The following is a 72,089-nucleotide window of genomic DNA, read 5'->3' on the forward strand; positions in this document are numbered from 1 at the left end:
ATCATGATGTAATGAACATTTACTTGCATGTTCTAATGTGAATCTTTATGGTTGACAGAAAGAAGAGATATGTGTAATTTGTAATATTTGTGCATCCACAATTTACCTTTATAATAAGGGAACGCTGTTACTGCCTTTAATTGCACTACATCACAAATAAATATGCTTCATTTATTTAACCCCTTCATGGCAATTTCAAATACAGTTTAGTCCATAGGACAGTAAGAAATTGCAGTATAGGTACCTGCTAAATAGAAACCAGATGGATCAATCCACTCACCAGTGTGTATAGATAAGACTAATACATAGGTGCATAGGAGGAGAATATAATGTACACAGCACTGATCCCAACAGGATCAAAAAAGATCTTCCAAATTGTTACCGGATATGTAGGACAACAATAGTCCAGCAGACAGTTTGTCTGCAGAAGGCTGTCAGATAGACAATAGGATCAGTATATAAAATAAAATAATACAAATGTATTACATCCAAGGAATAATAGGTGACACAGTGAAAATTATTATATACAGTGATAAATATAATAAAATAAAATCCCAGTAGTGGAGTGTAGAGTATGTAGGAAGCTAGGATAAAATAATATGTTAAACTTGTCATATATGCATATGATTGCATGTCTATAACATATTTACCAAGGATTTCTACTCAAATCATGGATTATAGATGGTGTATGGATGCTGTGATCCCTAAATAGGATCAATATAGATGTTTCCTTGCTAGAATGCCTCAAAAAAGGGATATATGACATAAGTGTATATATAAATGGTAATAGTTACCAAAATAGTCATATATTAAGGACAATGTAGTTATTGGTACATATAGTGGTGGCCGCCTTTATCCTAATGCAGAAGTATCGGCGCAACTCTGATAACCGCGGGCAGATGCAGTATTTTTTTTCTCGGAATATGTTCCGGTATTTTAGCGCTCATAATATTGAATGCATGAGCGTGAATGCGGTATGAATGGGGCATGAACGCGGTGATGTGCGGTGAAGTGCGTGGCATTTGGAAAAAATCCCCCCAAAAATTTGGAGATGTTGGAGAATAAAAGGGGTCGCGGCTGTAGAGATAAATCCCACATCCACAGTTGATTTAATCAATAGAGTCATACTGCTGCGGCGCATCTGAGTCTAACACATCACCGGTTTTTCCCTGGCTTTTTCCTGGAATGCGACGCACTACACCTGGAGCATGCCGCATTCATTTTGCGTTCTCAGCCACGGGTCATGTGCGGTTGACGCGTGGTTGATGCGTTTATTGAGAATGGTTCGGATTTAATAGGTTGCAATTCTTCGCGTGTTCTCCAGATGGCAGATATTCATGAATTGTAATGCGCATGCGCTGCAGTAATGTGTCGACTTGCAGGTGTTTCATTTAAAAAAGATACCACAGTGTGCTATTGTAACTTGGCCTTGAGACTGAAGGAAGAGGTTGCAAAAATGTATCAATTTAGGCTTTTCATATTAAAGAAAGACAAAGACCAGTTTTGGTTACAGTATTCTCCAGAGACCCGCCCGCCATGAGTGTTCAAGTGCAGCCCGTTTTCCAGAAACCCGACAGAAGTTACGCGTATTTGATATGGGCCGCGATTAATGCAACAGATGATAAGATGGCAACAGTTGTTCAAATTTATCAGTATTTTATCGAAAACTATGACTTTTACAAATTTTTGCCAACTCCTCATACGTGGAAGCGTCCAATAAGGAAAAGGTTATGTAGCGATCCCTGTTTTTATCGTATTGAGCCACAATTTGTTGGAGGGTATTGGTTTGTATCACCAGCTTTTTCCTGTATCTATGATCATGCAGACGGCAAAAGGCGAAGGGTCGTGTTAAAACCAACTAAGAAGCGACAGTTGCTGCCAAGCAATGCACCAGCTTCCAATGATGGTCCCGCCGTCAGTGACAACCCTGAGCCTGAGCTGGATTTCGCGTGCAGTTTCGATCAAGCATGCATGTACCTAAGCAATTTCCTGCCTCATCAGCTGACTACAGGTGGACTAGTCCCGCTGCAAACTATCGACGTGGATGATCAAGAACGCAGGACTGGCAGTGGACCGGCGCCAGCTGAATGGGAAATTCTATGGTGAGTATTGTTGCCGTATTATTTTCTGTGTTTTTTTTTATTTTGACAATACAGTATCAATATCAGTGAGATTCAAAAGTCAAGCGATTCTCCTGTAAGCAATATTATTGGCTGAGCGGCTTCTACAGTACTGTACTGCAGATACTGAACTATTGGTGGAATGCTAGGCGCATGCGCATTGGAACCTTCTTGAAACGCATATGCGTGTCATTACATCGACGGTAGGCGCATGCGCATGTGAACAGGAGACGCCCCCCGAGAAAATTATTGGTGGGACTGGCTGGGAACTTCTTTAGACCATTACAGTAAAACTTTTCTTTTTGTTTTTCCTCAGAAAAGAAAACGGCTAATGGAGGGATTTCGATGAATAATATCGCTTTGTGTAACAATGCCTGCACATTACTGAATCGGATTTAAAAACCCACGTACCGGAGTCTACAGTTTAGTGGCTGATGTACACTATGCTGATGTTTTGCGGCCATACAGTATACAATACTTTTTTATAAACAGTATACTGTGTAATAAACCCGAAAAAATAAAAACTATGCATTTATTCTACATGTATTACAGTACTGTACATACAGTATGTGTCTTCTATACAGTGCCAGTACATACAGTACAGTACAGTACAGAATTTGTCTTCTATTTTTTTTAATATGTCAAAAAACTAAGGGAGTGAACCAAAAGGAACTGATGCTGCCAAAGTCATGTATATCTTGGTTTGGGAATTAGACCACAATCCACTCGTTTTTTATAGCAAGTCACCATTGGAATCAACTATTGAAAGATACTATGATTAAACTCACCCTGGGTGGGGGGCCCGTTGTGCAGACTGTGACCGGGTGCAGGAGATGAAGCATCCAGGAACACTCCACTCATGAACCTCCTTAGGCCCAAGCTGCTGCCCTTACCCAACCCGGTGTCTCGGATATCTTTCTGTGGTCGCCGTGAGCTTATCCACGATATGCTGCCAGGTATCCAGCTGGAGTGTTGTCGCTGACGTGCTGTTACTCCCTGCGCGTGTAGCCGAGGTGTCCTCCCTATGATGTGAATACCGTCACAAGGTACGTGTAGGGTTCAGCTCTCCAACGCGCACACGCTGTTTCCGGCTGAGAGGAGGAGCGCTGGTGCGTCTCTGCGTTCACTGCGCTCTGGCGTGCCAACGAGTGCGGGAAAGGAATGATGATGTCAGCCCTCCGGGCTTGGAAATCCAACGATGAAATGCTTGCGTCCACCGGCCATGTAATAAGCGATAGCAAGAAACGTAGATGGCGGTCACAGCAATAAAGTCTAGTTCAGGAACAGGTAGACTTAAAATCAGCTTTAATAGTACATGCTGTACATCTCAGAAGGGGCACTCTGACGCGTTTCGTCCCTCTCCGGGACTTTATCAAAGAATATAATACCCTTATCACACAGACTCCTTAAATAGGTGGAGACCCAATCTGATTGGTAGTTCAGATTGCAAGAACTATGAAACTCAATTAGGTTAATGTTGAAACAGTGTTTGGGTTTAACCCATTCATTGAGTCTGCGTGAGATACATGATTAAAACATATAAATTCACAATAACATACAAACATAATTAAAATTGTATATTATTGTTTTTAATTATGTTTGGGTCTCCACCTATTTAAGGAGTCTGTGTGATAAGGGTATTATACTCTTTGATAAAGTCCCGGAGAGGGACGAAACGCGTCAGAGTGCCCCTTCTGAGATGTACAGCATGTACTATTAAAGCTGATTTTAAGTCTACCTGTTCCTGAACTAGACTTTATTGCTGTGACCGCCTTCTACCTTTCTTGCTATTTTTTTAATACTCTTGTACTGAGCATGCCTACAGTATACAGTACAGTAAGCCTGGACAGTAGTGTACATTCTAGAAACACTGTATTTTGTTACAGTAGCAAAGGAGCCAATGGAACAATGTAAAACAAATCAACATGTTCTTTTATTGGTGGAGTAAGTACAAAAACATTTATTTACAAATACTGTACAATGTAGAAACATTTTAAGAGCACAGCAATTCAAAACATCAACAGGTGTATGGTTTACTGCTACAGTTGTGAAAACATTTATGTATAGAAAGTAAAAACATTTACAGTCAGTATGGTTTACAGTCACATGTTTTAAAAACAAATTCTTTGTTCATAAAATATACAAACCGCAACATCTCCTTTATCAAGAACGGCAAGTCAAAACACATACAGTGGGATGGTGTGCAAAACAGACTGCACCAGTACAGTCCTCGAGGGCAGCAGACAGGCCCAGTTTTTAGGACACCCTTGAAAACCGTGCCTGTTTGCGGCCCTCAGGTACTGGAATTGTGCAGGTCGTGTGTGTGTACAGCAAGTTAAAACATTTCTGTATAAATACAAGTTAAAAAACACACAACAACATCTTCTTTATGTACAGCAGGTCAAAACATGTACAGTACAGCATAGTTCAGCACAACAGTATGGTCTTACAGTTCCCGTGATTAATCCAGAAAGTCCACCATATTGTCCGTCCATCGCCGATTCCTTGCATGGCGCAAAACGCCATTAATGCAGTCTCGAACGCCTTTCATTACAGGATCTGTAATTGGATAAAAGCGCCGCATTTCATCCAGAATGTTCTTTCTTAAATTGGCAGGAAGCGCCTTTTTTACGCAATTTCCGTCGTAGTTCACTCTGAAGGCCCAGTCGCAGCACAACGAGTAGGGAACATGGTGCTTAAAAAGTAACAAGGCATACTTGTGGGGTACACCAGCACTCATCACCCTATACTTCTCCCTGAGCGCCGGTGGCAGATCGCACAGGGTGATGTCGGGCACCGTATCGATGCGAGCGAATGTAAGTCTTCTGTGAGTGGGTGTGCTTGAAGCGACGGGCGATGGTAGGTTATCTGGGAGGAAGCTTTCCTCCGGTCTAGGTCGCCGTGTTGTCTCTTGGCGTGGTCTTGACTGGGTTGTCATGTACTCCTCAACGGCATACATGTACGCTACATCTTCTGGTGGAGGAGGTGCGCTTGGTGATGGAAGGGGGTCGATGCTCCCATTCGTCACATCCATGTCACCTCCCTGCTCCGGCGTTAGGGAAACAGGGGCATTAACACCGAGCAAACAATGTATACCCGCTATGTCAGCCTCTATCTTCTCCGTCCGTCGATCCATCCGTTGATCCATATCTAGCATCCGTTGATCCATATCTAGCATCCGTTGATCCATATCTAGCATCCGTTGCTCCACATTTAACATCTAAAGAAGCAGATCTATCTTTGCTAGCACAATAGAATTCCCGGGGAGATCCACACTTATCCCATTCAGCATCCGGTCTAACGAGCTGCTTCTTGTGCATGGCGTGTGGACATCTGGGTGGATGGGTGCAATGGAGGATGAGATGGGGGTTCCATGGAGAGAAGCGGCAGCGACATCGAAGAAGGGTGGAGGAGGTGACCTGTGGATATCCGGTAGAGGAGAAGCGGCAGTGTCGTCGAAGAGGGATGGAGAAAGTGACCTTTGGATTTCCGGGCGAGAAGCAGAGTCGTCTAAGAGCAAAGGAGAAAGTGACCCGTGGATTTCAGAAGCGGCAGCGTCGTCGGATAGAACCGGAGAAGATGGCCTGTGGGTTTCCGGGAGGGCGGCGACAGCGTCGAGGACGAGGGGTGGAGAAGACGGGCTGAAGATTTCCGGTACAGCGGCGGCAGAGTCGTCGAAGCGAATGGGAGGAAGTTGTCTGCGGGTTCGGTGGGTTGGCTGCCAATCGTTTTGAGTCGAGAGTACATCACCGTATATCTTCTTGACATAATAAGGCTGATGTCTATGAAAACCCTTAGCCTTTGGGGTCAGCAGAAGGTTTTCTTTATTGGCCTTAGCCTTTCGCTTTTGCCTTGGCGTGGAAACGGCAACCGCCTTTCGCTTTTTCTGCATGACAGGCACGGCAGAGGCGAGAGGGTTCCTGCATCCGTAGAATCGGGGTTGCTCCATGGAAGCAGGTGACACAATGCAGTATCTGGACAAGGGCAAGTTCAGATAAAGATCATCGAGTGGTGGGCTATGCAAAGTGTGAAACCTTTTATGCATGGTGGCGAGGCACAGGTGTTGAAAGTGGGCGTACTCTAATGTGAGTCATTACCATATAAATACACCATCCATTTTGTGGATTCACTGCACATTGAATACACATCGACTAAACATCGAATATACATTCTTGTGTTTGTATTTCTTTCTACTCGCAGCAATGGTTGTTAAAAAGATTTCCAAGGATCTCAGCATGCGAATTAAGGAGATGTACACGAGCAGACACCGAATATCTGCTATCCAACGCTGGTTAGCCACTTCTGGCCTCGTTATGCCAGCAACCACCGTGAGCTATCATTCACATGGAAAAAACAGAGAACGCAAAAGGGCACCAAGGGTAACTAACGCGTAAGTATATTTATAAAACTTTAAAACAAAAATTTGATCCAAAAATGTACTGTACATCTACAGTACTGTATCTAATATTTTTGTTATTTCTGTAGATTTATATTACAACAGTATATATATTTTGTATATTTATTACAACAGTGTATATATTTTGTATATTTATATTACAACAGTATATATATTTTGTATATTTACAGTATATTACAACAGTGTATACTGTATTTTTTGTATATTTATATTTATATTACAACAGTACAGTATATATATTTTGTATATTTATATTACAACAGTGTACAGTATATATTTTTTATATTTGTATTTATATTACAACAGTATAAATATATTGTATATTTATATTTATATTACAACAGTATATATATTTTGTATATTTATATTACAACTGTGTATATATTTTGTATATTTATATTATCACAGTATATATATTTTGCATATTTATATTTCATCAGTTTTATATTGCTGCATACTGTATTAATAGAACAATATATTGTATCCTCTTGATCTACTGTCTCTAATATTTTTACTTACTGGAATGTTTTTCTTTACATTGTAGGGAGACAACTCTTCTGGTGGACAAAATAAGTGAGGAGAATGATGAGAAGAGTGCATTAAGGGTCAAATACACTCTGCAGAAAAAACACAATCTCGCTGTATCCGAGACCAGCATAAAGAAGATGAGACGCAGCATTGGATGGAAATATGGACGTGTGAGGTTAGTACTGGACAGTACAGGAGGTAAAAGTGTTGTTTTGGAAACAGTACTGTACCGCTAAAATTATTTATTCCTTGTCATTACAGAGCGTACCCCATGATAAGGGACGCAAACAAAATCAAAAGAGTGGTCCAGGCCCAGGCATGGATCGACAGTGGGGAAACTTTCCAGGATTGCATCCTCACTGACGAGTCTACTGTGTCGCTGGAGAGATTTGCAAGTTTTGCATTCCACAAAAAAGGCCGCATATCTTTGAAGCCGCGGCCAAAACACCCCGTGAAGCTGCATGTGTGGGGTGCCATCTCTAGGCGTGGACCAGGATGCATTGTCATCTTTGAAGGTAAAATATATGAAATGAAACATTTATGTATAGAAAGTAAAAACATTTACAGTCAGTATGGTTTACAGTCACATGTTTTAAAAACAAATTCTTTATTCATAAAATATACAAACCGCAACATCTCCTTTATCAAAGAACAGCAAGTCAAAACAAATACAGTGGGATGGTGTGCAAAACAGTCTGCACCAGTACAGTCCTCGAGGGCAGCAGACAGGCTCGGTTTTCAGGACACCCTTGAAAACCGTGCCTGTTTGCGGCCCTCAGGGACTGGAATTGTGCAGGTCCTGTGTGTGTACAGCAAGTTAAAACATTTCTGTATAAATACAAGTTAAAAAACACACAACAACATCTTCTTTATGTACAGCAGGTCAAAACATGTACAGTACAGCATAATTCAGCACAACAGTATGGTCTTACAGTTCCCGTGATTAATCCAGAAAGTCCACCACATTGTCCGTCCATGGCCGATTCCTTGCATGGCGCAAACGCCATTAATGCAGTTTCGAACGCCTTTCATTACAGGATCTGTAATTGGATAAAAGCGCCGCATTTCATCCAGAATGTTCTTTCTTAAATTGGCAGGAAGCGCCTTTTTTACGCAATTTCCGTCGTAGTTCACTCTGAAGGCCCAGTCGCAGCACAACGAGTAGGGAACATGGTGCTTAAAAAGTAACAAGGCATACTTGTGGGGTACACCAGCACTCATCACCCTATACTTCTCCCTGGGCGCCGGTGGCAGATCGCACAGGGTGATGTCGGGCACCGTATCGATGCGAGCGAATGTAAGTCTTCTGCGAGCGGGTGTGCTTGAAGTGACGGGCGATGGTAGGTTGTCTGGGAGGAAGCTTTCCTCCGGTCTAGGTCACCGTGTTGTCTCTTGGCGTTGTCTTGACGGGGTTGTCATGTCCTCCTCAACGGCATACATGTACGCTACATCTTCTGGTGGAGGGGGTGCGCTTGGTGATGGAAGGGGGTCAATGCTCCGATTCATCACATCCATGTCACCCCCCTGCTCCGGCGTTGGGGAAACAGGAGCATTAACACCGAGCAAACGATATATACCCGCTATGTCAGCTTCTATCTTCTCCGTCCGTCGATCCATCCGTTGATCCATATCTAGCATCCGTTGATCCATATCTAGCATCCGTTGATCCATATCTAGCATCCGTTGCTCCACATTTAACATCTCCAGAAGCAGATCTATCTTTGCTAGCACAATAGATTTCCCAGGGAAATCCACACTTATCCCATTCAGCATCCGCTCTAACGAGCTGCTTCTTGTGCATGGCGTGTGGACATCTGGGTGGATGGGTGCAATGGAGGATGAGATGGAGGTTCCATGGAGAGAAGTGGCAGCGACATCGAAGAAGGGTGGAGGAGGTGACCTGTGGATATCCGGTAGAGGAGAAGTGGCAGCGTCGTCGAAGAGGGATGGAGAAAGTGACCTTTGGATTTCCGGGCGAGAAGCAGAGTCGTCTAAGAGCAAAGGAGAAAGTGACCCGTGGATTTCAGAGGCGGCAGCGTCGTCGGATAGAACCGGAGAAGATGGCCTGTGGGTTTCCGGGAGGGCGGCGACAGCGTCGAGGACGAGGGGTGGAGAAGACGGGCTGAAGATTTCCGGTACAGCAGCGGCAGAGTCGTCGAAGCGTATGGGAGGAAGTTGTCTGCGGGTTCCATGGGTTGGCTGCCAATCGTTTTGAGTCGAGAGTACATCACCGTATATCTTCTTGACATAATAAGGCTGACGTCTATGAAAACCCTTAGCCTTTGGGGTCAGCAGAAGGTTTTCTTTATTGGCCTTAGCCTGTCGCTTTTGCCTTGGCGTGGAAACGGCAACAGCCTTTCGCTTTTTCTGCATGACAGGCACGGCAGAGGCGAGAGGGTTCCTGCATCCGTAGAATCGGGGTTGCTTCATGGAAGCAGGTGACAGAATGCAGTATCTGGACAAGGGCAAGTTCAGATAAAGATCATCGAGTGGTGGGCTATGCAAAGTGTGAAACCTTTTATGCATGGTGGCGAGGCACAGGTGTTGAAAGTGGGCGTACTCTAATGTGAGTCATTACCGTATAAATACACCATCCATTTTGTGGATTCACTGCACATTGAATACACATCGACTAAACATCGAATATACATTCTTGTGTTTGTATTTCTTTCTACTCGCAGCAATGGTTGTTAAAAAGATTTCCAAGGATCTCAGCATGCGAATTAAGGAGATGTACACGAGCGGATACCGAATATCTGCTATCCAACGCTGGTTAGCCACTTCTGGCCTCGTTGTGCCAGCAACCACCGTGAGCTATCATGCACATGGAAAAAACAGAGAACGCAAAAGTATATTTATAAAACTTTAAAACAAAAATTTGATCCAAAAATGTACTGTACATCTACAGTACTGTATCTAATATTTTTGTTATTTCTGTAGATTTATATTACAACAGTATATATATTTTGTATATTTATATTACAACAGTGTATATATTTTGTATATTTATATTTGTATTACAACAGTATATATATTTTGTATATTTATATTACAACAGTGTATACTGTATTTTTTGTATATTTATATTTAGATTACAACAGTACAGTATATATATATATTTTGTATATTTATATTACAACAGTGTACAGTATATATATTTTGTATATTTATATTACAACAGTGTACAGTATATATTTTTTATATTTGTATTTATATTACAACAGTATAAATATATTGTATATTTATATTTATATTACAAAAGTGTATATATTTTGTATATTTATATTTATATTACCACAGTATATATATTTTGTATATTTATATTTCATCAGTTTTATATTGCTGCATACTGTATTAATAGAACAATATATTGTATCCTCTTGATCTACTGTCTCTAATATTTTTACTTACTGGAATGTTTTTCTTTACATTGTAGGGAGACAACTCTTCTGATGGACAAAATAAGAGAGGAGAATGATGAGAAGAGTGCATTAAGGGTCAAATACACTCTGCAGAAAAAACACAATCTCGCTGTATCCGAGACCAGCATAAAGAAGATGAGACGCAGCATTGGATGGAAATATGGACGTGTGAGGTTAGTACTGGACAGTACAGGAGGTAAAAGTGTTGTTTTGGAAACAGTACTGTACCGCTAAAATTATTTATTCCTTGTCATTACAGAGCTTACCCCATGATAAGGGACGCAAACAAAATCAAAAGAGTGGTCCAAGCCCAGGCATGGATCGACAGTGGGGAAACTTTCCAGGATTGCATCTTCACTGATGAGTCTACTGTGTCGCTGGAGAGATTTGCAAGTTTTGCATTCCACAAAAAAGGCCGCATATCTTTGAAGCCGCGGCCAAAACACCCCGTGAAGCTGCATGTGTGGGGTGCCATCTCTAGGCGTGGACCAGGATGCATTGTCATCTTTGAAGGTAAAATATATGAAATATAATGTAGCCTTATGCACTGTACTTTACTAGTGTAGCCTTACTGTATGCACTGTACTGTACTATTGCGCAGTTTTTTGAGCACTTTTCTTTTCTATAGGAATCATGAATAAAGCTTTCTTCCAAGACAACATTGTCTTGCAATACATCACACGCGAGTTCACGAATGGTCACCACTTCTACCAGGACAACGATCCAAAGCACACCGCGTCAACAGCGCATATCCTTGAGTGCGGTATCAACTGGGTGAAGACGCCAGCGGAGTAAGTGCGGTAACCGTGTCTCATTTTTTCCCCACTGTTTTTACTGTATACTGTACTGTATCTCTTAAACTAATTGTCCTTTTTTTCCATTGACAGATCACCAAACTTCAATCCTATCGAAATGGTCTGGCATCAGTTGAAGGACCATATCCGGAAAGTGGCGAAACCCTCCAAAAAGGACGAGTTGTTGAAAGGCATAATGAGTTTTTGGAACAATGTACTCACCGTGGAACGCTGCAATAAATAAATAGACCATATTGCCACTGTGTTGCCCATTGTGATCGCGCGTAATGGGCAAGCATCAGAAAGTAGTACTGTGCTGTAGTATTTTAAGTACAGTATGATACAGGTAAGTATGGCACAGATTTTTTTCTTTCCCAATAGTCAGAGTATACAGTAGTTACAGTTTTTTCTTTACAGAGATAAAAGCACCAGCAATCAGGTTACAGTACATAGTATTTAACAGTAGTCAGATTATACAGTAGTTCCAGTATAGACTAGTTTGACAGTACTACAGTAACTGCCTACTAACCGCTCAATTTTTTTCTTTCCAGAGAAAGCAGCACCAGCCATGTACAGTAGTACTATATAGTACGCACATAACTGCACTAATTTTTTTATTTCTTGTCGTTTCAGGAAAAAAGGGTGGCCTGGGGGGAGGTGGGGCTTTGTGTCCAGTCTAATCTGTTTGTACAGTAAAATGTATATTATATAAACAGCAGTAATGATGTACACAAAACCTCTCCTCTCTCAATGAACTACTGTACTGTACACAGAATGAGGAACAAGATAAAGACGGAAAAAATAATATTACTATATATATATATATTATACATTACAGTATATATTATTAAATAATATTCCTATAAATGTGCATTATTCATATTTCCCCATGTTTTAGAATTTTTTTATAAATGTTTATCCAATTTCAATCTGCCAAAAGAACTTAATAAAGACTGCATTATGTATTATTCATATTTTTATATTTGTATTTTTTGGTTCCTGATAAAATAAATATTTATTCACATTCTTGGTAGTCATAATCATTTTCAAAAACCACAACCCCCCCCCCCCCCCACCCCTACAGTACACCAATGAATCTGTTAATGTTTTTTTTAATTCTCAATTCTCACAATGCTGTGCAAATCGGATTTACATTTCAAAATCGAGAAGGGATTTTCCAAAGCGTTACCGTAAACAAAGCATCAAAGGGTTGGGGGTGGGGGGTGAAGTTACAGGCGCATCTCAAAGAGAATTACACGCAGGCACAGTGAGGCTTTGTATGTCGGCTAAGGACGGATTCAGAACACAATGGCAAGATTCAGTAAATTAACGACTCTGTGGAGAGGGGGGGGGGTTGGGTGACTCATGCGCAGTAAGCAGCTAGCTCCCATCTCTAAAAGGATTACACGCAGGCGCAGTGAGGCTTTGTAGGTCGGCTATGGACGGATTAAGAACACAATGGCAAGATTCAGAAAATTAACGACTCCGTGGAGAGGAGGGGGTTAGGTGACTCATGCGCAGTAAGCAGCAAGCTCCCATCTCTAAAAGGATTAGAGTACACGCAGGCGCAGTGAGGCAATTGACGCTCGGCTAGAGACGGATTAAAAACACAATGACTTACTAACTTCAGAAAATGAATTACTCTGTGGAGGTGTCTGTCGATAAGAGTTTGTGTGTGCGTGGGGGAGAGATGAAGGATTAGTTGTGCAGCAGTTCAAAGAAATAACATACTGTACTGTACTGTAGAGTACAGTAATTTCAATAGGCAGTTCATCATAATACTGTAATTTGATCCCTACACCCCCCAAATACAGTACATAAAAAGCACACAAATAAACCATTTGCAGGCAAACGCACAGATTTAATATCGTAATATCAAGATTGTATTTGCAGGCTTGTGGATAAAATAACAGTTAAAAATTCATAGTTAAAAAATTTGGGGGGGGCACTCAAGCAAGCAGTGGTGGGTGAAGTTACAGGCGCATCTCAAAGAGAATTACACGCAGGCACAGTGAGGCTTTGTAGGTCGGCTATGGACAGATTCAGAACACAATGGAAAGATTCAGTAAATTAACGATTCTGTGGAGAGGGGTGGGTGGGTGACGCATGCGCAGTAAGCAGCTAGCTACCATCTCTAAAAGGATTACACGCAGGCACAGTGAGGCTTTGTAGGTCGGCTATGGACGGATTAAGAACACAATGGCAAGATTCAGAAAATTAACGACACCGTGGAGTGGGGGGGTTAGATGACTCATGCGCAGTAAGCAGCTAGCTCCCATCTCTAAAAGTATTACACGCAGGTGCAGTGAGGCTTTGTAGGTCGGCTATGGACGGATTAAGAACACAATGGCAAAATTCAGAAAATTAACGACTCCGTGGAGAGGAGGGGGTTAGGTGACTCATGCGCAGTAAGCAGCAAGCTCCCATCTCTAAAAGGATTAGAGTACACGCAGGTGCAGTGAGGCGATTGACGCTCGGCTGGAGACAGATTAAAAACACAATGACTAACTAACTTCAGAAAATGAATTACTCTGTGGAGGTGTCTGTCGATAAGAGTTTGTGTGTGCGTGGGGGAGGGATGAAGGATTAGTTGTGCAGCAGTTCAAAGAAATAACATACTGTACTGTACTATAGAGTACAGTAATTTCAAAAGGCAGTTTATCATAATACTGTAATTTGATCCCTACACCCCCCAAATACAGTACATAAAAAGCACACAAATAAACCATGTGCAGGCAAACGCACAGATTTAATATCGTAATATCAAGATTGTATTTGCAGGCTTGTGGATAAAATAACAGTTAAAAATTCATAGTTAAAAAATTTGGGGGGGGCACTCAAGCAAGTAGTGGTGGGTGAAGTTACAGGCGCATCTCAAAGAGAATTACACGCAGGCGCAGTGAGGCTTTGTAGGTCGGCTATGGACGGATTCAGAACACAATGGAAAGATTCAGTAAATTAACGACTCTGTGGAGAGGGGGGGGTGGGCGATGCATGCGCAGTAAGCAGCTAGCTCCCATCTCTAAAAGGATTACACGCAGGCACAGTGAGGCTTTGTAGGTCGGCTATGGACGGATTAAGAACACAATGGCAAGATTCAGAAAATTAACAACTCCGTGGAATTTCAAATCCTTGAGCTAGCGTTCATCGGGGAGGGGGCTGCAGGGTACAGCTGCATGAAGTTCAAAGCTAAAGACATACTTTGATTTCAAAAGGCAGTTCATCATAATAATACACCCCCAAATACAGTACAGTACGTAAAAAACACACTAATCAACCATGTGCAGTCAAACGCACTGGGTCGCAGTCAAAAGCTACAGCACAGATTGAATATAGTAATACAGTAAGATGGGTTTTGCAGGCTTGTGGAGAAAATAATAATAAAAAAATTACAATAAAAATTTTTTTTTTTTTTTTTTTTTGGTCACTCACTCAGGCAAGCAAGCAGTGATGGGCGAAGTTACAGGCGCATGCACAGTAAATTCCTGCTGTCAAGCAGGAATGTGATTGAAACCAGACATACGTTCAAAGGAATGGTGTGGGAGAGATGTCCTGCATTGCACAGAAGATAAGAAGTTGAAATACCCTGCAGTGCAGTTAATTATCCTGAGCGAGGGGAGAGCGCTGTATATACCGAAATGTGACACTGTTACAGTACTGTACACGCCTATGCGTTTCAACAATTTTCAAATGTGACATACCGTACAGCAGCACAGCACTGCAAATGCATGTATACTTTAAATATGCAAATTTACCATTACTGCGTGCGCACACACAGACTGTGTACTGACGTAGGTTGATCCGTGAAGGTTTTAGACTTCCAAGACAACAGATCGCAAACGCCCCCCCTGAGTTTTTACACGGCATTGCAGTATTGCAGACAGCGAGAATAAAATGCTAATATCACGAGCGCGAAAATAACGCAGTTCACTCCGGGCGAAAACGACAAAAAAACAAACCTAACCGGGATAATCTGAGAGCCGCGGATCTAGCCGTCTTAGACTCAGATCGGCCGCCACTGTATATTCACTGTTATAGCAGAATAAGGAGCATTGGCGTCCCCATATAGGATATAACAAAACCATATGAGAGATTATAGGGTCTAAGGGAATATAGTATATTGTTATGCTATTTCCATGCACAGTTATACATATGTATGTGTGAGCAGTGTGTGCTCAAATCCTAGCAGAATATCCAGAGTGGTACAGTATAGGACAGAAGGTCTGAATGTGTTGTATGTATATAATATCTAGACCAGCATACTAGTTTACTTCAGTTGAAGGTAGGCGGCCAAAGAGGACCAGGTAAAATCTGAAGGAACGTGGTTTGTGTGTTTGGAATGGTGCTCAAAAAGTGCTGGGACTGTATTTAAAGGAATGGAGCATGAACTGGGTAAATAACAAATGAATGATTAGTGGTACTGAGCCTTAAGAGGGCATAAGGTACCCTGAAGGTTGGGGTGGGTTGCCCAAGGACACCCCCCCCCCCTTTCCTCATTGGGTTAGCCCCAGGTATTGTACGCACTGTATTTTTCTTCTTCCTTCCCCAGTCTCCCTTCCAGAGCGTGCAGCTGTAGTAGAATATTTTCCAAAAGCCAGGGTGTGCAGCGCACAGCAGTAATGAAGAGAGCAGGTCTTGCAAAAATAAGTCCTTTATTGATAATTCATAGGGTTGTGGGACAGCAGCAAACCTTCTACGCGTTTCGTTCAAAAGAACTTTATCAAGAAGTGCTGTGTGTACTAAAACTGACAATTTAAAAACAGCTGATTTGCCTGATTTCGCGCCAAATGGTGACGTCACTGGACGTCTCTAACCAATGAAATGCATGATCTCCGCGCATGCGCGCGGCGCCAGAGTGCTAGGGATTCCCTGCTCATACCAGCCATGCTCAATCACAGGATGTACGCCCCTCCGGGCGGTTCCACCGATGAGAGCACGCCTCTGACAGTCACAGGGGAACACCCACTCCTCTCCGCTCAGCGCATGCGCTGATAGATCACCCTTCCCCTATTTCTTCACAACATAACGACCATAAGGGAGGTTAAAAAGGAATTGGAGATGGGTGTAATATCAAAATACATATAGAAGAATGAATAAGCTAGGGGATATAAGGCAATCAGCTGCAATATATACAAATAACACAGTTAAGTATAGGCAAAATATGAATATACACATACAAAAAAGCAAATATACATGTATGTAATAATAAAAAAAATATATAATTATTAGTTAGAAAAATACATATAACAAGACAATTTATTGATTAAAAATTATATTAAACAAAACAATTTATTAATTAAAAAATGCTAAGAAAGCAATAAAAACATGTTAAAAAAGTGCAAATGTATCTTGTGCCTGTGAATAAACAACAGCAAATTGCATGCCCTAGTGGATGAAAATAGAGGTCATGCTGTTTTAACATACAATACATTTCTATATAATGTGAAGTGCCGTATAGAAGATTTATGCATTATAAATAGACTGTCATTAATTTGTCTATAATGTGATTTGGATGAATACATAGTAGACAATACTGTGGCAGCATTAATGATATTCAAAATACCTCAAGTACATTTTATTTAGACAAATTGGAAACACTTTAACTAAAATAGAATAGACAGAGAAAACTCTTATTTGATGTAGATCTCATATCACGGAGATGTGTATTAATTCACATAAGGCAATGTTTATGCTTTGTAAAAATGCGAATAAATCCCAATAGAGTGTTACTGATAATATTTTTGGATTTTTTTATATAAAAATACAATGAGCAAGAATATATTGTTTTGAGATGATTTTAGTAATAAACAAATAGTTCTTATTTAAGAAAGTGGTTGATGTTCCATTCTACATTCATCCCATCAGGGAACCTTGTTTTTAATATGAATATCCAGTAGGACTCTCTACAATCTAATATTTTTACAGTGTTACCCCCTCTTTCTTTTTTTGATTATCTTCTCAATGCCCACGAATGAAAAACTGTTAATGCCCCCCTGCCCACATTCCGAAAAATGCTTGGACACAGGATGTTCCATATCTTTTTTACGTATCAATCTACAATGTTCCTGCATCCTTATTTTTAATGCCCTTGTGGTCCTGCCGACATATCTCTTCGCACAGCCACAAGTGATGAGATAAACTACAAAGGTAGTGTTACAATTGATGAAATTGTGTATAGTGTAACGTTTGTGTGGACTGTGGGAAAAGACATGCCGAGCAGGTTTCATGAATTGACACATGTTACAATGATTGCATCTGAAGGATCCTTTGGTCAAAAAACGATCTGAATCTTTAACTGGCGTTGATACCATGCTAGGGGATAGGAATGTAGCCAATGTCTTGGCTCTTCTGTATACAAATTTTGGACCCTTATCTGTATATTCCCGAAGAATTGGGTCCATCCTTAATAATTCCCAATGTTTATTCACAATTCTATTTACTTAATTACTAGATTTACTAAATTGTGAAATAAACAAAGGACAAGTCCCATCATCCTTGGTGTCTCTTTTTGTACCCTTCAGAGATTCAGTGTGTATGCCCCCCTCACTCTGGACACAGACGGCAATACAGTTGCTTGCTCAATTTCTTTGACTTCCTGTAGTGTAGTCTGGAGGGTCTCCCGATCATATCCTCTCTAAACAAATTTGTTTGTCAGCTCCTCAGACTGGGTCAGGAAATCGCCAAGGGTTGAGCAATTTCGCCTCAGCCTGAGGTACTGACCCTTGGGTATTCCCTTAATCACAGATCTGGGGTGACAGCTGTCCGCTCTCAAAAATGAATTCCTAGAATTTGTATCAGATTGTATTTTTTGATTAATATCTATGTAAAATAGAATGTCCAGGTAGCTAATGTGATGAGAATGATAATTAATGGTGAGGTGAATATCCAAAGTGTTATTATATAAGTATTCTATGAATTCTAATAAAGTGTCAGTGCTCCCGTGCCAAATAAAGATAAGATCATCAATGAAACGTTTATAAAAAATAATATTGTGCCTATAAGAATTTGTGCTACTAAAGATGAAATTATTCTCCCACCACCCCATAAAAAGATTGGCATAGGAGGGGGCAAAACTTGTCCCCATTGCCGTCCCCCGAAGTTGCAAATAAAATTTGTGGTCAAAAAGAAAATAATTGTGAGTGAGTAAAAAAAGTATTGATTCCATAATAAATGTGGTTGTAAGTATTGAGCTGCCTGGACATTCTATAAAGTGGCGGACAGCCGTCATGCCCAGATCATGTTGAATGATCGAGTATAGGGAGACCACATCCATAGTTACCCACAGGTATTCCTGATTCCAACTGATGTTTTGTAATTTTGTGAGCAAGTCCCCTGAATCCAGAATGAAGGAAGGCAATGTCCTAACAAAAGGTTGTAAGTATGCATTCACATATTGAGACAGACCATCTCCCAAAGATCCAATACTGGAGACTATTGGCCGACCAGGAGGGTTGACCAAAGTCTTATGGATCTTTGGGAGATGGTGGTATATGGGAATGACAGGATGGAGATTAATAATAAAGTCTATTTCATGTTTTGTCAATATATGTGTAGCTGTCCCCAGATCCACCAACTCAAGGAGTTCCCTCAAAAAACAGTCAGTGGGGTCCCGTGGTAGTACAGAGTAGGAGGACACATCTCCAAGTTGGCGAAAGGCCTCCTTGAAGTAGTCAGTCCTACTCTGCACCACCACAGCACCCCCTTTGTCTGCATTCTTAATAACTAGCATGGAGTTATCCTGCAATGACTTGATGGCAATTCTATCTTCTTCACTAAGATTGTCATACCCTGAATGGGAAAAGGAAAAGCCCTAAGCTAACAATCTGAGGTCACGAACCACAAGGTTCTCGAACATACTGAGATATGGGCCTTTAGCAAAAGTGGGGTAAAACACTGACTTCTCCTTGAGTTTGGATTCCCAGTCTCCTAGGATGTATGTTTGTGTGTCATCTAGAGTATTGCCCTCTATAAAAAGATCTTCCATGTCCCTGAGTATACAATCTTCTCTAAAAGAGTCAAGAGTTCCTATATGGGGGGAGGAGGAGGAGGAGCAAAAAGGATTAGTTGTTTTACACATGGGTAAATTATGTACTTCACAAGGCACTTCACTTGGAGTTGTCACAGTCTGAGACCCACCTCCACTGTTTGGTTGATGAAAGAATTTTTTTAATGTAAGTTTACGCACAAACTTATGGACATCAACCACTACACCAAAGAGGTTGATGTCCATAGTGGGAGCATATTTTAATCCTTTATTAAGTAGTGAGATCTCTGCATGTGACAACTCCATACCCGAGATGTTAATAACATTGTTAGTGTCATTTAGTAATTCTTTTTCCTTTTGTTTGCCCTCTTTCCTCCCGTGTCTTTTCTTCCCCCCCCTCCTTGTCCTCTTTCGTCTCTCCTGAACATAAGATAGTTTTTTGACTGTTGATCAGTTTGGTAAGTATCACTCTGTTTAGCAGATATTGGTTCCCCCCGGGCAATGGAACCGTCTGATGAACGCCTCTCGTCTCTGGGATGAGCAGTATTCCCACGTTGTGAATTATTGGATCTATTTTCCATGTCCATAAATGAGACAGAGTGTGATGTAGTTTCCACATCAGACAGTTCAGAATCACCACTTTGGTAATCAAAATTGCTTGTTTTCAAAATAGATTTGCTCGGGGTTGATCTGCGTGACTGATTATTAGATGTATCCCTTGAAAAGCGGTCAAATACAGGAACAGTTCTCTGCCAATTGTATATCTGTTTTTTTTCGTAATCAATACGATCACGATCATATTTGTTTTGCTTGCGTATCATGATTTCTCTCTCTGCTTCATCCACTGTTTTAGCTAATATCTGGTCATATTTAGAAAAGCCCTCAATGTCCTTAAATTTCCGCAGTTTATCTTGTAATTCTTTAATCTGTGTGTCTAGTGTTGATTTCTCTTTGATCTTATGTTGCAAAATTAATTCCATTAGGCCAAAGGAACAGGTATTCAGCATGGTGATCCACTGTTCTTCAAAATTTTTATCAGGGAAACCAAAAGTTGGTGCTTTCTTCACTCTCAGGCCTCTGGGAATTCTTTTCATTTTAAGATAATTCTCTGTGGCAACAATATCCCACCAAATTCGGGTTTTGTAAATCAACAGTCTTTCTAGTTTTTGGAAATATATTTTTAAATCACAGATATCATTTGTGTCAGTTTCTACTACGTTTTCAAAGACTCGAAGGGCTTTTTTCCTTCTACACGAAACATCTCCACAATTAAAAGTATATGCTATAGAAGTTGTGTTTTCTTGTAAATCCTCCATATCATCCATTAGAGCTTCCCACAAACAATATATGTCAAATGTCCATAAAATAGATGAAAAAATGCACAGACCTGCTCTTGTTTAGAATATACTGTACAATTGTATCCTTTGTTACAATGATTGCATCTGAAGGATCCTTTGGTCAAAAAACGATCTGAATCTTTAACTGGTGTTGATACCACGCTAGGGGATAGGAATGTAGCCAATGTCTTGGCTCTTCTGTATACAAATTTTGGACCCTTATCTGTATATTCCCTAAGGATTGGGTCCATCCTTAATAATTCCCAATGTTTATTCTACTACAGCTGCACACTCTGGAAGGGAGACTGGGGAAGGAAGAAGAAAAATACAGTGAGTACAATACCTGGGGCTAACCCAATGAGGAAAGGGGGGGTGTCCTTGGGCAACCCACACCAACCTTCAGGGTACCTTATGCCCTCTTAAGGCTCAGTACCACTAATCATTCATTTATTATTTACCCAGTTTATGCTCCATTCCTTTAAATACAGTCCCAGCACTTTTTGAGCACCATTCCAAACACACAAACCACGTTTTCTCATATATGGTGGCTCGTGTATAAGTGGACTGGCTATAAACTAAGGAAATTTGTTTATTGAAAGGATACAATTGTATATTCTAAACAAGAGCAGGTCTGTGCATTTTTTCATCTATTTTATATAGATATATATATATAGGTATATAGGTCGAGAATACCCCGAGGTTGGCGTCCATATAGGAGCTCAAACGGGGAGAAGCCTGTGGATGATTGGGGAACTTCTCGTACCGCAAACAACAGGAAAGGGAGAAGTTCATCCCAAGCTCGCTTTTCAGTGTCCACAAACTTCCTAAGCATAGTTTTTAAAGTACGGTTAAACCTCTCTACCAATCCATCAGTCTGAGGATGGTAGACCGAGGTCCGGACGGATTTTACCTCCAATAACTTCAGGACATCCTGCATTAACTTTGCCATGAAATTTGTTCCCTGGTCAGTTAACATTACTTGGGGAAGTCCTACCCTAGAAAACAGTTCTAACAGCCTGTGAGCAACCTGTTTAGCAGTGGCTGATCTCAGCGGGAAGGCCTCAGGATATCTGGTGGCATAATCTATAACAACGAGTATAAATTTATGTCCCTTCGCAGAGGGTTCTAAAGGTCCAACCAGATCTACCCCAATTCTCTCGAATGGGACGGCTACCAAGGGCAGAGGGACCAAGGGAGCCGGCTTCTGTCCTTTTTGGCTGGTTAACTGGCATTCAGGACATGTCTCACATAGTTTCATGATGTCACCATGTATGCATGGCCAGTAAAACCGGGACGAGATGCGGTCCGTGGTCTTATCCCTGCCCAAATGACCACCCCATGGGAGAGTATGGGCTAGGGTGAACACTGTTTTAATCAACCTTTTAGGGACTAGCATCTATCGAATGACCTCCCCTGTTTGTGTAACCTTATTCACACGATATAGGATGTCATTCAATAGTTCAAAATGTGGAAACACTCTTACACCTTGTTCAGCCATTATCTTGTTGTTGACCTGTACCACCTTCTCATATTGTCTAGCCAGAGCTGAGTCTTCCCTCTGCCTCTGACGGAAGTCAGGAAGATCCAGGTTTGGCAAAATTCCCGTATCTATCGGTTCCCCACCCTGGTCATCTCCAGCCATGACCTGCAGTCCTTTGGGCTGACTAATGTTACCAAGAGTCCCAGCCTTTCTTAACCAGTCCTCTTTTTCCGCACGTCTCTGTTTACGTGTCTTTGGGACGTGGTGTCTATGGGGAAAAATCTCTGGGGAAAAAGGAAACAACGAAAGTAAGCAGGAAGACAATAGGTAAATCTTCCACAGATCCCAGATAGCTGCACACAGGCTAATAGAATATATTGTACAGATAGAGTAGCTTGTATTGCTACAGGGGGTGGATTGAGGGGAGGGGGATCCTGGTAATTGTACCCAAAATTGGGATAGAACAATCACCTAAAATGCCCTATGGGCAAAACAATAAACTTTTATTAAACATCTATGTAGACGCACATTGTCACGACGCAAAAAGTGTAGTGAGTAATAAAAACAACTAAAACACAGGCACGGATGTATAAGGAGGTGGTGGTAGGATTAATATAAGGTATACCACTGCTTAAATAGATACCTCCATAGGTGGCTCCGATAGGGGTAGTGGGCGGTGAGGTAAATATGCCTAATTGAAAACTAGCAATATATGCTGATGAATCACCTAAAGCCCTGGGAGGGTGTAATGGGTATCTATTATACAACTAGTGTAATAGTACCGGAGGAATGAGCCTCAGTTAAGGTGGATCAGAAGTGCTGCAGTAAGATACGGGTGCATTACCCACTGCTCTGGTGATTGCAGTGTCACCTCGTGCAGTCTGTACAGCACCTGCTCTCCTGTTACATAGAGTGGCAAGTGCCAGTATGGTGCTCAATTTCAGGCAAAGTAACTGTAGTTAGGAGTAGCCAGTACAGCACCAAACACCCTCCCTTCCCTGTCAAGGAGCAATCTCTCCCCTCTATGCCATTCCTCCGGTACTATTACACTAGTTGTATAATAGATACCCATTACACCCTCCCAGGGCTTTAGGTGATTCATCAGCATATATTGCTAGTTTTCAATTAGGCATATTTACCTCACCGCCCACTACCCCTATCGGAGCCACCTATGGAGGTATCTATTTAAGCAGTGGTATACCTTATATTAATCCTACCACCACCTCCTTATACATCCGTGCCTGTGTTTTAGTTGTTTTTATTACTCACTACACTTTTTGCGTCGTGACAATGTGCGTCTACATAGATGTTTAATAAAAGTTTATTGTTTTGCCCATAGGGCATTTTAGGTGATTGTTCTATCCCAATTTTGGGTACAATTACCAGGATCCCCCTCCCCTCAATCCACCCCCTGTAGCAATACAAGCTACTCTATCTGTACAATATATTCTATTAGCCTGTGTGCAGCTATCTGGGATCTGTGGAAGATTTACCTATTGTCTTCCTGCTTACTTTCGATGTCAGTACTATCCCTTTGCACCGGTTATATTATTTGCTATTTGGTGAGCGGTGTACTACCAGTTATTTTGAAAAAGGAAACAAGTCTCCGGGCTTCTCCGGTACCAGAGAAGTAGGCTCCGTAGGAGTAGTGGCCAACAATGTTTCGAAGTAGGGCCAGTCTCGGCCAAGTAGAATAGGAGCAGGTAGCCAGGGGGCAACTCCCACTAGCAGGCTAGCCTCTTGATCCTTGATACACAGTAGAATGTGCGCCGTCGAGTATCTCTTTGTATCCCCATGGATACACTCGATATTCCATGGAGAGTCATAGGATAGTCTGTTGCTTGGAATTAGGCCCTCTAGGATCAGGGTTTTTCCAGATCCCGAGTCCAGCATGGCTTTTATTATTTTCCCCTCCAGAGATGCTGGGACTAACCACGGATTGTGGTCCCCTCGGAGAGAAGCTGTGGCAGTGGTTCTGCCATATGAACAGTTCATCTCATCATCTCCGGAGTCCAGAAACTCGGTCGTCAGTGGAAGCTCTCGACGGGGCTCAGTGTTTGGACCTCTCCGCTGTTGGATGGGATCCTCCCTTCTGGTTGGTGGTGGTATCCTCTCCACCGGATTGGTGCCGGGTGTCCAGGTTCTCGGGGAATACTGTGGGTGGCGGCCTCCCTTGAGTGATCCAATGGCCTCAGACCCGGGACGGGCGTCTCTGCGGGAGTTTGTACCAGGAACCCTCCGAGATGGAAAAGGGTCTTCCGATTGGGTTGACTGGATCTTCCGAGCCGGCGGGTTGTAGACCCCTCGATTGTCTGCTCTCCTGCCTCTGGCATCACCGGAAGCAACTGGTGTTTGCAAGGACCGTTCCCAGCTATCCTGTTGGGTGTCGTCGCCAAGGAAATTTTCCACCAAGCGGACCTCTGAATCCATGGAAAATGCAGTGTGTCTTTTTACCCAGGAGCGGGAGGAGGGGCAGTATCTGTATGAACTGCTCGAGCACAAACTGTTCAAGGATCTCTGCCTTGATATGCTTCTCCGGTTGTATCCACATGGTACATAAGTCTACTAAGCGGTGGGCTACGGCCCGGGGTCGGTCTCTGTTTGTATATTTGACTGTCCGGAACCGCTGTCGGTAGGTCTCTGGAGTGAGGCCTAGGTGATCCAGAATAGCAGCCTTTAGTTGCTGATAGTCCATGGCCTCGTCTGCTGGAAGAGCCTGGTAGGCTGCCTGAGCTTCTCCTATGAGGAGTGGAGCCAGAGTCGTTACCCAGCAATCAACTGTCCAGCCGTGGGCCGTGGCTACCCTTTCAAAAGTGAGGAGAAATGCCTCTAGGTCATCGGTTGGCTTCTTTTTAGGCAGCATCACCGGTGGGTTATTTGGAATCTTCGGCCAGCAGTTGATGTAGCTTTTCCTCTCGCCGGGCCTGTTGCTCATCTTGCTGGGCTTGTCGCTCAGCTTGCCGAGCTTGATATTATGCTTGCTTCTCTGCTAGCTGGAGCTGTTGCTCAAGGAACTGAGAAAAAATTGTCTCCATTTTTTTTGTGTGGCCCTTCAGATACAGGGGCCGTCCGATATCCCACTTCTATCACCACCTGTGGCAGGACGGCCTGTAGCTGAGGTCAGGGAACAGTCCACACGTGTAGTTTCAGGATAAATGAAAACGTTCAGTGACTTTATTTCTCCACAGCATAACATAACATGTGGGTACACTGTCCCTTTAAACAAAACAAATACTGATCCAAATTGGGAGAACTGACTAACACTCCAGGCCTATCTAGCAGGCTGGCTGGCTAAACCATTTACCAAACCGTAAGTGTATTTTAAGCAGTCAGGACAACAAATGAACAAGTCTTACTTTGGTTGAAGTAGTTAGTTTGGTGAATCCGTTTGGCTAGCAGCTCACATAGCAGCGTGCTCTGGTTTAAGGCAGCCAGCCACTGCCAGTAACAACATCCTTTTATACCCTGCTGGCTATCAGGTGTCAACTTACATCCTGATTACCTAGCTTCCTCCTGAGTTAACCCTTCTGAGTGCTGGATGAAGCACTCAGACATATGTCTCCCAGGCATAACTGATAGGGGTTGACTTCACCCTGTCACAGGGGCCTATTCTATAAGCCTTGATAACTCACTAATTGAGGCCTTTTCAGCCCAAATGCCTACTGCTATTCAGAAAGCCTCGATAAGTGGGCGATAAAGGCCTGAATCAAATTTTTTTGCTGCCGTCCAAAACATATCGCCGGTCAGCAGTGATAAGCCACTTATCAGCAGGTTTTGAAATTCGTTCAATTCTTGTAGTCTCGATTAGCTAATCATGGCTCTACAATGGCAATTTTCTCCCAAAATCCTCACGCCAGGAAAAGTTGGCGTGAGGCTCAGGAGAAGCTGCTGAAAAGGCAGCGAAAGAGGATATAGAAAGAAAAAAGTTTTTTGCCAGCATCGGATTGATTTCGGGAGTCTCAGGAGCTGATACCCATAAATATCAGCACCGGAGGCCCCCAGCATGTATCTCATGCAATAAAAATGCATTTATAGGAAACTTCATTAACTTAGCGGCTGACCGCTAAGGCAATGAAGGGGTTAACTACATGTGCCATGTTTATTGTGGGTAGCAGGGGTGGGTGAAGGTGGTATTTGGCCTTTGGTGGGTGTTTAGGCCTTGCAGGGCGTTTGTGGTTGAAGTTAACTTCTTCATTACTTTTGCAGTTAATACCGCTAAAGTAATGAAGGGGTTAACCCCTCCCACTACCCATCCGGTAGGTTTAAACACCCACAAGGGCCAAATACCAACTTCACCCACCCTCCCTACCCACAATAAACATTCAAACACACAACAACACTAATACCCACCTCCTCTACCCCCAACAACACCCCCCCCAACACATACAATATAGTAATGGTCAAAACTACTATTGTCCAGATATGGATAATAGCTCATTTGCCCATTCTAAAAGCAAACATTAGCCAGCCAGCATAAATAAAGTAAATACAACTTTCCACTAACCTCTGCTACCATGAATTAGAATACTGCAAGTCCACCTCCTCCTTTGACAGCAAGAGTACATGAAAAAATACAATCTAATGACCCCTAATACCATAATCACCTTAGCGATTATAAACGCTGTAGTAATTAAGGGGTTAACCCTCCCTCCCCCACTACCAAATCGGGAGGCCTAACCACCTACCCAAGGCCCACCCTCTACCCATTTATTGACACAGTGGAACACCATACCCATATAATATGGGCATGAAAAGCCACAATAGCAGTCAATGGCCAACCTATTAGAACAATCAAGCACAACAATACACAACAATTAATGAAATACACAAGCACCTAAACACCACAACAATAATAGACTTCAAAAGCCTTAACTACACATCAATAACATTTTCCTAACACAAAATCGCTAAAGAATAAAAAGCATACCAAAATAATAGACTACAATTAGAGAAACCCCTAACCAACAAAACAAATCAAGAAATAAAACTGCTAGCCAATCCACAAATATACTAAAAACAAGCCATCCAAATGCCAAACAATTTAATCAAAACAATAAACAGAAATAGAAAAAATAACAATCAATACAAAACAAGCATTTGCCAAAAAAAAATGCATTTTCTACTGTCAATTTGTCTAAAATAGAAGTAACAAATTAAATAATGTTATAGGAATTACAATGTTGAGATTGTTTTGTTGTCTTTTGTAAAATGTGTCCTTGTTAAAAAGAATTTAGAAATCAGTGATAGTTTATTGATAAACACAAAGGAATGGAGTTTTGGGCTAGTCATAAACAGTTTTTTTCAGTTTAATCACATAATCTAATTCAAGCTAAATTAATCTAATCTAATTGTAGGACCATACTGTTACTGTGATGTAGATTTTGTAATTAATGTTTTATACATGTGTGTATGCATATGTCAGGGGATGTTAAAGTGATTTAAAGGAAGCTTCTGAACACTTTAAATAGCAATGCATCCAAGCATGCATCTTGATCAGCATCTGGAAAGTGTCCACAAACCAGAAAAACATTTTGAAAGTTATAGCAATATAATTTACAGCTGCTTTTCTTAAACCAATTAAAGGTAATAATACTTTCTGCAACTACCTGTGAACTATGAAAAACGTCAAACACATTGCATATCTTACACTGTACAACTAGCGTCAATTGCGTTTATCACATCGTAAAAATCATAGATTAATTAATATTTTGAATAAACTTGGGCATTGTAAATGTGAAGTAGATTTAACTTTAAGAATAATGAGAGTAATGTAATGGATGTTTGGTTTTTACTTCCCAGACTGTGTAATCAATATTTTTTTTCAACTTGAGGAAATCATTTCTAAAGTAGTTTTCTTATTGAATATTGTGTTGTTCCAAGAAGCAAAACAAAAGCTATGAATGATTAAATAAAATTTGGCCAAAGTAATATCGCTATAAATTCCCACCATTAATGTATTCCTGTAAGTATTTCAGTGCAAACCTTTTCTTTATTTTATTGTGCTTGTAACGACACCATAGTACAGCCGTCATAAAATTGCAATTCAGTACATAGTCTTAGGTATAATTCATATTAATAATTGCCTACGTTACTGTAATCAAGAATTTTCTTTATTATAAAACATGGAAAATATTGTATGTTTACTAAGTGGAAATGTCTTAATCAGGGCTTACAGAACTATATTGCTCTCCGCTCTGCCGTTTGTGGCCATCATCAGTACTAGGGCTATTGTGTGAAGAGATGTGTGAACATTTAGCATGAGGTCATGAAGCATGTCAAATATTTCCATGGTTTGCCTGTTTTAATTGCACAAAATCACAGATAGTATAAATGCTTTATTTATTTATTTATTTATTTAACCCTTTAGGAATTTTCATATATTTCACATGTTCCCTTGTTGTTCTGTCCCATCCTGCTATCTTCTCTTGCAACAGTGAAGTTGTTTAGTCCACACAGTTTCTGTATTTGCTTCTCACAAATGTATGGCCAAATTATTTATTCCTAGCAGCATACTTCATAAGGTATTGAAAGTTATATAATGTTATTGAAGCATTCTGTTATACTGTAGGGGTAGGTCTAAGATTACCTAATTGTGTTTTGCTTGATACAGATGTAGCTAACCTAACTGTACCCGCAGTCAAGTGGACAGCTTAAAGCCACTGCTTTGACTTTGTGAGAGTCGTGTCTTTTTCTCGGCGTCACTGCAGGTGATCCATTACTTCCAATTGGGAAAACAAGTCTTGTCCGCAGCCAGCGGAATCTGTGGAAGAGCTACTGAGTTGTCCCATAGGGCTGTACATACAGTGTATTGAGTCATAGATTCATGATAATGTCAAATTCTGGATGCTGGAGAATGCCATGCTGTAATGCATAAAAAATTATCCTGGTTTAGTATCTACTGAAACTAAGTGAGTAAGAGGAAAGAGGAAAGAAAGAATCCCTTTAGTGCGGCACTAGAAGAAATACACCCTAATTAAAACTTAACTTTATTATAACTGATTAAAATAAATTGTTTGGAGAAACCACATACATAAAACAAACAAACAAATAGTAATTAAAAGACGGAGAGGTGTGGTAGGGTGTTTAATGGAGGTGTAATTATATATAAATACCTCTCTAGTAATACTTAATAAACCGTAAAAGATTAATTCTTCAGCTTCCAACTGCCTGCAGACTTTCTTTTCTGTCTACTGAAACTAAGGAGGAATGCAGTATATTGTAGCCACTTTTCTAGACCCTCGTTTCAAGGAGTAAAATTACGAATTTGTACCTATGGAAAAGTCGATAGTAGAATAATGAATATGTTTTGGTGCAACTTCTCTATTGCTTTTCTTTCCCCCCATGCATGAAATGTGTTTGCCAAGTTTCTTAAAGCTAGGTTGTTCTGCAGAGAGGTTAACATTTCCTCAGACCTCAGAATTTTTTTTGCCAAAAATATATGTCTGTCCCACTGCAGTACGGCATTGGGAGCAATAATGTCTTCTACATTATATCTGTGATCCCATACAAATCTCCAATGCATCTGAGATTACATAGACACTGTAAAAAGGTGAAGCTGACATGGAGTTGTGTTCAAAAGTAGAAATCGTATATTATGAGCGCAGCATCAATAAGAGTAAAATAGCCAGCTCTATCCTTTGGTTGCAGGAGAAAGCAATCAAGAGTGCTCTTCTCTGATCAAGACATAGGAATCTCATTCAGGGCTTATATTTATATCTTAGAAAAGCTGTCACACTAATCATTCTTACTAATTGCATTCTCTCTGCGCATGCTCTAAATACAGCGGAACCCCATTATAATGCGGTGCTTGGGGTCCACCCAATATGACCGTGTTATAAAAGAGATCTCGAAGAAAAAAAATGGCCGCCGTGATCAGGGGACCCGGCGGCACCCCCACGCAGGACTTACCCAGAGTAGGGTGCTGGGAATCTGGCACTATGGGTCAGCAATCGTGCGCGGGAGGGGGGTGTTTCTGTCTCTTTGTGTGAGTCTGTCTCCGTGTTTCTGTCTGTCTCCATGTGTAGATATGGGGAGTGGGGGGAAAGGATAGAGAGCTCTAGCTACTGTCTGTGGTTAGGTGCCAGGGGTAAGAGGATCATTAAGCATACAGAGAAACTTGCCTAGACAAGTGAGAGTACCCCTTTTGAACAAGCACTCATAACATAATTGATACAAGTAATTAAAAAAGTAACCTTTATTAGTGTCTGTGGGTAAAATAGGTGAAGTACATAAACACTCAACACAATTAAAACACGTATTAAACTATTTGTCTCTGAGTCTAAGTCATAGACTAATGAAGGTAGTGTTTGAAGGAATATAGTGTGACTGGCACCATGTGCAATAAAATCAAAACAGAAGAGAGGATTTTAATTATTGCAATATAGAATGTATAGGGTAGGGTGCCTCAGTGTGGTGTGTGTATTATATTTGAAAGGATCTGAAGTGTGTCACATAACTGAAGTGTAAATCACACTACTTTCAAACCACATCTGATTGATATGTAGTTTTCTGACAATATGTAGATGGTATAATATATTTGGTAGTTTTTGCTAGACCAACATACTCAATGCTAAATGTGGCCCAGTTTGAATCGATTTGTCAGAAAAACCAACAGGGGGTTAATAAATATCCTTCAATACAACGCTGGGTGAAATCAAGTATCAAAAAAGAAAAGTAAGGCTACTGCGTAGCTAGGGGTGGTGAGGCTAGATTGAGGAAACTATTAGTATATAGTACTTATATTGTTTCCCCCTGGTCAGTGATTGTTACAATGTTATTATAGCCTCAGATGAGCACCAACAGAATTTACTTAATAGATAAATAGTGAGATAGATAGCTGCTCATGTCCCCTGTGAAGATAGCAGGTGTGTTCGTAAATAGGCTAGCTGATGACTCTAAAATGATAAAGCCAATTATAAAGGGTTAGCTTCGGCTGCCTATTGAGTCAAAATCACTCTATGTCTGCAGACCTCTATATATGGTATAGGTTAGTGATTGATGTATATACTGGCCGCCCTGTTGGGTCAGTCCATGTAGATGTTATAAATGGGCTGGCTAAACCTCATCCATGGCATTCCTACAGGCCAGTATTTAAGAGTAAAAAGAAACTGCTCGAATGATGAGGAATTTGAAGTACAAGCACGCTCTATGCGTCAACGCTTTCTCGCTAGAGGCTATAGCAAGAATAGCCTGAACAAAGCATACAACAGGGCTAAAAACACACACAGAACAACACTATTACATCCCAACCTCAAGCAACGTGAACGCAAAATAATACGCCTGATAGGCACTCACAATAGACAATGGTCTAACATCTTTGAAATTGTGAACAAACACTGGCATGTTCTCCTAGAGGACTCAGACCTGAGGGAAGTGTTACAATCCAGACCCACTATGGTCAGCAGAAGGTCGACAAACATTAGAGACCTCTTGGTCCACAGCCACCTCCAACCCAACACAGTTGGCACATGGCTAGACAAGAGATCACCTGGGAACTATAAATGCCAAGGTTGTCGTGCCTGTCAGTACGCTCATGTTTCAAAAACCTTTGACAATTGGGATGGTAGTCGAACATTCACTATGCGCAATTTTGTGAACTGTAGAACAACTGGAGTGATCTACCAAGCTATCTGCATGTGCGGTAGAAAATATGTGGGGAAAACCAGTAGACAACTAAGACGACGGGTCTTAGAGCACATTGGGTCTATTCGTAATAAATCAGACACCCCACTGGCCAAACATGTAAATAACACACATGATGGAGATTACTCCAAGTTACGCTTCAAAGGCATTTGCCAACTCCCCGAAACCATCAGAAGGGGTGATTGGGACCGAGAGTTGCTCAAAAAAGAAGCTAAGTGGATCTATACCCTGGGAACGCTGTATCCACAGGGTCTCAACGAAGGCTTTATGTTTGCCCCCTTTATAGGGTAGGATCAATACACTTTTTGCATGTGTTGCATTTGCACAGCATGTGTAAGATATATGCATTAGCAAACATAACTCCATCTCACTGCATCATCAACCCACTGAGCTAACTATCGGCGAATATTCATCTTGCTATACTAACTAGATCTCAATGATGGTGTTATTTAAGCAACTATGACCCAGTACATTGAAATTACGCACTTTCTAATACACAATATAGCCTTTACATTGCCCAATACAACTGAATATCAATGCCATTAAATTCTATATACCAACATTGTAGGTGGGTTGCTATCAGTTCTTGTCTGCCTTTGGAATATACCCACATTGAGAATAAATAGCACTAGCCATCCAGTTTGAACTCTTATAATACTCCCACGTTTGGTTTAAGAGTAATAACATCATTCACTTACCTGAGCTCACAAGGGTTCTATTATGATCATGGTTTCACACCCAGCCAGCCAAAATAAATAAATAAAATCTCAAACAGTAATAAATATCAACACAAACCACTGTCTTTATTACATTGACATACTTACCCAAGTACGATCGTTACCATAGCAACGCTCGGCTATTTAAACTGCTGGCAAACGTAGAGGCGGGGCCACCTTGAGAAAGCGTCAGTGTGACGCGAAACGTACGTCGGTGGGCGGTCCTTTGTGACGTCAGCACGCGCATTGGTGCGGCGACATCTGTTTAGAGCGCGGAGTAATAGCCGCTGCTTCATTTTGGAGCTCCACCCGGCAGTTCATTATATAGCGGTGTTCATGAATACACCATGCCGGGCGGAGACTCAACAGATGCCGCCACTCGGGAGCAGGAACTAAACGCTCCGAGACAGCAGCCCTTCCACAGCCCCCTTGAATTGTAGAGGGTACGCCATAGCGGCTGCAGGGCACCACAGAGACTATACACAGTCACCTATAATCAGCAGACAGGGCGCATTCGCCCCAGATGATAAGTGATTACTGAGACAAATGTGTCTATGTCAATATAGCCAGCCCATTTATAACATATACATGGACTGACCCAACAGGGCGGCCAGTATATACATCAATCACTAACCTATACCATATATAGAGGTCTGCAGACATAGAGTGATTTTGACTCAATAGGCAGCCGAAGCTAACCCTTTATAATTGGCTTTATCATTTTAGAGACATCAGCTAGCCTATTTACGAACACACCTGCTATCTTCACAGGGGACATGAGCAGCTATCTATCTCACTATTTATCTATTAAGTAAATTCTGTTGGTGCTCATCTGAGGCTATAATAACATTGTAACAATCACTGACCAGGGGGAAACAATATAAGTACTATATACTAATAGTTTCCTCAATCTAGCCTCACCACCCCTAGCTACGCAGTAGCCTTACTTTTCTTTTTTGATACTTGATTTCACCCAGCGTTGTATTGAAGGATATTTATTAACCCCCTGTTGGTTTTTCTGACAAATCGATTCAAACTGGGCCACATTTAGCATTGAGTATGTTGGTCTAGCAAAAACTACCAAATATATTATACCATCTACATATTGTCAGAAAACTACATATCAATCAGATGTGGTTTGAAAGTAGTGTGATTTACACTTCAGTTATGTGACACACTTCAGATCCTTTCAAATATAATACACACACCACACTGAGGCACCCTACCCTATACATTCTATATTGCAATAATTAAAATCCTCTCTTCTGTTTTGATTTTATTGCACATGGTGCCAGTCACACTATATTCCTTCAAACACTACCTTCATTAGTCTATGACTTAGACTCAGAGACAAATAGTTTAATACGTGTTTTAATTGTGTTGAGTGTTTATGTACTTCACCTATTTTACCCACAGACACTAATAAAGGTTACTTTTTTAATTACTTGTATCAATTATGTTATGAGTGCTTGTTCAAAAGGGGTACTCTCACTTGTCTAGGCAAGTTTCTCTGTATGCTCCATGTGTAGATAGCAATAAAGCATTGAATAGTAGAGAAAACAAAGGCCACCGCGATCATGGAACCCAGCGGCACCCCCACGCAGAGGAGTTTTAGGTTAATGGTGCCTTGGAATTCATTAAACCTTTTATGGAATTGGATGAGATCCTGTAAATTGGCAGTCCAATTAATCAGGATATCATCTACGTTGGTGCTGCAGGTGGACAAGAAATTGTTTTCTAACTTTTGCCATGAACAGATTTGCATATTGAGGTGCCATTCTTGTGCCCATGGCTCTCTCCATTTTTGTAAATTGATGTCCTCACCATATGAGAAATAAATGTGTGTAAGTATGAATTTGTTTATTTGTATAATAGACTCTGCGGGCTCATTGTGTTGCTCAAGGTATTCTTGGTATACTGCTAGATTATCTTTGTGGGGAATTTTGGTGTACAGGGATTACATGTCCATCGTGCTTTAGCTAAAATGGTTCCTTTTAGTAAAGGACCAATAGCAGCTAGATTGTTGAGTGGCCAGATATTCTCTATGTAGATTATATCTTGAATGTTTAGACTGCTAGTGAACAGGATATCATCCAATTTCATGAAAGGCTTAGTTAAATTCATCCCACCAGTATTTTACCATTCTCATAGACATTCATTTCCTTGGCACCACAAACTACATAAAGGACAAGGAAATACAGACATCCCTATATCAAAAACACACAGACCGATCTACTGTACATACCTAAAAAACAAGACACAAGAAATATGTTATCAATTTATCAAGTCATAAGATACAACCAGATTTGCTCAGATATACTGTAACAGACAGGGACCATATTCTGAGGAGGAACTTCATAAATCAAGGTGAAAATCTGTCTCTCTCCATGTGTAGGTAGAAATACAGCATTGAATAGTAAAGAAAAACAATGGCCACCACGATCTGGGTACCAGGCAGCACCCCCACGCAGGGGAGGAGGGGGCCAAATGAAACCACAGGTATTTAACACTTTCCAATGCTGTGGCCTCTGCCGCATGTATGTAGTGTGTTTCTGTGTGTCTGTGTGTGTGTGTGTGTGTGTGCGTGCGTGCGAAGTGTGTGTGTGTGTGTGTCCGTTAGAAATAAAGCTTTGAAAAATAAAAAAGCTTAGCTTTAAAAAACGGGAGCCACGCTCACACTGAGTTATAGCAGATCTGCGTTGTAGCATATTGTGCTATAACGGGGTTGAGCTGTACCTCCCTTCTACCATAACTGTAACTTCTTTATTTTGTGTTATCTGTTGCTGGGCCTAGCTGTGTGGGATACATGTTTTAAGTCTTTCTGTCCGGTCAGGAATTCCAAGGTTGGCTTTTTCATATTGCCTTGTCTCTTTGAGACATTAAATCATTACTTCCTGGATCCCGCTGGCCAAGTCTTAAACAGTCTTCCTTCTTACGAACAAACACAGTCTCTATTCTTACCTACTGTAGAATCCTTTTGACGATAAAGTCCAGGGGTGTTTCAGGTCCAACACACACCAAATTATTAACATAGCTATTACACCTGCTGAACAAGTTTACATTTCACCAGGAAAAATTTTAATAGACCCCAACTTATTTAACCTTCTGGGGCCTATTCCAGTAGATTTGATAACTTTGATGCCATCTCAAACGGTTTGGCATTTGTGCTATCACGGTATTCAGAAAGAATCTGAAACCATTTCAAACCATGAGGTTGGAAAATGCCAATTCCGTTTGGTGTATCAGCAATGTAATCTCAGCTTTTTTCTAAATTATCCCCATGCAATCTTCTTGCAATCTGAGCTACACAAGCAGATCCGTCTCTCCCTGCACAGCTCCCACATGTGATCGCAGTTTTTTTATTTACATTTTAATACTAGTGTGCGAGAGCAGAGGGTCTTCGGAGCTGAACCGCATTAATTTCAGGTCCGGGGACCACCTGCTTCCCAAGATACAGGCCCCTTTATGGGTTGTCAGTATCTCCAATGCATTTAAATGTCCCAGACACGTGACACAGGAGATTTATACATTGCATGGGGATGCCGGCACCCCATAACGGGGCCTGTAACTCAGGAAGCAGGGGGTCCCTGAACCTGAAATCAATGCAGTTCAGCTAAGGAGATCCCCTGCTCCCGCAAACTAGTATTCAAATTCAAATAAAAATAGCTTCATTACATTAGCAGCTAGATTCTAAGGCAATGAAGGAGTTAAACATGAATACCCTATTTACTGAGGGCAGAGAAGGTGGATGAAGGGGATAGTAGTCCCAGGGTGGGTGGTTAGGCCTGCCATGAAGGTTGTGGGAGGAGTTAACCCCTTCACTACAATAGTGGTGGGAACCACTATTGTAATGAAGTTGTTAACCATTCCCGCTACCCACCCGAGAGGCCTATCCACCCACCGTTGGGGCAACAACCCCTTTCACCCAAACCATCTACCCCCAAAAAACATTAAAAAACACAACAACCCTACTACCCACATCCTCTACCCCCAACAACCACCCCTGACACATACAGTACAGTAATGGGCAAAATTACTATTATCCATATATGGATAATTGCTAATTTACCCATTCAAAATAAAACATTATCCAGCCAGCATAAAGTAAATAAAACTTGTTCTAACCCATGCCAGGATGAAGGCCGTCCTCATCACCATCCTCCATTCCATGTCCTCCGTGGGCAGCAACAGTATAATAAAAATACAACTAAAGGCCCCTAACCCCTTAATCACCATAGCAGTTAGTAACCACTACAGTAATTAAGGGGATAGCCCCCCTCCCCCACTACCCACTTGGGAGGCCTAACCACCCTCCCTGGGGCAACTACCCCAACCCTCTACCCATTGATTGGCACAGTAGTACATCATGCCCATATAATATGGGCATGATTCGCCACTATGGCAGTCAATGGGTAACCTTAATTTAAAAATACAGCGCCAAAGAGACACAACATAGAAAAAAAAGCACCTAAACACAACAATTAAATAAACCAAGCACCTAAACAACACTCAAATGAAAAATAAACCTTAATACAACAATTAAATAAAAGCAAGCCCTACAAATACATAACAATTAAATTAAAACAAGAAACAAAAATACAAAACATAACAATTAAAAACAGCATTTGCCAAAAAATGCATTGCCTGTCACTGTATTTATCTATAGCCCAAAATGGACATAGATAAACACATTGGCAGTTATTGGCAACCTAAAACATATAAACAAGCATAAAAAAAAACACAATTATAAAAAACAAGCATACAAATACACATTTAGAAAAAAACAGCATTAAAAAACACAATTAGAAAATACAAGAATCCTAAAAACTGAATTAAAAGAAAAAAAGAAAAAAAAATAGAATTAAAAAAACAACTTTAAAAAAACCGCAATGAATAAAAATACAATCAATGTTTTCTTAATTTTCACATCTTCACTATCCGAGTCCATCAGCAAATCGGGAACCTCTTGTCACTCGACACAATGATCCTTAACTACCGTTCTTCTTTATTCTTTCTTCATCTGTATCTTCATCTGTCTTTTGTAATCCACTGTAATCCAATAGGGCGGATGTTGTCCTGTCGGCTTCTTAAACTAAGCTAAAATTAGACAGGACAGGCCTTACATAAGGCCTGCAACGTCACATTTTAGGGTCAGGTGGTACAGCTCCAATCCGATTCTATGCTGTATCGTGTGACAGGGTTGCTTTTTTTTTTAAAGATGTCGTCATCCACAAGGTATATATGTCACATTCTTAAAACAAAATAGCTGCCAACACATGGTACTACAACCAATTGGATTGTGAGATAAACCATGTGAAGCATCACATGGTACATCCCCAATCCGATTGGTTGAAGTACCATGTGACATGTTCCATTTTTTTTAAGGATGTGACATCATAAAAAATGTGACATTTAAAGAAAATGGCTGCCATCACATGGTACTGGAACCAATCCGATTATGAGATATACCACGTGGTACACACAATCTGATTGGTTCCATTACCATGTGATGGCCGCCATTGCTTCAAGTTTAAAGAGGTTCCTGCATTGCTGATTGACTCAGAATCGGATGGTGAAGATGTCAAATGTAATAAAAACATTGATTGTATTTTTATTCATTGCGTTTTTTTTATTCTTGTTTTTTTTTGTAACTTAAACTGTTATTGATTTTCAAGAAACGCATGTATACACAGTACATCCATTGTTCTCATTAACATCCAAGTAAAATCATAATAACTTAAAAACATAAATCCACGGGGGAAGGAGGGAGGTAGCACTTTCTTGTGCTTAGTAAAACCCTGTAAATTTATCCTCATCTACGTCTTAGCTCCCCATGCGGTCCAGTCCACCCTAGTGTACCAGCTCATCCCCTCTCATCCTTTGCTGTGGTATTTTAACCGCCATCAACCGAGAACGCAACTATGACTATCAAAGCAAAATTATTGTACCGTTCACTCCTGGGATGTCTGTGAGCCAGCCAAGGTAGCCAGACTTGTAGAAATTTGACACCACGTTAGTCGTTAACTAAACTTGTTAACTTCTCCCTCTGGCAGACATACCAAATTCTGTTCCGAATTTTATGAATTGTTGGAATTTCATTTTGTTTGCACACAGCTGCTATCTCACACCTCGTTGCTGTTGCAAAATGAGCAACTAATTTAAGCTCAACCCTGGCCAGGCCTGGCATTATCTATTTAAAAGGAACAACCAAGGGTCCATTGGAATTGTGACGTCCAAAATCCTCTGAAGCCAATCCTTAATATCCACCCATAAGGGAGTAATCCGAGGACAAGACCACAGCATATGCACCAGATCAGCTGATTCTCCACATTGTCTCGGGCACGATGGGGAGACTCCTGGGACGAATCTGGATAATTTTAGTGGAGGGAGACACCAACGTATTAATACTTTATATGCGTTCTCCCTTAACGTGGTGCATATCGAGCTTTTGGCTGCCGATACAAATATCTCATCCCACTCTTCACCCTCCAGTATCTCTCCCAAGTCTGATTCCCACTGGGACATGTAGCTTAGCTTTTGGGCATCGGCGGAGCCTGAACAGGTTACTTCCCTCTACAGTACATTTGCAATTTGAGTCCACACATTTGTTTCTAATAAACAGAGCTTTTATCGAAATTTGTCAATGGGAGGCGGGAAACGTGTTTGTTATAAAATGCTCGGATCTGGAGGTATCTAAAGAATTCTGAATGGGGGATATTTTTTCTGATCTACAGTAATGTGTTTGAATGTTTTGATGCTTCTATTTCCCTCCAGATTTCTAAGTCTTGTACATCCCTACTGCTTCCAAATTGCAAAATCTGTACTATTCAGGCCTGGAGCAAAATCCAGATTACCCCATAGAGGGGCTGTAACAGGGGACTTATCCATGTTCACAAATGTGCCTTTAATCCAGCACTGTGGTGGTTAACTGCTGGTAGGCAATTAACTAACACCACCTGGCTGATTACAGGTGGTAGAAAAAGCCTGCATCTGAGACAGGAAGAGAGACTCCTTAGCACACATGTGAGCTGAACAAGGAAACAGAGCAGAGGTTCCTGTGTCTCCCAGGTGAGACTGACCGAGAGAACACAGATCTCTGGAGCTGACAAACAAGACTTCTAAACCTGGATGCTGATTATCCGGAGAAAAGGCAGCAACCCAGCAAACAGATAAGACTTTGTTTTCCAATGACTGTTGTCTATATATATATATATATATATATATATATGACTTGGGCTGATGAATAGCTTGGGTAGCCACCCAGTTAAAAGGGGCTGGAATATAAGGATACATATATGCCAAAGTGGAGCAGGTTTTGTTTGGCTCACTATTTCGCTTATGTTGATTTTTTGCTGTGTTTAAAGCGACAGGCATAATAAAGCCTTGTTTTAATTTCACCTTACAACAGTCTCCATTGTGTACCTCTGCCCATGTCCTTCTACATATGGTGTCAGAAGTTTGGGATGAGAGGTGGTCTTTGTGCATTTTTTTCTGCTTTTTGCCTGCATACAGTCTTACAAACAAACCTGAGCAACAAAAACAAAGATTCACCTGCAGCAGAGATCAGAATTAAAGGGATACACATCCAGGCAGGAAATCTACACTGCACTGAAGAAAGCCACAACACCACAGATGGACTCTTTTCCCCAATCCCAAGAGGAGAGAGAGAGACTGCTGAAGCAGGTAAACCTTACTTGCCTATCACAATGATGTGTAATACAGTATGGTTGTTGATGAAGGGGCTTTGCCTTCCAGCAGTAGACAGGGTTCAAGAAGTGAGTTAGCGCTCCAGAGGAGCTAGGCTTTATTGTTTTCGTTAAAAAATTTTTTTGCGCTGAAGCAGTGAATACAGACAGTGACCCACAAGCGGTACTGATTCTGGAAGTAAAGACTGCCACACTGCATAGGACTACCAGCTGTGAATGGAGTATATGCAGAAAAGTGTGAACATTGATGCAAGACTGTGCTGAAGCAGGGGAATTTTCATGACCGCGCACTCGGTAAAAAGACTTTACTTGGAAAAAGTCCCCCTCGAGCAACTGAGGAGTGCTGATCTCAAGCACCTTCGGGAGGAGACAAAAATAAACTGGAGAAAGGGCTCCAATCCCAGCGGGACAGAGGGTTCTCTTCCTCCATCCACTCTCATTCAAGTCACAGAAAGATCTCAGATGAGAGTGGAAGGATGGCTTTGGCAGTGGTAAGCCCGAGCTTCCCACAAACAGGGGAGGTATGTAACAGGGGACTTATCCCTGTTCACAAATGTGCCTTTAATTCAGCAGTGTGTTCGTTAACTGCTGGTAGGCAATTAACTAACACCACCTGGCTGATTACAGGTGGTAGAAAAAGCCTGCCTCTGAGACAGGAAGAAAGACTCCTTATCTCACATGTGAGCTGAACAAGGAAACGGAGCAGAGGTTCCTGAGTCTCCCAAGTGAGACTGACCGAGAGAACACAGATCTCTGGAGCTGACAAACAAGACTTCTAAACCTGGATGCTGATTATCCGGAGAAAAGGCAGCACCCAGCAAACAGATAAGACTTTGTTTTCCAATGACTGTTGTATATATATATATATATATATATATATATATATGACTTGGGCTGATGAATAGCTTGGTTAGCCACCCAGTTAAAAGGGGCTGGAATATAAGGTTACATATATGTCAAAGTGGAGCTGGTTTAGTTTGGCTCACTATTTCGCTTATGTTGATTTTTTGCTGTATTTAAAGCGACAGGCACAATAAAGCTTTGTTTTAATTTCACCTTACAACAGTCTCCATTGTGTACCTCTGCACATGTCCTCCTACATGGGCCATTAATGAATTTATTGTTTCAGGGAGCATTAAAATTTGTCGGTCTGCCAGATTGACCAGGTGTTAGTCATTGAGGACAGCTTTCTTTGATTGTTCAAAAAAACGATTTTGGGGACCAAATCAGGTTGTCTAACTCTAAAGGAGAGCAGACATATTTTTTCTAATTCCATCCTCCTCTTTTGGCTGGGTTCTACCTACCATTGGAAGATTTTACATAATTGTGCCGCTTTGTAGTAGGATAACAAGCAAGGTACCGCTAGTCCCCCTGTCAGTATAGATCTCTTTAGGATTTTCGCTTTTACTCTCTTTTTTTATGCCCCCAGATAAACTTAGAGATCAGAGACTGAAGTGAGAGTATGTCCTTCAGTTTCAGTGGCACCGGTATGGTCAGGAATATATAAAGAATGCGCAGAAGTAGATTCATTTTAATACAATAGATCTTGCCGACCCATGAAATATTGTAGGTGGACCATAATATGATGTCCTCTCTCAAAGTTTGAAGGAGTTTGGGAAAATTAGCTCTATAAAGGGATCTATATTTGCTAGTGATGTGTATTCCTAGGTATTTGATATCATTTTGGTGCCATTTAAAATTGAAGTTAATGGCTATCAATTTTCCATCTCATTTGGTAGATTTATGTTTAGCCCTACCGATTTCGTTTTATTAGTTCTAAAGCCCCAAATTCTATTCAACTTCCCCAAGAGATAAAAAGATTAGGGAGAGAGGTGAGAGGTCTAGATATAGTCAATAAAACATCATCTGCGTATAGTGCTACTTTATGTATATGTTGGTTAATTTCTATGCCAAATATATCGAGGCTGTTCCGAATTTGTGATGCCAGGAGTTCCATGCTTTGGGCAAACAGCAAGGGTGAGAGTGGACATCCCTGTCTCATACCACTTTTAATTTTGAAGTGTTCCGATGGGAATCCAAGGTGTATTACTGTTGCTGCCGAACTGGAATACTGTACAGTCCTAGGTTTGCTTTAAAAATTCTACCCCTGAAACTGAACACCCCAAGCGTGGCAGTAAGGTATGGCCAGTCTATCCTGTCGAGGCTTTTTCTGCATCTAGACTCAACACCATAACTTGTATCTTTTTGGTATTGGCTATCTCTATCAGATCAATAATTCATCTAGTATTATCTGCCGCTTGCCGATCTTTGATAAAACCGACTTGATCAGGGTGTATACAGTGGCGGCCGCCTTTAGCCTCCTGCGGCCATTTCAGCGCAAATTTTAAAACCGCTGGCAGGTGCAGTGTTTGATGCGGCATGTTCCGGCATTTAAAGCCGCAAACGCGTGCATTGTACAGTATTAGCGCTGTGCTTATTTAATTGTAGGTACACAAGCAAGCTATTTACACAAGGTATTTAATTGTAGGTTTAATTAGAGGTACACAAGCAAGCTACTGTAATATTATGGGCGGCGTGCGTGCAACTTTATGGGCGGCGTGCTGTATACAAACTTTCACTGATAACTACAGTACTATTGGCGCTGTCTCGGCATGAATGCGGCATGAACGCGGTGAAGTGCGTGGCATTCGAACAAAAATACCCAAACAAACCGGAGATGTTGGAGAATAAAAGGGGCTGTGACAGTAAGTTATGGCAGGATATGACTTCATCGGTTGGCCAACAGTTTACAGTAGCATAAATGTTGACGTCCGAATTTATCAGGGATATGGGTCGGTAACTTTGGCAGTCCAATGGGTCTTTCCCTTGTTTATAGATTAGAGATATAGACACTTGAAACATTTGGTCTGGAAATGGGGCACCTGCCAGCACTGCATTAAACATCCGGAGAAGGTAGGGGGCCAAAATTGCACTACATTTCTTATAGTATAAATTAGAGAACCCATCTGGGCCCAGAGCCTTAGAGGGTCTCAGACATTTAATGACCTATAGTAATTATTCCATTGTGAAGTCCTCACTAATCTCTCCCTCTCCTCCCTATTCAATCTTGGAAGCTTTGAGTCAGCTATGAAGTCCTTTAGGGCCTGTTTAGTGTTGTTTTTATGGGTGACCTTCTCATCGTTATGTACATTTCCATAATTTTTTTAAATTCTTCTACAATTAGCTTAGTATTTGATGTTGTTACCCCCGATTTTAGTCTAATAGCCTGAGTGTTCTAATTTGGTTGTCTGTTCTTAATTTTGTTCGCTAGCAAGGTATATTGTTTGTTTGCTTTTTCATAACATTTTCACTTTGACCAACTCAAGGAATTCTCAGCCTGGGATGTCAGGAGCACATTAAACTCAATTCTAGTATCTTTCAATTCTTTCAATGTTTCTGCTCTGACGTCCCACTTGTGCCGGTCGGCCAGCTCTTCTAATTTGAATTGGAGCAGGACTACTTTTTATTTCTCTCCCTTTTTCACTCTTTGGCTATGCTAATTAGGGAGCCTTGGAGCGTTGTCTTATGTGCTTCCCAAAGTGTTGTTTGGGAGTTAACACTGCCCTTATTTAGCCAATAAAATTGCTCAATCTCATTGCTGACTGTTTGGAAAACTTTGGGGATTTAATTATTGATTAATTTAGTTTCCAATTTGCTCCGGGTCTGTCTAAGTTAATATGAGAGCACTGCAGCTCTATTGGTGCATGATCTGACCATGAAATATCATGGATCCCAGCATGGAAGATGTTTGTAACCAGTCTGCTTGATATAAGGAAGTAGTCAATTCTGCTATAGCTGGAGTGGGGATGTGTAGTCCCTTTCATTGGGATGGATTTCTCATCATACAGTATGTCTACCAGGTGGTTCTCTTTCAGACCCTTGAGTACTGCTGCGGCCGAGTTTATTCGAGCATTTGCCCATTCTCGGCCGCAGCAGTAACCTGGCGCGCGCCGGAGGGTGCCGGGCGCGCTCCGAAGCCTCGGAGGAGAGGCCCGCCGATCGGGGCTTCCCCCTCTCCTTACCGGGTCCGCCAGGTCCCCCGGAACGTCCCGCCGCCGTCAGTACATCCACGCGACACCAGGGCTCCCTCGGGGAGCCCTGGGCATGCGTACAGGCGGCACAGGCACCCGATGATGCACGCTGAGGGAGTGCGGCTCGCAAGCCGGGACATTTTTTCGCGGCTTGCGGAATGAGCCGCACTCGAATAAAGTGTGCCGCCTGTGTAGGGTAGCTGGGCTATCTTTTCTTTTGCCCCTGCTTTGGTCTGATATAGCTAATTTTGTGTCCAAAGCCATATTGAGATCACCTGCTAATATAATATAACCTTTTGTCATACCGTTCAGAACAGTAAAGAACTATGTAAAGAAAGCAGGATCCTGTTCACAGGGGGAATATAAATTGGCTATCGTCAGGTGCTGTCCTCTGATGACGTCACGTGGGCGACTCTACGCGTTTCACTGGGCGTGTAGCTTCGTCAGGAGTCATGGCGAAGCTACACGCCCAGTGAAACGCGTAGAGTCGCCCACGTGACGTCATCAGAGGACTCCAGAGATCTCCAGACTGCTCCCCCTTAGCATGGCGCCGAGCTGTTCCGCGGACGCGAGAGCTCGCGCCAAAGACCCTCCTACCATGAGGACACTGACCTGCAGCCCCACAGACGATTGATTCGGCAGTGTGGAGCTGAGACTGAGAGGTCGGTGACGGAGGAAGCAGGGAGTAACCGAATCTGATGACATCAGCATTTTATGTGTGTGTTATCTTATGACACTGTGTAAGTGTTCATTTTATTGTTTCAATAAATTTACCTTTTATTGGATTACGCTATGGATGCTTTTTCCTTCTTTACCCAGATTGGTGAAATTCCATGAGTGACATCCTATATCATCATACTCGACAGAGGTTTTCACATCACACACCAGAGTCAAGCCCACTGCCACTGATCTCTGAAACGCCTGTATTTGATTGATACCACGTGAGTCTCCAATTGACCTAGTGTTGAACACACTTCACCATTTTAAACTTTATTTGCACTATGTTCCATTTATCTTCTATTTCATATTGAACCTGCGCTCCCCTGTACCAGGATGAATGGTCAATAGTGACCCTGATTCGGTTGCCCTTGGGGGTGACCTCGCGGCTGGGTGATCCAAAAAGTAGGTTCGGGAATCTGGGAAATCCCAGCTCCGCCCAACCCAAGGGTCTTTGTCGGCAACATAGTTAGGCACCATGTCACCTAAAACGTGGCTCATGTGAATAACCTGTGCAGCCCTACTCCACCTCTGCCTCTTCCTTTTTGGAGATGCGGTATTATTGCTGGCATGACCTTTGATCTGACTCCTGGTTACGGAGTTTACTAACCCCTGTGTGTTTTCTCCTTGCTTTAGGTTAGACAGCTTGTTATATTCATATTTACAGTAGAAGTGTATCAGTGTAACTCGACACTAGAATGAACCATGAATAGGGCTTGTGGCTATTATTTTACTGTCTGGTTTACTAACCCTTGTCCCTATCTCCCCTGTTGCAACCACTAAGTATCTAGCAGCCCACTTCATTCATCTTAGTGTAACACCCTTTCCCCTATCCCTATGGGAAACAGCAGTTATTATCGTACTGGTGCTACCTGTAGGTGTATAGAATTCCTGGGCCTCCGCTCATAGGGAACCTGGGGTGACTGTGTGTTCTGTATATCTCTATATGGTGCAGTGCCTCCACCTATGAGGATCCTGGGTAATAGGATGGTTCCTCATAGGAACTCTTATACCTATGATATACTCCAATAACACACTCACGATCAAATATAATATAACTCCTTTACTGTGGTCCCACAGAAGGCATAGAATAATACCCACAACACAAGGCACAGGAATAACAACAATAACAGTAATATAGTCCTGGGGTAGCTAGCTCCAATAGGACCTAGGGTTCTCAGGCACCTGTAGCACAGTGTCCAGCAAGCAACCACTCCCAGTTTGTGTATGAGGGCAGCGCTACCCTCTCCCTTTGTGTTGGTGCACAATACCTTCCTGGATTAAGGTCCAGCCAGGCCACACTTCCAAGCATGGGCAAGAACAGCAGCAGGGTCCCACGCCGCATGGTCTCCAACACCAAGCCCCTCACGCCTTAAGGCCTGTGTGATGGCTGATGAAACAGGCTGCAGTGAGAAGCCTCCCTCTGCATTCTGCTGTGCTCCCTCCCTAACTTATTCATAGGGACAGACCTTTACACTTCTCTGCGGTGAGGGCAATCAATCTAGGGCCTAGGGGCAGGTTTGGTACCTTGCCAGAGTATCCGGAGCCAGGGAAGAGTAAGGTAATGTCCAGCTTGGCAGGCTCCCTGGACATAACCTTGCTCTTCCCTGGCTCCGGATACTCTGGCAAGGTCACCCCTGTACTGCGGAGGAAATCCTGTGTCTCTCAGCCCCTTCCTTTTTGTCGCACCAAACCAAAGATGGCCACCACATTACACATTACAGTGTCTGGAGGGCCAAGCCAACCATAACATGACTGACGCAATGCTGCTGTTCCTTCTGCACTACGGAGCTGCGCTCCCCCCAGGAGGTAAGAAGGGAGATCCCTGCTATATTAGTAACCTCCATCCTGAGTCTACTAACTCTCTAAGGTCTGCCAGTTATTCCATCTATTCCCCTCACTTAGCTGAAATAGTTTTAGAGCTAGCACACTAATTGCCGCCCAGAAAACAGAGAGAGAGCGAGAAGAAAAACATCAAGAAAAACAGTAACTTGTCACCATCCGGCACAAACTTCAAACATATTATGGCAACCCGTTTGTATATACTCTTTTGAATAGTCTCAGCAAGTCTGATAGGCACAGGAGGACTCAGCCAAGGCCTGACCCTCAGGTCTGACCCCCACTATCTGGTGTGCCCCCTTGTTCTTATGTCTTTGGGATGTTAGCTTCCAGCAGGCAAAGTGGGGTTAATGCACCTGTGGTGGGACCCATTCAGGGCTAAGCCTTCTATGTATGGGTACCGAACACCTTTATCACATAGTATTTTTGTTACAGGTTGCAACCTTCTCCTTCTGCTTAATGTAACAGGGGATGATCCTGAAAAACCTGAATTTTAATCCCTTCAAATTGGACCAATGGGTTGTTTCTTGTCACTTGGCAGATAGCATCTTTCACCTTATAGTAATGGAATCACAATATAATGTCTCTGGGGAGATCCTCAGGTTGGGGCCTTGTGCGTAGGGCTTTGTGGCACCGATCTAGCTGGAGATCTGCCTCTGTTTTGTCAGGCAGCATGCTAGTCAGCCATTTTGTAATGAATTCCTATGCATCTGTAATGCCTCCGGGACCCCTCTGACACTGATGTTGTTTCTTCTGTCCCTGTTCTCTGAGTCTTCCTGTCGGTCAGCCAGATGCGACACCAGGGATTTTTGGTGAGAGGTGTCTTTCTCTGTTTTGTGCAAAGCTTTTATTGTGACATCTAGTCTTTTCTCCAATTTGTCCGTCCTATTCATTTATTTTTATTTATCAAATGTTTTCCCAGGAAGTATTACATTGAGAGTTACCTCACGTTTTCAAGTATGTCCTGGGCATAGAGTTAAAATAACAAATAGTACATGGTTACAAATACAGTTACATAGGTGAACAGGGTAAACATTATATACAAGACATTGCATGCACAGTTACAGATCATATATATATGGGTGTATGTAACAGTTACAGACCAGATTAAAATGTGAGACAGCTTTGGTTTTGAAAGAACTTAAACTGGTGGTGGATATGAGAGTCTCCGGTAGGTTGTTCCAGTTTTGGGGAGCACCAATGCTATTGCCAATGCTGTATATATTTCCTCAACTCGACCATCTCGGACTGAAAGAGGGACTTAATTTAACCTATGAATTCCTTAAGGTCGCTTCAAGTGACCAGTTATCTTTCTCTCTCTGATCTCCGATCTTCCGTTGGAGCCCCCATCTGAGGCTCAGTCCGCGGATCCTTTCGCTCGTGCCCGATCAGCTCTCTGGAAATAATTTGTGATATCTGGCGAATTTTGCCTTGTCTTGGATAGGGTAAAAATCCTGAGCTTATCCGACGTCTGTATTGAGCTCTGGTGGTAGTTTGTTTTGTTTTAGCGCTATTTTCACTGCTTTAAAGTGCTGGGGAATGCGGATCTTAGAGATCAAGCTTCCATTCCATCCGCAGTCGCGCATACACCGGATTTTTTTTTTTATTATTATATTTTTGGGATTCTTGTATTTTGTAATTGTGTTTTTTATGCTTTTTTTCTAAATCTGTATTTTTATGCTTGTTTTTAATTATGTTTTGTATTTTTGTTTTTAGTTAATTATTGTGTATTTGTAGGGCTTGTTTTTATTAAATTGTTGTGTTTAGGTGATTGGTTTATTTAATTGTTGTGTTGTTTAGGTGCTTGATTTATTTAATTGTTGTGTTTTGGTGCTTGTTTTTTTTTATTGCTGTGATTTTGGTGCTGTTTTTTTTTTAGGTTACCCATTGACTGCCATAGTGGCTAATCATACCCATATTATATGGGCATGATGTACCACTGTGCAAATCAATGGGTAGAGGGTGGGGGAAGTTGCCCCATGGAGGGTGATTAGGCTTCCTGGGTGGGTAGCGGGGGAGGGAAGCAAAACCCTTAATCACAATAAGGTGATTAAGGGGTTAGTGGCCATTAGTTTGTTTTTTATTGTACTGTTGCTGCCACGGAGGACATGGAGAATGGGGATGAGGATGGCCTTCATCCTTCCAGGGGTAAGTAGAACTTTAATTTACCTTATGATAATGTTTTATTTTAAATGGGCAAATGAGCTATTACCATATCTGGTTAATAGTAATTTTGTCCATGACTATACTGTAATTTAATGGTTGTTGGGGATAGAGGGGGTGCCCATTCATTCCCATTGGGGTTATCTTTGCTCCCATTGAGGACATAGGTAGCGTTACTGGCAATGAATGTGTGTGTTGGGTAGTATTGTATTTTAATGTTTATTGTGGGTAGCGGGGGTGGGTGAAGGTGGTATTTGGCCCATGGCAGGTGTTAATGCCTACCGGATGAGTAGCGGGAGGTGTTAACACCTTCATTACCTTAGCGGTAGTAACCACTGAGGTAATGAAGGTGTTATCTCCTCCCGCAACCCCCCCGTAAATCCTAAACACCCACCCTGGGCCAAATACCACCTTCACCCACCCCACTAACCATAATAAACTAGGCACTGGTAGTTAACACCTTCATTGTCTTTGTGGTTACCTGTTAACATAATGAAGCTGCCTGTAAATGTATTTTAATTGCATAGGATTAAAGCCGGGGGTCTTCAGAGATGTTATTAATGTATATCAGCTCTGAAGACTTCCAGCTTCAATCCGATGCAGGAAAATGGTTTTATTTTTTAAGTCCCACTCTCAAATCCCGCCATATTGATAAACTCACTATTTCAGAGCCCTGATGAAATTCTTGAGGCTACTAGAATAGCGTGATGTGTTTTGAGCATGAGCGAGAATGCTCAGGAGAATACACTCCCCGTAAGAGTTTGGCGATTCATCGAGGCTTTCTGAATAGCTACCTTGCCAAATTGTGCGAGAACTGCTCAAAAACCTTGATGAGTTGATTATCAAACCTACTAGAATATTCCCCTCTGAGTGCTGGATGGCCTAAAATACCATAGTGCCATCGCCTCCTCCAGCACTCGATATCATTTGACCGCTTTGTCACTGATAACTGAATGAAAGGGAGGAGACACCTCCTTCAGTTCCGAAGTGACAGATCCACAATAGCGCACAATGAGATCGATCTCCCCTAGAAAAATTATTAGAGCATTAGGATGTAGCTACTACGGCGTCCTGTGACCCCTGGAGTGCCAAACCCCAAATTTATGGTAGGTACGTCCATAGGGTAACCAAAGGATTAAGATAATGGTTTGTTTATAAATCTTTTAAAGTTTTGAATTAAATCTTAATTACATTTGGTACAATTATATTTACTACTCTATACATATGACAGTAAATTATAGGGATTCAGTATTGCTAACAAAAGAAAAGATAACTGTGCATTGATCCGTATATGGATGCTTTCAAATCGTAAGTACAAACAGGAAACCAGAAACACAATAAATAACTATTATTTCCCTCAGCAAAAAAGGCTTTTCAACAAAATCTGTCATGAAACATAGGATAGGCGAGGTTATTTAGTAATAACACTGAATGAAAAATGGAGACCTCAGGTTTAATAAGGAGTGGCGGGAATGGACAGACATATATCGTCTAAACCAATAATTATGAGAAACTATTCTGTAAGATCGAGCTAAATCAAAGCTTTTAATGCTCTCTAACTCCTGTCAAAGGGCTGAGATTTAATGCCTTAAAACTACGAATTTTGCAGACTTTACTGCCAGGAAAAGATGATTTGTCTCTTGATAAATGACTATTGGTCTTTTTACTTGAAATAAATACACTTATACGGAAATAAATGCCAGAGAATAGCTAGATAATTTATATTACTCACTTGTGTCTGTCACCAGATTGGTTGAAATGCAATAATGCTATTAAAAATGTCTTCCAGCTTCAGATAAAATGCAACAAAGGAGTTGTGAATGCAGTTAATTAAATGAGAATAGTAGGTGTATGAGCAAACGCTGCATAGTCTTTTGTAATGCAGAGTTAAAGGAGTTACAATTTTATTTTCTTATTATTTTTTCATAACTTGGAGCCCCTGAGACTGTACTTTCCAATAAAAAAATAGCATTAGATGTTAGGAACTGATTGTGTATCCCAATTTAAAGGTGTAGGTGAACATTTAAACAATATGGTAGAAATCCTGTAGTGTAAAGCGTTGTTTTTGATGATCACTAAGAAAACATAAAAGCTTAGAGACTCTATGGTCCATTCAGAGAAAATACTGTATATTGTTATATTGAAGATGCAAAGACAACAAAAAAAGTAACCACAGTACTGTATATGGTTTTCCTCCTTTTAAAAGTCTGTGTTTTAGTCAGATACCGAGGTAATAAATGTAAGTTTTTGAATACATACTGTAGTATATTCATGTGGCCCTGAATGTATGGTACTGTATTTTGTCCAAGACCATTATTACAAGAGAGGTCCTTTATGCAGATATGGAGCTGAATGTGTCATCGTTGCAATTTAAGTGCAAAGCTGTTTTGTTGTCACAACTTGAGCTAAAATATACATGTAACATTATGTATTGTATGTATTAACATTAGTTGTCAGGACAAAAGAAGAGTAGAGGCTCCACTGATTTTGCCGTCTCAAATATTTATTAAAGCCAGAATGTTCCAACTTTGCAGCTGTCTAGGAAGCTTTTGTCAAGGAATGGCATTCCTTGACAAAGGCTCACTAGATGGCCAACAAGTTGGAACCCTGGCTTTAATAAATATTTGAATTTGAAAAATCCTTGGAGCCTCTAGTATTCTTTACTCCTGAATTCTGTACATGAAGCACAGTGGGCCTTCCCTTACTGAGAAGAGACCACCGATATTCTCTATGTCTAATTGCTGGTTGTAACAGGGGACTTATCCCTGTTCACAAATGTACCTCTAATCCAGCAGTGTGGTGGTTAACTGCTGGTAGGCAATTAACTAACACCACCTGGCTGATTACAGATGGTAGAAAAAGCCTGCCTCTGAGATAGGAAGAGAGACTCCTTAGTTCACACCTGAGCTGAACTAGGAGACAGAGCAGAGATTCCTTAGTCCACAACTGGGCTGAACCAAGGAAGGACAGATGTCTTGAGCGACAAGCTGACCACAAGACAAAAGGGGACAAGATTCTAACCTGGATCCTGACATTGCCTGTGCACACAAGGGTGCAGTTCCAAGAGAGCAGAGAAGCTTCCCTTACAGCAGCCCAGCTAACAGATAAGACTTTTCGTATAAGACTATTATCCATGTCTATGTGTATTGATAAATGTCTCCATGATTTGGGGCTGGTAAATAGCTTAGCTATCCAACCCAGTCAGAGAGGGCTGAGCTACATATGTAGATAGTCTCCAAAGCAGAGATAGGTTTTTTGTTTAGCTTATTCTTTTATGTTGATTTTTGCTGTGTTTAAAGTGACAGGAATAATAAAGCTTTGTTTTAATTTCACCTTAAAACAGTCTCCATTGTGTACCTCTGCACATGTCATCCTACATATGGTGTCAGAAGTTTGGGATGAGATGTGGCCTTTGAAGTTAAAAGTGCCCGGAGATTTCCTGTGGAAATTTTTTTTGTGCTTTTTACCTACAAACAGCCTGAGCAACATAAACAATCACATGCAGCAGAGATCAGAGTTAAAGCGACACACCCAGGCAGGAAATCTACACTGCACTGAAACTCAAAAAAACACAGATGGACTCTTTTTCGCAATCCCAAGAGGAGAGAGAGAGAGACTGCTGCAGCAGGTAAACCTTATTTGCCTATCACAATAAAGTGTAATATGGTCATTGAAATAGGGGTTTTGCCTTCCAGCCTTAGTCAGGGTTCAAGAAGTGAGTTAGTCCTTAAAAGGGATAGGCGTTTGTTGTTTTCAAATACTGTGCTGAAGCAGGGGAATATAAGCAAACAAATGCTGAGTGTAAAATTGCCCTACCGGGGAAAAAGGGATTGCTGAACTGTGTAAAAGGTTTTCCAAAGCCAATTGCTCAGTGTTGAGTCACCTTGCCGGGAGTGAAAGAAATATTCCACTGCAAAGTAAAAAAGTCTGCCTATGTATCTTGGGAGTAAAACAGACAACCAAAGTGTGAAGAGTGAATGCCATAATACCCAAAGATGAGACTGAAAATTACTGAACTCAAGCAGAAAACCAAATTCTGTTGCTGAAGCGGAGGGATTGCACATAGCAAGTATATAGTTTAAAGCAAATGCCTTTGCTGAAGCCAGAAAATAGGCAGCTAGCAAGCATTGTATTTAAAGAAATAGTACCCTGGGAATTTAAAATGGCCACCCAGCTGAAGTCAAATACAGACTCTGTAAAAATAGGGAAGAAAATGTGTTCCTGGTGTAGAGAACCCCACCACATGGAGCAGTGTCCCTTCAGGCCTTATTCAGACGATGAGAATAAATACATGCACAGTAAGGCTAATGTTGTAAAACTTACCCAAGGGAAGAAAAAGTCTACAGAGAGGCCTGTGAGAGCTATGACCTCTACAAGCAAAATATGCCCACCTGTAGGACTACAACCATTTGGGGTTCTAGCAAATACAGTGGCAACAGCTGCAATTGCGCCTCCTGAGGTCAGGAAGAAAAGTATACCTGATAGCCCCAAAATGGAGGATAAGATGCAGCGTTCCTGTAATGAACCTTACCCCACAGAAGAGTGGCCCTTCCAGTCCAATGAGGAGGAAGACATCTCTTATGGAGAACCCAAACCGAGTCACACCCACAAAACACCCCAAGAATGGTGGGGGTGCCTGAACTCGGTACGAACTGGAAAGACTGCTCCCTATGATGACGAATATGATCGGCAGGAGAAAGAGCGGGAGCAGTGGATCACCAATTATTTGCGTCAGCTGTTACAGTTGCAAGAAAAGCCAGGTGGATCCAGTGACGCTGCAAAAATTTCAAATGAAGATGGAGACCCCAGTATCCCTGAGGGGACGGTGTCATCAAAAACAAAAAGGCGAAAAAAGGAAAAGAAAAGCGGTTCTTCACTTACCGTGGAAGGAACAGACACATCTGCAGATCTTGCGGAGGAAAAGGGGGTCCGAAATGCCCTGCAGCGTAGAGAAAATGGAGAAGTCATCCCGCGGATGACCGAATATCAAGAGGGCCCAAGGCAGAAGTCGTGTACCCCAAAGAAGTGTCTGTCCGGTGCTAATAGTGAAAAAACCTCAACCAACCATCCCAGGGAAGCGGAGTCGGAACCAGTGAGTGACGATCCCTTGACCAGCCCTGGGGATGCCCTGAAGGTTGCCATGCGTGACTGTGATCGGCTCCGGGAAAATAACGTGAAGCTACAGAAAGATGTGCTCACAATGTACTCTTTGGCCAAGACAGAATTGGACGATCTCAAGACTGAGCTAGATACTGCAAACTCTACTATTACCGCCATGGATGAAAAGCAGAGCCAATCTGATAAAATGATGGTTAAGCTGAAGCGGAAGTATGAGGAGGCACTGAAGCAGATGACAGTCTGCCAGTGAGAGGTTCACACTCTTCGCATAGAGCTGAATGCCTCACAACAGGAGGTCAACAGTGTCCAGACAGAGGTAGACGTATCTCAGAAGGATGTTCGTACACTCCGCAGAGCACTGGATGCCTCACATCATGAGATCAACAGCTGCCGCATAGAACTGGAAGTCTCCATAAAGGACCTTCACAGTCTCACTGAGGAGCTGGACATTTCAAAGAAAACTATCCTACATATTAACGTAGATCTCAAAGTCTCTCAGAAGGAGCTTCAGAACCTAAACCTGGAGATGGAAGTCTCATGCCAGGAGACAGCCCGCATTCAAGAAGATGTGCAAAAATGGAAGGTGGACTGCAATGAGGCCCTGAATAGTACAGAGACTGAAAAAGGAGAAAATTTAAGATTAAAAAAAGAAAATTCTGAGTTGACTGAACACGTCAAGGGAAAGAATGAAAAGCTGCACGAGCTTAAAGATATAAATACACTTTTGGAAGATGAAAAGTTTGAAGCAGAGCACCGACTGCAGAACCAACTGCAAGGTCTGCGTACGCACCTCCAGTATGCCGAGGAGAAGCAGCAAATGCTGCATGAAGAAAAGCTGCAGGCTGCTAAAGAGGTACAAGCGCTGCAGGAACGTCTGAATACCCAGTACGTCCCCACAGAGCAGTATGAGGAGCTAAAGGCCACACTGTATGTCATCAGAGCATCATTGGAGGCGGAGCTTCGATACCAAGTGACTCTGTATGAGAGGGAGCGGGAGAAGGCCCAGAAACTTGAGCAAGAGCTGGAGAGACAGAGAGACTGTTCCATTCCCTTGAGTCAGTAAACCAAGGAGAAAAGAGACGCAGCGGCAACCTTGACGACAAAAATTACGGAGCTCCAGAATATGAAGGAGACACTGATACAGACTCAGAGAAAGCAAAGTGCGCAGATAAATTCCCTGAGAAGAGACTTGCAAGACACACTCAAACAGAGTGAGACTCTGCAGACCAGTAACTTACAGATTCCTCCAATACGGGAAAAGGTATTGGCTCTGCCCAAGCACCGGTATCCCACAGTAACTAATGTCCATGAGGACAAGGGTACAGTGAGAGTTGGGGACTCCACGCACCTTCAAAACAAGATTACGAAGTTTGAGCCACCTAAGAAAGCACTAGCCAAACCTGCAGCTGCCCAACAGGCAACAAACAAAGGTAGGAGTGCAGAAAGACCGCTTCAAGAGCGGAAAACTCCTAAGGGCTAGTCCTAACTGCTCTACAACTGTTGACATACAGTTTGTCTACAAAAAGAGTGCCCGGTGGAACGGAAATCTTATGACTGCGCACTCGGTAAAAAGACTTTACTTGGAAAAAGTCCTCCTCGAGCGACTGAGGAGTGCTGGTCTCAAGCACCTTTGGGAGGAGACAAAAATAAACTGGAGAAAGGGCTCCAATCCCAGTGGGACAGAGGCTTCTCTTCCTCCATCCACTCTCATTCAAGTCACAGAAAGATCTTGAATGAGAGTGGAAGGATGGGCTTTGGCCGTGGTAAGCCTGAGCTTCCCACAAACAGGGGAGGTATGTAACAGGGGACTTATCCCTGTTCACAAATGTGCCTCTAATCCAGCAGTGTGGTGGTTAACTGCTGGTAGGCAATTAACTAACACCACCTGGCTGAGTACAGATAGTAGAAAAAGCCTGCCTCTGAGACAGGAAGAGAGACTCCTTAGCTCACACCTGAGCTGATCTAGGAGACAGAGCAGAGATTCCTTAGTACACAACTGGGCTGAACCAATGAAGGACAGATGTCTTGAGCGACAAGCTGACCACAAGACAAAAGGGGACAAGATTCTAACCTGGAGCCTGACATTGCCTGTGCACACAAAGTTGCGGTTCCAAAAGAGCAGAGAAGCTTCCCTTACAGCAGCCCAGCTAACAGATAAGACTTTTCGTATAAGACTATTATCTATGTCTATGTGTATTGATAAATGTCTCCATGATTTGGGGCTGGTAAATAGCTTAGCTAACCAACCCAGTCAGAGAGGGCTGAGCTACATATGTAGATAGTCTCCAAAGCAGAGATAGGTTTTTTGTTTGGCTTATTCTCTTATGTTGATTTTTGCTGTGTTTAAAGCGACAGGCACAATAAAGCCTTGTTTTAATTTCACCTTAAAACAGTCTCCATTTTGTACCTCTGCACATGTCCTCCTACATATGGTGTTAAAAACATGTATCTTTGGTGTATGTATATTAACATTAGTTGTACCATTTCCGGGTATATCTGCATTGGTCTGCAACGAGATGAGGGATTAGAGCAAGTGGGAGGCGCTTTGTGTGAAATCACATTTGCACATTGGTGCAGGTCTATTTATTAAGACAAGTGTTATTTGCACTACTACATTTAGCTCATCCTCCACCTCCATTTTTGGCAACACATGCAAAGAGCTCCCAAACAATTGTTTAAAAAATATATTTTATTGATTTCTAATTTGATATATTTTGGTGTGGGAATACTAATTTGTAGGGATTTGTGTCCCAGATTCACATTTTCCACCTCCAATATCTTCAGAGATACCTATTCGCAGATCTGTCTCCGCAGTGGTGCCAGCTGGCAACATGTTTTTTTTTCTTGCTGTGCGATATGGGATATGATTGGCAACTGTTTATAATCAAGCCCGAGGACTTAGGTAGGGACCTCTCGGTGCTGCCGACATACTACCGGGACCTACTAGGGGCCTGCAGCCAGGTCTCCGTGACCAGGAAAGAAAAAGCGGTGGTGGGGCTTGATTTCCTTGCTGAGCTGCTGCTGTTTAATCCAGCAGTGGGGACTCAGATGTTGGATCTCCTGGACTGTGAGCGACGGGACAGGGTAGAGGCAGAGGAGCTCACACATCATATGGGTCTGTCTACTGCCCACACCCTCACCGTCTGATCCAGGAGTTTTAAGATGAAATTTCCCCCGATTCACGTACCTTCATCGAGGGGGTATTGAAGACCAGAGATCCCAACCTATCTTTCACCCCCAGCTTTCCAGATCTTTGCATGGGACCAAAGCCACGGCAAACCCCTCAGACTTCTTTCATCCCCAACCTCAGCAGGTTGGAGGGCAGGTCCCGAGCATGTTTTCCTGGCATGCCGAGGAAAGGGCTATACTTTCTCGTGATCCACTACCATGCCTTTATTGCCCATTCCGATACCATCTGGAGGCAAGAACTACCAGAAAACAAGGGTAAGGATGTGAGTTGGAGTGTCCTCCATGGTGCACTGGGCATGGGAGAATACTTGGCCCACTTCAAGGACTCCCCCGCCACCTGCTCCCTTTGTGGCGAATTTGAGTTCATGTACCATATTTGTTTTAGCTGTGCCAGACTGCAGCCCCTCTTTTTCACCTTGAAGGGTATTCTCCTACAGTTCTGGCTGCACTTTTACCCTCACATTTTAATTTTTGAGTGCTCAGTGACCTGGAACAATCAGCCTAGGGATCTCCTCAACCTTCTCCTGACTTTTTCTAAGCAAGCCATTTATAAGACCACTAAGCAGTTTTTGGAAGGGGAGGACCCAATAAACATTGTGGCCATGTTTCAGGCACTGGTGCACCCCTGAATCCAGGCTGAGTATATTTACACAGCGTGCGCTGGGATGGTTTCAGAGTTGGCATCCCAGTGGGCATCAGGTGTGGTGCCTTGCTCGTTATCCCCACTTTGGATTATTTTATACTCACCCTCCTTATTTAGTGATTTTTTTCATTTTCATTTATATTCACTCATTACCGTTTTTTGTTTAAATTTCTTTGTCCGGCTCTCTTTTTCTCATCTATATGAGAATGTAATTCATCTGAATGCCGCCAATCAGTTAAAAGCCGGTCAAAATAATCTTCCTCCTCCTCGCAACAATTATATCTCAGGCTGTGGAGATTTTTACTTAGCGAACTCCTTTTAAACATTTAAAAATGTTTGCTTTTTAGAAGTTCAAAACAAATAGCAAATTTTGCAAGGTTCACCAATTTGGGCAAGTTTGTACATCTCTTTTTCTGAGGTCATACTAAATTTGGACAGGCTACAATATTTCATTTTCGTGTAAAATGTTTAGAATTTTTGGACATTAATGTTTTTTTTATTTTAAAAGTGTGTGTATTTGTTTTATTTTTGTAATAGTTAAATAGCAGGGGACATGTATATGCACCGTCAACATAAATAACGTTTTTTTTTTGTTATTTCCGTGAGTGCACATTATTTATACAGAAATGTGGTGCCAGGGCGTTTCCATTGTAAAACGTACAACAGCTATGGTCTGGTGTTGGACTGTGGACATACTCTGAGAACATGTAAGGAATCAGGGGCCACGTCCCTTGCGGCGTGACCCCTCCTTACCCACTACCAGTACTGCAGCGGCTGCTGCCCTGCCCCCCGTCGCTACCCATGCCACCGCACAGTGCATATCTTGAACTCTGCCGCCGTCATCTTGGATTCTGGCACTGGTGTTACAGACTCTCAGCTGTGCTCAGCTACTTCCTGGTCTCTCAGCCACTCACAAGCAGCTCCTCGACACGCCTCCACCATGCCCCTCGTCCGGATTGCTCACTGTCGCTTTAAATATCCTGCTTTGCCTTCACTTCCTTGCTCTGCATAGCTCCTTGCTACCTGTGTTGCCTGGAACCTGTGTCGTGCTCTCTTTTGTTTATTACTTACAGCTACTGACCCGGCTTGTCTGAATACCCCCTCTGGCTCCTGAACTCGGCTTTCCTACAGACTACTCTAACCTCTAAGACCCTCGGACTCTGCTACGGATTTTGACTATGGAACGTTCTATATCCTCTGACTTGGCAAGTACTTGACCATTCTTTATCTACATCCAGGCCTGGTTACGCTACTACGCCACATCCCGGATACGCCTCCTCTGCTGTCGGTGCGTATACTCTTCATTCCACCTCAGTACAGGGGACTGGTCTGGTCTGCGGGCTGCACAGCGTGACATTATGCAGAGCCCAAATGCAGACCTGGCTGAGGTGGGGGAGCTAATTACGTCCCTTGCACAATCCATTCAGACTTTTGGAGAGCAGAATACCTGTTTGTTTAAACAACTATCTATTCTCTCACTATAGCCCACTCCGCCACCAGCAGCAGCCGCACCTTTAAGAATCCCTATGCCTAAAGCATATTCGGGTGACCCTCTGGCCTGTCGAGGGTTTTTGAACCAGTCTGAAATTCAGTTTGAAATATCTCCAAGCCTCTTTCCAAATTGATGCACCAAGGTAGCCTATGTTTACTCTCTCTTAACAGGGGATGCATTGGCCTGGGCTTCTCCCATTTGGGAACTGCGTCCGGAGACCACGTCGGATTACCAGATTTTCTGCAAAGAAATCCAGCAGGTATTTGATATTCCTGTTTGCAAAGATACTGCTGCCTCTTATTTAGTTCATTTGTTTCAGGGTCGTAGGTCCGTAGCCAAATATGCACTGGAATTCCGGACCGTCGCAGCAGAGACTCGTTGGAATGAAGAGGCACTTTCTGCTATATTTTGGCAAGGTTTGTCAGAATCTGTAAAGGATAAACTTGCAGTCCAGCCCCGACACCAAGCATTGGAGGATTTGATCGCACAGTGCATACGCGTGGATCTGCGCCTCCAGGAGTGACGTCACGAACGCCAACGTCCCAGGTTCGTGCCTATTGACTCTCCTTATCCTAGGCCTCCTCCGGCTTTTCGGCCTGTTCCTGACGCTGTGGAACACATGCAGATCAGCAGTCAGCGGATCCATACTCCCGACAGGACGGCCGAGAGGGTTCGCCGCCAGAATGAGGGCCTATGCTATTATTGTGGATCACCAGATCATGTGGTACGTTTTTGTCCTTTGAGGCCCAAGGAACAAACAGGACCAGCCATGCAAGAGGGACTTACCCTCGGATCAATTTCTTCTTGCTCCCTCTCTAAAGAGGAACTCCCTAAGAGGATTATGCTCCCAGTTTCGCTCAAAGGCCCGAATTTTCATGTAACTACTGCTGCATTTCTTGATTCAGGCTCTGGTGGTAATTTTGTGGACCAAGAGTTCGCCACCCGTAACAAGATTTCTCTTATCTCCAAGAAAGCACCAATTGGTCTCGAGGATATTGATGGACGTCCTTTGCAACCTGCTTTTATCACGTTAGAGACTTCCTCTCACTTTATCTGCCGGTTCTCACGCTGAGATTATCTCCTTTGACGTAATACACTCTCCTGATGTTTCAGTTATCCTAGGGTTACCGTGGTTACAGCATCACAACCCACGCATAGATTAGAGGGACTGCAAACTGATTCAATGGGAGCCAGAGTGAGATGCCTCATCCTCGCCGGTCATAGCTCCTGCCACAGTTATCACGGTAATGGAAACGCCTTCTGATAGCAACTCCACTCTTCCCGAAGTATATCCTGATTTCATCGATGTTTTCAGTAAGTTTCAGTCAGACGTCCTGCCTCCTCATAGACCCTATGATTGTCCCATTGATCTGGTCCCTGGTGCCATCCTGCCAAAAGTCTAAGTCCTACCCCTTGTCTCTCCCAGAGACTAAAGCCATGGCAACCTATATCAAAGGGAATCTTGAGAAGGGATTCATTTGCAACTCTTCGTCTCCTGCTGGTGCCAGTTTCTTTTTTGTGAGGAAAAAGGATGGATCCCTGAGACCATGCATTGACTACCGGGGCCTCAATCTCATTAGTGTCAAAAACCGGTATCCCCTGCCTCTGATTTCGGAACTGTTTGATAGGCTTCAAGGGGCCAAAAAAATTTCCAAGCTAGACCTCAGAGGAGCCTACAACCTCATACGTATTCGAGAAGGCGATGAATGGAAGACCGCCTTCAATACAAGAAGCGGACACTACGAGTATCTCGTGATGCCATTTGGTTTATGCAATGCTCCTGCTGTCTTTCAGGATTTTATGAATTATGTCTTCCGCGATGTCCTCAATTCCTTCGTAATTATTTACCTTGACGACATTCTAATTTTTTCTGGGAATCTTCAAGATCATGTCCAGCATACTAGACTTGTCCTCTCTCGTCTCCGTGTCAATAATCTCTACGCAAAGCTCGAGAAATGTCTTTTTCATCAATCTTCTACTGCCTTCTTAGGCTATATCATTTCGGATAAAAAAATTTCGATGGACCCAGAAAAATTTAAGGCTGTTTTGGATTGGCCCCTGCCCAATTCTCTTAAGGCCATTCAGCGTTTTTTGGGCTTTTCCAATTACTATAGGAAATTCCTCCGGAATTTTTCTACCACTGTGGCTCCCATCACTGCGCTTACTAATTAGGGATTCGACCCATCTGTGTGGCCTTCGGAGGCCGTCTACGCCTTTGAAACCTTGAAGCAAGCTTTGTTTCAGCACCCATCCTTCTGTTTATGTTAGAAGTGGATGCCTCTGATTGTGGTGCGGGTGCCATTCTCTCCCAGAGACTCCCCCTCAAGATAAATTGCATCATGTGGATTTTTTTCAAAAAAATTCTCCCCTGCTGAAAAGAACTATGATGTCGGCAATAGAGTACTCCTGGCTATCAAGATGGCTTTATAGGAGTGGCACACCTCCTGGAAGGCTCCCGTGAACCAATTGCTATTTTGACAGATCATAAGAATCTTCTCTATATCGAAAGTGCACGTCATCTAGGATCTCGTCAAGCCCGCCGGGCACTTTTTTTTCAAGATTTAATTATACTCTATCGTACATCCCCAGCACAAAGAACATAAAAGCTGATGCCTTGTCCAGACAATTTTCCCCTAAAGAAAAATCCTAAGAAATCCCAGAAACAATTGTACCTTCGAAATGCATAGTCTCCGACAACTCATTTGATATTCTTGAAAAGATCGTAGAAGCCCAGTCACAGATTCCGAGTGGTCTAGAGGTACCGGAAGGAACTCTTTATGCTGCCCCCAAGTTTCATCAGAAGATCTTGGAATGGGGTCACTCTGTCCCGTCAGCCGGCCATCTCGGCTTCAAGAGAACTTTGGATCTCATTAAGCGCACTTTTGGGTGGCCTAATATGGCAAAACTCATTCACGAATTTACACGCGCTTGTCCAGTTTGTGCACAGAACAAGGCTCTTCATCAAAAGCCTTCCAGGTTACTCATGCCTCTTCCAGTACCTGAGCGTCCATGGTCACATATTTCAATGGATTTTATTGTAGATCTTCCGCCCTCTAGAGGTATGACTACCATTTTGGTCATAGTAGACCGATTTTCGAAACAGGCCCATTTTGTTCCCCTCAAGGGTCTTCCCTCCTCTCCCACCCTGGCAGATATTTTTACCAAAGAAGTGTTTCGTATCCACGGGATCCCCACGTCCATAGTTTCTGACCAAGGATCGCAATTCATACAGGTATCAAGGTTTTGGCGTGCTTTCTCCAAGAGGCTTGGTATGGCCTTATCCTTCTCTTCAGGCTATCATCCCCAAACTAATGGGCAAACTGAGAGACAATCAAAGCCTTGAACAGTATCTATGATGCTTTATTTCTGATACCCAAGATAATTGGGTTGATCTGTTACCATGGGCGGAATTTGCTTCCAATTCTCTCAGTAATGAATCTACGCAATAATCTCGATTTTTCATGAATTACGGCTTTCATCCAGGTCGGCTTCCAATCTCCAACACTCCCTCAGGAGTGCCAGCAGCCGATGAACGGGTAACCACGCTACAGAACTCATGGATCAAGATCCAATCAGCACTCCTTAGGGCAGCTCAGAGGTTCAAATCTCAAGCAGATCGTCGTCGTCAACAGGCTCCCAATTACAAGCCAGGGGACAGAGTCTGGCTTTCAGCAAAGAATATAAGACTGAAGACACCTACTCCGAAATTGGCGCCTAGGTTTTTGGGGCCTTTCTTGATTCAGGAACAAATCAATCCTGTCACGTTCCGCTTACAGTTGCCTTCATCTATGAACATTCCCAATGCGTTCCATGTATCCCTGCTCAAGCCTTTCGTTCAGAGCAATCGCTTCCCTGCAAAAGCCCGTAAACCCAACCCTGTTATGGTCCAAGGGCACTCTGAATTCGAGGTACAGTCCATTGTGGATTCCCGTATATCCAGGGGAAAAGTACAGTTCCTTGTACATTGGAAGGGCTATGGTCCAGCTCTACTCATTCGCTTCCACAAGACATTTCCAGAGAAGCCTTGGATGGATCGTCCTGAGGTCGATCCTGAAGGGGGGGTAATGTAAGGAATTGGGGGCCACGTCCCTTGTGGCATGACCCCTCCTTACCCACTACCAGTACTGCAGCAGCTGCTGCCCCTGTCCCCCATCGCTACCCATGCCACCGCACAGTGCATTCCTTGAACTCTGCCACCGCCATCTTGGATTCTGGCACTGGTGTTACAGACTCTCAGCTGTGCTCTACTACTTCCTGGTCTCTCAGCCACTCACGAGCAGCTCCTCGACACGCCCCTGCCATGCCCCTCGTCCGGATTGCTCACTGTCGCTTTAAATATCCTGCTTTGCCTTCACTTCCTTGCTCTGCATAGCTCCTTGCTACCTGTGTTGCCTGGAACCTGTGTCGTGCTCTCTTGTGTATATTCCTTACAGCTACTGACCCGGCTCATTTGAATACCCCCTCTGGCTCCTGAACTCGGCTTTCCTACAGACTACTCTAACCTCTAAGACCCTCTGACTCGGCTACGGATTTTGACTATGGAACTTTCTATATCCTCGGACTCGGCAAGTACTTGACCATTCTTTATCTACAGCCAGGCCTGGCCACGCTACTATGCCGCATCCCGGACACACCCCTCTGCTGTTGGTGCGTATACTCTACATCCCACTTCAGTACAAGGGACTGGTCTGGTCTGCGGGCTGCACAGTGTGACAGAACACAAATTTGAGTTTAATTTGTACCAAATTGTGCACTGTTTCATTCTTGTGGTTGTTCGTATCGTGAAATAAAATGTATTGGAAGTTGAACCCATACAACATCTGTATACATATTTAAAAACATGTACCGTACTGTGTACTAGTTTTTCTTTTCATTCATAATGTGCAACTAATTCTTGAACTGAAACTGATTAAGACACAAGGGCAGATAAGTTTGACAATTTTATTTACTTACTTCAGGGACAAACAGATACGTTTTACCATCTCATCAGGTTCTGCTTTCATAAAATATGTTTAATGGTTTAGAATGCCTTTAAGATTAATCAGAGTCAGCATAATTTATGGATTTAAATAACACAGTAGCCAAATGCAATTTCACTTGCATTCATAGTTATTATACAGTTAGTAATGAAGCTGCTAGTGTTGTTTTGTAGAATTTGTAATTTATTTAATAGTTGACTGAACAGTGACCCCATATAAAATAACCATAATTAAAAGTATAGCACAACAGTATTTCATCTTCAATGCTTGTTCTAATGTGAGGAAACATGCCAATGTTTTAAAATATATTCTGATAATTAGTTTGGCTACATGATCATTATCAAACTGTTTCTCAAAATCTGTTCCTTCAAACATTTTATGTTGATTTATTTATTTTGATGGTTTTATTGAATATTCTTGACCAGAATATGTTTTTTTCTGTTTTATCCATTATTCAACCACAAAGAAAAGAACAATTTTATATATATATATATATATATATATATATATATATATATATATATATATATATATATAATTGTTCTTTTCTTTGTGGTTGAGTAATATATAGTATATATATATAGTATATATATATAAACAAACAAGAATGTAGCGCCAATAATAACGTGGTTGATATGCTATAGTGTGAACATGTGAAATGTATGTATAATATAAATTAATGAATAAAGTGATAATCACCAAAATATATGAATGTGCAAATATATAACTAGTGATCACAAAATGAGTTAATCAAACAACCAATGAAGGAAAATATTAAATAAAACACAATAGTATTACATATAAATATGATTAAAAATATAGAACCAGTCCCAATAAAAATTTGGATGTAGCATTGGGCATCCCCTGTCTCTTGTTGTATACCATTGCTACGCCCAGTCACTCTCTGGTTGACATAAATATATATATTCATGATGTGGTGGGTGTGGGAGTTTGAGCTTGCTGGGAATGTGTGTTAACCAATGTCTGACTGGTAGCAGTTAATTGGAGGCTGTGCACCTCCCCCCAGAGCTCACTCCTCGTCCTTCACCTTTTAACTTGGGAGGTCATTTCACTTGCTGCAGGAACAAGACCTATAATGGTTCTTCCCCTCTTACAGGGGTAAAAGGAAGGGTTCACAATGTAGTGTAGGACCTGCATTATTTTGGTTATACCTTGACGTTGGTATGCAGGCTTATGACGCCTTTGGCCAAAGGGTTAACTAAATAACCAAGTATTTAATATTATTATTATTGAAGTATTTTACTTTATACTTTTCATCATATATGTTTTGTCAATTGGATGTAGCATTGGGCACCCCCTGTCTCTTGTTGTATACCATTGCCACGCTCAGTCGCTCTCTGGTTGACATAAATATATATTCATTATGTGGTGGGTGAGGGAGTTTGAGCTTGCTGGGAATGTGTGTTAACCAATAAAAAGTCCAAAGGATATATAGAGTAGAATCCAATAAAAGGGGAACTTCAGGATGCTCTCAAACGGATGAACCACATCCAGTGGAACCTGTAGAAAAGAAAAGAGGAGAGAGCGCATGCCCCATAGCGTAAAATTGTAACAATTTATTGGGGGGGTGGGAGAGGGGAAGGGATAAGAATCGCACTCACAAGATGTCAAATATAAAAGCACGATTGTGAATTAATATCACCGCCAAGCTGAAAAAACACCGCAGTCCAGGGATAGGGTCCACCGGGAAGATGATACTCCGTGCTTGTAGTCAGTCAGAATCGTAAACCACCTGGTGTAGCCTTTCCGTGAGTTTTCTGCTGCTCGGCTTGGTGTCTCACTCAATGCAGAGGAACAGAAGGTCTGTGCAAACAACCTGCGCGACCCGACCAGATCGTGCACTTCTGTATTGATGCAGTGTCGTGACGTAGTAACGTAACGCGTCAGGGATGTCTCTCCTCTTTTCTTTTTTTTCTTCTCTTATATATATATATATATATATCAAATAAAAAGATCACTTGTGAGCACATTCACATGCCTTTCACCATTATCCCCAGCATACAGTGCTTCCACTGCAGCAATGGATTCTGGGAAATGATATGCAAATGAGCACACAATGTGTCACCTTTTGTCTGAAATACATTGTTACATGGGTGTTACATCTGATTCCCATGCTGTGCTTTAAAGCTGTGTTAACAGCGAGCATTAGCTTATATGGGCTCCATGTAACAATGGTGACACATTGTGTGCTCATTTGCATGTCATTTCCCAGAGGGTTAAAGTTTTTTTTTTATATATTTATTAAACACAACAATTTTTAAGTATATCATTTTTTAGTATGAAATAAACCATTATTATTACTGCAGGCTTATCCCCTTTTGACTAAAAAATTCACACCTGATATCAGTTTTTGAAGTGAAACTTCTTTAGTGGCACCTATTCTGATGGAGTAAAACGGGAGAGTTGGGGGCGAAATGTGAAACGGAAGTGACGTCACAGCTCCCTCCCCTCGCATCTATCGGCGCCACTCCTAACGGCCACCGCTCCCCCCCACACCCGCTGCCGGCGCCGTTACCCCCACACGTCAGCTGCCATGGGTATAGCAAGATGGCTGCCGCAGAGCTTCCGGTGCTAGAGTGAAAGGTGTAGCAAGCGTGGGGATTTTAAATCAGACTCAGTGAGCCGCTGCTCAGCCTCTCACCTCCCTCCCCTTCCCTGTGTCCCGCTGACTGAGCGCTGCTGGGGCCAGAGGAGAGGAGCCCAGGGATCATGGAGGGTAACCGGGAGGAAGCAGAGCAGTGTGTCGCTGACATGCTGAATTGCCGATGGACAGGGAGGGAGGAGATCGGACTTGGCAACGATGTCCACATTAAAGGACATCAAAGGAAGAATAGGCTGGGGAGAGGGACATCACATTGAAAACATCACAGTCCTAGTGATTCTGTGTGTGCAGCGAGTAGCAGGACAGGGCAGAAGTGGATGTGCATTCCCTGCCCTTGCAGCCAGCCGTTCAGTGCCTGTGTGTGTGTATGAATAGGGTACAGTCAGTGTCAAATGCTGCTTCTGATGGTGAGATATAGCTGCATGCAGCTCCTGGTGTCCTGTGCTCTGCTAATATGCACTGAAGGAACCATCCAGACTGGCATGAGCCTTCAGCAGAACAATTAAAGACTGTCAAAACAGGACACACTAAACACTGGGAATCTCAGTGCTAGTAAATACACAGGGTTAAGGAAATAGCAAGGTATCTGTATGACAAATCTCAACTGTCAACCCAAATGAAATATAACATTCTTCTGTGTACTGGAAATATCTGATTTATACAAAGTCAGCAATATATCAGATTGTAAAATGCAGTGGTCACAGTACTATTACAACCTCAGTGGTGCTGTGCTTGACTGCAAGAGAGAGCACAGTTATTTGAGCAAAGGACACTATAATAATGGTACTAATTTTACAAACATGGTGTATTCATGCAGAATATAAAGGGTGAGACTATTTGTAAAACACACGCACAGTCACACACACGCACCCGCTCACTCACGCAGTCACCCGCACACGCAGTCACCTGCACACTCAGTCACCTGCACACTCAGTCACCTGCACACTCAGTCACCTGCACACTCAGTCACCTGCACACACAGTCACCCGCACACTCACAGTCACCCGCACACTCAGTCACTCGCACATGCAGTCACCCGCACACTCACCCGCAGTCGCAGTCACCCGCAGTCGCAGTCACACGCAGTCAACCGCACACTCAGTCACCCGCACACACGAGGAATTCACACTTAGTGCAAATAGCTAATACAGGGGATGTGTGCCGAGCACGCGCATTCTAAGTCAAATTTATTTGCGTTTTGTCAATGAAATTGTATTTTGATTTTTAATTAAAACATCACCAACACCAACACAAATACAATTTCTGTGACAAAAGTCAAAGAAGTTTCACTTACTATGCGCGTGCACAGCACACACAGCTTTTTTTAATTACACGAAGTATCCCTGAAGAATTAATTCACATGGTGAAATGCATAGGAGGAGGAGAGGCCTACTGAGGGTTACCAAGCATTGAAAAAGAGAGAGAGAGCAGTGAGATCAGCGCCATTGCAGTGAATAAATACAGTCACTCTATAGGTGACAATATTATAACCAATACACTTCGAATTTAAAGTGGGGGCTGCCTAGGCAAAGAGGTTAACACAAACCAATACAGACAGTATAAAGAAAAAAACCGGCGCCTCCAAAAAAATATAAGAATAAACTCTGACCAAACATAAAGTCCAATAATGAATGGAGATGAGTCCTGGGAGGAATCTTCAATGGAGTCTCATAGAGGGACAAACAAACGTGTAAGACAAAAACAAAAAAGAGACAAAACAAAAAAGATCATAGTGCAACTCAAATACAAACATAAAAACACTGATAAGATTGGCAAGAAAATGATTACAAATTTAATGCAAATGTAAAATAAATAAAACAACATACACATGTAAGTTGGGTTAGAGACACTAATAAAGCTGTAACATCCAGTAGGAGTAAAATTGAATCCTACTTACAGCAATGCTGAATGGTAAAGACCCGTAGAACAACTGTCTTTGAAGTCACTATGTTGCACTATGATCTGTTTTCTTTTGTCTCTTTTTTGTCTTTGTCTTACACGTTTGTTTGTCCCTCTATGAGACTCCATTGAAGATTCCTCCCAGGACTCATCTCCATTCATTATTGGACTTTATGTTTGGTCAGAGTTTATTCTTATATTTTTTTGGAGGCGCCGTTTTTTTTCTTTACCAAGCATTGAGCATTACAGCAATCACTGCTTCTGAGCCCTGCCAGCTCATTTTGGGACTGAACTTGCTAGCCTTGGGAATCCCTCCAGTGCACATGGACCTGTGTCAAATCTAGTGTCTGACATCACGTCCAGAGTCTGACGTCACTTCTGGGTTTTATGGAAGAGGTAGAGCCAGCTAGCCGCAGCAGCCTAAGAAGCACAAGCCAGGAGAAGGGGTTAACTGAGGATCATTCCCAGGAGACAACTACCCTGGCACAGCAGCTTAGCCGAGCAGAGAAGATTGTCGCACTACCCCTCCCCCCCACCTCCCCACCCCCACTCCCACCGAGAAGATTGAGTGACTGAGAGTGACTGAGAGTGACAAGGAAGGTCCATCAAACAAAACAGGCACATCTGCAGCAGCCCCAATTACTCAGGCAGTCTATTTCTTTTATTCGTTTGTGTATGTATCACCCATGCAATTTTCCTATATAAAGGCACTTTTATATATTTCCTGTTTTGCGCCTCTCTCTTTCTCTCTTTGCGGTTTTGGTTTTGTGAAGGATTGGTTATCCTGATTTGAGAAACTGCCCCTATTGCAACAGATTGGACATTTAACCTACACAGAGACTTTTCATCAAGTGATCTATACAGTATACCTAGTGCTTTTTTGAGACCCACATTGTAGCTCCTCATTGGTTCATGTCATAGACTATATTGTTATTTTGTCAATTATTACTTCCATTGCTTAGACTTTTATCTTTGTTGGTAGAGCTATCCACCTCATTATTATCCAATTAGGTGAGATTTTATTTCATGTTTTATCCTCATTCAGTTCCCTCATTTACCAATTATCCACCCCTGGAGATAGTACTATCCATTCCATATAGCACACAATCATTGTATAATATGTATCAACTTCTCCTGGAATATTGTGTATTCCTTAGCACACAATCATGTGCGTTTATTTATCTACATCTCATTGGGGACTTTGTTTCACATTACTCAATACATCCCCTTACCAATTTGGCACTCTCTCTTTTTTATTATTGGAGTTGGTTCATTGGCAAACCCATTTATTCCTTTGCTTTTCTCTGAGGGAGATATGATGATGGGGGTTATTAATGGTGATGAATGGGACTACTGAAAGGGACTGAGGTAGATAGGATGATGGGAGTGGTTGATGATGATAAGGGGGACTGCTGGAAGGGACTGAGGGAGATATGATGATTGGGATGGTTGATGATGATGAAGGGGACTGCTGAAAGGGACTAAGGAAGATATGATGATGATGGGGGGTGGTTGATGATGATGGGAGGGACTGCTGAAAGGGACTGCTGAAAGGGACTGAGGGAGTGTGACAGGGTGAAGTCAGGTAATGATAATTATGCCTGGGAAACATACATCTGAATCCTTCAACCAGCACTCAGAAGGGTAACCCAGTAAGAATAGTTGGGCAATCAGGAAGTAAGCTGAGACAGCTGGCAACCAGCTTGATAAGTAGGCTAATGCTTGTAGTAGGTGGCTGACTCAGACTACAGAGCTGTTCTGTGCAAGCACTTATCCAGAAGGATTTCCTAACTACTCTCTAGGGACAGAGATATCGAAACCAAAGATACAGTAAGGACTTTCATATTGTTTCATAACCATTGTGATATACAGTATGTTTAGGGGTTGGGAACTGGACAAAGCCAGCCCGCCCAATAGATAAGGCCTGGAGTGTTTAGCAAGATCTCCCTATGGGGAGTATGTGTTCTTTTTATGAGTTTGGTTTTGCCTTAAAGGCAAAGTGTGCCCAAATGTTTATTTGTGTTGTGGAGAAATAAAACCACCCAACATTTTGTTTACCCTGAAACTGTACTGTATGTGTGGACTACTGCACCGACACACTTTATTCGAGCAAATACCCAGTATGTACCTGGCAGATACCTGGAATGCGCCGCTCCTCACCTCTGACAAGCCCCGTTGTGTTTGCCTTCCCAGCCTGGGTTTATGCCTGGCTGACGGGCGGCTGATCTGTTAAATGATAATGATTAGGATTTAATAGGCTGCAATGCTTCGCGTGTCTATCAGATGGCATAAATTCATGAATTCTAATGCAGTATATATATATATACTGTGCAGTATTGCAGCCAGCGGGAATAAAATGCTTCAATCCCTGCCTGGAAAATACCTCAATGCACTCGGGCAGAAAACAGTCACAAACCTCAATACACCCGGGTATACCCGAATTCGTGGGACTAGCCGAGCTTGAATAAAGTGTGTCGCCAGTGTATTGTCTGACCTCGCCTACAGACCATCCTGCCACAGGGAGATATAATGATGGGAGTTGGTTGATGATGATGAGGGGGACTGCTGAGAGGGACTGAGGGAGATATGTTGATGGGGTGGTTGATAATGAGGGGGACTGCTGAAAGGGACTGAGGGAGATATGATGATGGGGGGTGGTTGATGTTGATGAGGGGTGCTGGGGGAGATGATGAAAGGTACTGGGGAAGATGATGATGAGGGGTGCTGTGGGAAATATGATGATGATGAAGGATGATGAAGGGTTTTGTGCATTTTTTGTATATCTGTGGTCTCACCAAATAAACCCCATTTTATTTACAGTAACAATGTTGTCCTGCCTAGTGGATTGATCCCAGAAGGTATAAAGGTGTTAAAAGTGCTGGTCTTCAGTAACAGGCTTTAAAAAAAAAGAAATGTATAGTTTTCTATATAAGTCTGTTTGAAATTATAATATTATGTGAAAATATTAATTATTATTATTATTATTATTATTATTATTATTATTATTATTATTAACTTCTTCACTGACTCTTTCCTATTCCAAACAATAACTACACCTGCAATGAGTGACAAGAAAAAAAAGAAAGTTGGAATCGGAGAATAAATCTTTTATTGCTTAATGGACAAATAAATATTTGTTTACTATATTTCGAGACAAATTTCTATGCCTCGTGTGTCGCAAAATGGTAACCATTCCCAAGGAATATAATATTCGGTGGCCCTTTGTTACTAAACATTCCAAAGTCGTCAA

Source organism: Ascaphus truei, chromosome 11, assembly GCF_040206685.1.
Source record: "Ascaphus truei isolate aAscTru1 chromosome 11, aAscTru1.hap1, whole genome shotgun sequence".
Classification (NCBI taxonomy): Eukaryota; Metazoa; Chordata; class Amphibia; order Anura; family Ascaphidae; genus Ascaphus; species Ascaphus truei.